At 52.7% G+C, this 64048-nt stretch overlaps 1 protein-coding gene across 7 annotated transcripts; it reads left to right on the forward strand.

Moving 5' to 3' along the window:
- The first annotated feature begins 744 nt into the window (after window positions 1–744).
- DUSP8 (dual specificity phosphatase 8) lies at window positions 745–47563 on the forward strand. Of its 7 annotated transcripts, none has more exons than XM_032690483.1 (7): window positions 745–767; window positions 15205–15611; window positions 21647–21785; window positions 38300–38466; window positions 39985–40144; window positions 40336–40459; window positions 40844–47563. In XM_032690483.1, the coding sequence occupies exons 2-7, from the start codon at window positions 15381–15383 to the stop codon at window positions 41937–41939; spliced, it is 1917 nt and encodes a 638-aa protein (XP_032546374.1). In that variant the 5' UTR covers window positions 745–767; window positions 15205–15380; the 3' UTR covers window positions 41940–47563. The 7 variants fall into 7 exon arrangements, with proteins under 7 accessions (XP_032546374.1, XP_032546377.1, XP_032546375.1 ...); XM_032690486.1 differs by lacking the exon at window positions 745–767 and adding an exon at window positions 791–812; XM_032690484.1 differs by lacking the exon at window positions 745–767 and adding an exon at window positions 886–1012.
- Window positions 47564–64048: the final 16485 nt, after the last annotated feature.

A 64048-nucleotide genomic window follows, 5' to 3' on the forward strand; every position in this document is an offset into this window, starting at 1 on the left:
CGCACAGCTTTTGGGTCACTCTTTGCCATGCCGTTCCCCGAGACCGCGCTGCCTTTACGTCTGTTCTTCCCCAGTTTGGGCTCTCCAGAGCGAGCGAGCCCCGTGGGGAGCCCCGGCAGCCCGCCGCTGCCCCACACTCAGCACCGCGTATTTGGGGTTTGGGGTGCGCAGCGCCGGCGGGCCGCGGGCAAGGTGCTGGCAGCCGACAGGGGCGGCTCTATCTGCGGGAGAGCTCCTGGCTCAACCTTACCCTCGCCTGGCAGCCCGGGAAACATCCACGACCCAAAAACACACGGCAGTGCGTCTTTTGTCGGGAGCAGCCGCGGCTCTGGGGGTATCCCCCGGGGACCTCAGCGGCCAGGAGAGTCACCTCCAGAAAGCGCTACGGTGCCCAGGCCGCTCTCTACGCGGGGTATCCCATCTCCCAGACCCTCCGCTCCGCTCCGCGCCCGCGGGGCTGACGTCACCCTACCCTGCGCCGCCCGCGCTGATTGGCTGCGGGTGACGTCAACGCTGTCTTCCCCCCCCTTATTTTTTTATTTTTTTTTTCTCTTTCCCCCCCCGCTCCCCCCCCGTTCCCAAGGCATGACCTCATCGCCGGCGCATTCCCGGCGGCGCGCGGAGCGGCGCGGAGCAGCGCGGAGCAGCGCGGAGCGGGCCCCCCCCCCCCGCCCGCCGGGGCATGCGGGCCCTGCGGCGCCGGCAGCGGCCGCGCCGGCGGAACGGCCGCGGAGCGGAGCGGGGCGGCCCCGCGCCCGCCGCGCCGGGTCAGTGCGGCCCCTCCCCGCGGGGAGCCCGAGCGGGACGGACGGGTCCGTGCGCCCCGGGGTTGGGGTGAAGGCCGGGCGGGAGGAGCGCGGGGGGGGGCGGTGCGGTGCGCCCCGCGTGTGCGGAGCGGAGCCGGCATCGCGCCCTGCGGCGGTGGGACAGCATGTACCGATCTATGTACGCGCCTGTGTGTATGCCGAGATACAGGGCTTCGCGTTTGCAGTGGGGGGCTGGAATTATTCCGGTGCGAGGGAAAGTGATGCGTGTGAAGTGCTGGGGCTAGGGAGGGAGCAGCCCCACCGCGGGGAGTGGGGAAGGGGGGGAGTTGGCGATCCGCGGCCGCGCATATCGGGGGCGCTGCGCTTGTTTTCGGAACGGGGGGGAGGGTGGTGGAAATCCCACCCTGCCTTCGCGGTGCGCGCTTGCCGGGCTGCGGTGGTGCAGGTGAGGAGTGGGCTCGGGAAGCGCCGGGGAATACCCGCTGTCCTGCCGCGCCGGGGGTCGCGGATGGAGGGGTTTTCTGGCGGGGCTGAGAGCTGGTGTTTGAGGAGCCGGTGTTAACAGCGCTGTGGTTTTTCTGATGATGAAAGAGGTTGGAGTGTCGCCCTGTGTCCTTGGCGTTTAAACGAAGCCGGCATGTGTTCAGCAGCGGGGGTTTTAATGCAACACTTCACTGCTGCGGCTCCAAAGGCGCTGCTCGCGATTAATGAGTTAAGCTGCCCGTTTAAAATAATCCCTTCCACCTCCCCTAATGTGCCTGGACCGACTTATCACCCCCCACCCGCCCCCAATTATTATATAGTGATAAATGTTGGTTTATGTGCTGAGTGTTGTTTGTTTTTAGAGATTCCTGGTTATTTCCCTTATTGATAAATAAGTTCCTTCTCCTTCCTGCTCCCCCCTCCCTTTTCTCCTCCCCCAGAATTAAATTCCTGAGCAACAGCAAAAGCTGATGTCAGTGCTTCAGCTTGCATTGGGGGAGCTCTGTGCACAGGTCAGTAATTTGCGGTTTCGTTAGAAGGAAGAACGCGGTGCAGTGCTGTTCTGTTAGGGATATTTGGATTTTTCTAGGCATGGATGCATTTATCCTTCATATTGCGGTAGTTATCAACAGCTCCCTGGTGGGAGCTGGGCACTGCATAAGCATATGTGGAAGAGACCATCCCTATCCCAAGCAGCTAGCGATGACGAACGCATTGGGAATTGTTGCCGGAGGTTCCATCTCTCTCTAATTTGGGGTAATAAGGTAGACCCCCTTCCCCCAGGAAACGGTTGGGATATTCAAGAAGCCTGAACAGGTAGTGCTGAGGATTGTGCCTGTTGGTGCAGGAGCCATGATAACCTTGAAAGCAGCTTGCCCGTGGAGCGGTGTTTAACGCTTACTTGCATTGTCTCATCCTCCTGCGCTAAGGTGAAGGGCTCACAGGGCACATATGCCTAAGTGCCCAAACGTGGCTGTGGGAGAGCTTTGTTTTTGGAAGGACTCAGTGCATGGGAATTGGTCTTTATAGGTTTGGCCTTGCCTCTGTGTGCCCCTGTGCTCATGCTGTCGGAGGGCATCCATGTCGGGAGGTCTCTCTCTGTGGAAAAGGTTTGTTGGGGTCTGGATGGGGATTCCTGCGCTTGCTTTGGTTTTGCTTGTAACAGTTCCCAAAACAAAATAAGCTACAGCCCCAAGAAAACCCTTCTGGCCATAGTGCATTTGGGATTTTATAGTGCCCGCAAGGACCTTGCAGGTGTCTTGTCCCCAGTTTTTCCTGGCACAGCCACAGTGGCAGAGCCTGGATGTGTAGGACTACTTGAATGGCTGGGACCAGAGTGGACAGGCAGGTGTGTAAGCAGCATAAGGATGCCCAAATGCCTCTTTGCAGTGGCAGTAGGCAGAAATTCCTGCCCTCAGCCCATTGGCAACACAACTGAGAAGTGCAAACCTGAGGCTGGAAGGTTTCCAAGCTGAGATGACAGCAGCTCATACCAAAGTCTTTTAACCCGACAGATTTGCCTCCTGTGGCTTTCAGTTGTCCCTGCCTAGACACAAGGTAAGGAGTAGGGAAGGAAAACCTGGATCTAGCATTGCTGTTTGAAATTTAGCCTCAGCTAAGTTTGGGAGAGCTGAGCAAAATGGCCAGAGTCCTTAGGAGTGTTCTCTTGGGGCATTGCATGGAGTTTATTCTTGCAAATACTGCACCATGTTTGTCTGCAGACTGTGTTTTTGCTGGGTGCCAGGTACCTTGCTGAGAAAGCCACTGAGGAGCCTGCCTTTGGAGAGCTTAAATTCACCTAATATTAAATGCAACATCACTATTACTACCAAAACACCCTCGAGGGCTGGGTAGGACTAAGCAGTAGTGCCTGTCCCATGTTGCCAAATAGGATCTTGGGACATGAGAGAAAACCAGCTTCTCTCCTGTGCAGCCCTATCCTCCCCCAGAAAACCTCCCCAAAGGCTGGAAACCCATTGTGTCTCTGGATTTCTGAAATGACTTCTCTTAGCATGAATATGAGCAAGTCCCCACTCCGTCCCTACTACCCCTTACCTCTGCTTTAAGGAATAGGGGGTGTGTTATAGGTGGTTTTCCTCTTTGGATTTGCTTCCTTGCCTTTAAGCAAGGCTGTTCTTAGGGATCAGAGGTTAGTTTCTCTGGTGCAGAGCTTGGCTCCCGAAGCCCTGGGCACAGGCAGGTGCAGAGCATGTTAACGCTGTCAGGAATGGGAGGAGGAAAAGGAGGTGCTCCGGCACTTGGCAGCCTTGATTTATGGTGCAGGCTCATAGGACGCTGCCATCATACTGAAACAGTTCCAGCAAACCGAATCTAGTAGAGAAGGAGGTGATAAATAGAAGGAGCTTGTGGATGCTGACCGCTTTCTCCCAGAGGTTGCGCTGGGAGAGTTTGCAGGCCTTTCTCCCCTCCACCATGTGTTCAGTGGCAGTGTTAAGGGGGGAGATGGTTGCAGGCATGCCCGGGTGCTCACACTCCCCTAAGCGCAGCCCCTGGGTCTCGCCGCGCTCTTTCCCTTGCTGCTATGCAGAGAAGCTCCTGCAGCCAGAGCGGCAATGCAGTCATCCTGTGGGGAAAGCTTCAACGCTCCTCTGCATCCCCATGCCCTCTGGGTTTTAAAACCTGTTTTTCAAGCTTTGCATTTCTTCTCTGAAGATACACCTGTCCCGCCTGATGCCAGTGGGAAGGAGGCACCTGACGTAATTACGGCAGGCTTGGGGAAGGGAGGTGAGTGGCCTGGGAGCATTCATCAGATAAGAAGCTAAACAAGCTCTCTGCTCAAGATTTTCTCAAGCTTACTCAGGAGATCTGGGTGTACTTTGTGTGCAGGATTATAACACAGACGGGGGAATGTGAGAGGGGGTAAAAACTGACTGTGCCAAGATGCTCTGCACTAATGGCATGAGGGGCTGCCGTCAAAGCCAGACAGTTTGTGGCGTGTTTAGTGGTAGTGCAGGTTCCCTCAGGGACAGTGGGTGGTGTAGTGCACCCTGGCAATGCGTTTGCTTGCTCACCTGATGGCGGGGGAGAACATGACATGTGTCTCATGCCCATGAGAGAGTTGCTTTGCCAGAAGTGGGCCAGCAGCTGAGACCGTGGGGGAACATGCCAAGCTCTGGCCATGGCAGGTACCTTGGTCACCCTGTCTGCCTTTTAGCTTGAGGTCACGGAAAGGAAAACAGGGTCTTATCTCTTCCTCTTCCGAGAGATGTTTGTAGACCTTTTACCCCAAGCCTTTGGTTTCACGCTGTCCAAGAAGCTCCTTTGGCTCTCAGCCATCTCCACTTTTAAGTAAGGAGAGTAAGAGTAAGGGTGGGCCATGTTGGGTGGCCATGCCTGGCAGAGAGCCCTGTCCAGCCTATGTTGTAGACTGCCATGGCTCCTGTAGGATGCCTTGCTCCATCTCTCTGCTATTTGGCTCTTTCTCTGAGGTTTTCTAGACCCAGCTGGACAGGGCAATCTAGCTTGGTGTGCAGGGTGTTTCTTCCTTTGCTTTGCCCAGAGCTTCTGTAGCATTGATTTTGCTGCTCTGGTCTTCCAGTTTCCCAAAGTGACAGGTGGTGCTTGTTTGCATGGTACCTTGGAAGGATCAGTGTTTCAAAAGATAGGTGCAGTGGTAGCCCAGGCTGGGTTTGGAGGAGAACCTGGAGGTGCTCTCTGGGAACTGGTCCAGTATACAGAGTATCTTGGTGCAAATGGGGAGCAATAACAGGACAGAAATGCAGGGACTGTGTTACATGAAGCTGAAATAAGTGTTGCATTTTGCATTGACTTAAAATAAGGGAATCCCAGCAACCTATCTGGGGCTGGAAATCCTTCTTTGATTCCCTCTTTTCTTCCCACTCCTCTTATGCCTTTTTCCCTGTTGTTTCTGTGTGCAGAAAGGTTTATATCATGGTTTCCTGAGGTGTGCATTCATGACTTGTCTCTCTTCATTGTACTTTTTTTAAACTAAGCCTTCTCTTGGGGCAGAGACCTTGTATTCTTCAGGAATTTCTCCAGAGCCCTTCAGGGTCCTCTAGCTATTTGCAGAAGTGGCTCTCTATACAGCATTTCTGCATCCTGAGTTATGTGGAACATTATTTTTGAGTCCACTGATGACTGGGAACAAGTCATTTGGTGACCAGAAGGGCAAGACAACCTATTCTGGTGTTGATGTTACTTCTCCTTTAAGGGAGAGAGGGGTTGGACCAGATGAACTGAGATCCCTTTAAACCTACATTATTGCATGACTAGTCCATAAGTACCCACTGTCTTGCTTCTCACAGGCTTTTGTAGAATACCTGTTATTAGGAAATGATGGTGAGGGGATGTGAATGAGGTGGACCACTGCTTTGATCCTATATGGAGATTCCAGTGACAGCATGACCCTGGCATCCTCCTCTCCACCTCCTCCAGCCCTGCTAATGATGCAGTGCGTCTTTCCGGTTCGTCTCTGTCAACCCACATTACTCATCCGGCATTTGGATGCGCGGTGTGCCCGCATCCCCGGCTTTTCATCTCGCCTTTTTTCGTCTTTTTAATAGGGGATTTAGTTCTTTGAGGAGCACTGCTGTCTAAAGCTAACACATGGTAATTCAGCTGATGCAGCAGAAGCTCTGAGAGAAATTTCAGTCTATTAGGTGATTGCAGGTTTTTTGCATCAAGCAAGTCAAGACCTTCCCACACGTTAAACCTGTGCCTGCATAAATCACATATCTGTTGAAGTCCAGACCCTCCTGGGTAACACCAGGTGGTCTTTGCTCCAGATAAAGAGGGCTCATCCATCTCTGGGGTGCACTGTTGAAAAGAAGCAACCAAGAAGTATCTACATCATCTGTTTTTTCATTGCCTCTCACAACCCTCATTTTCAAGCTTGCGATGGCAGCCTGGTCCTCCTTGAGCTGTAGCTTGAGTGGAGTTATTCATGCCATCTTCATCTGCCTTGGCCGGCAGCCCTGCCTGGGGAGCGGACGGACACAGCCTGAGTCTTGCTTGGCACTTAAGGCTGTTGAGTGGAGGGCTGGTGCAGAGAGGGTGCCAGCGCTGTTGACTTGAGCTAGCCCATGAAAAACCATGTTAACTGCTTTGCTGCTGTCGGTGGACCTTGCAGAGATGTCCCTGGCAGCTGTACTAGCTCAACAGGGCTAAGACCCAGAAGCCAAGCAAGCCAGGAGCTGTCCTTTACGCCTTACCTTTATGCCTTACCTCACCTCAGGTTCAGCTCTTCCGGTGGAAAGTCAGAAGGATGCAGCAGGGCAGGAAGGTGACCCAAAGGAATGAGCCTCCGGCCAGAACTGAGCCAGGGCCCTCTGAATTGCTATGTGGGGTGGTGAAGAGACAAAATGCCTCCTGCACACTGAGGGAAGTTGACTACTGCAAAAAAACCCGAATGCAAATCTCTGACTGGGCAGAATCTCCCCAGACACATCCTTTTGTAAAGCGCTCTCATTGTACCATTAAAAATAGATCTCCGCGTTCTCCGCTTGCTTGCTGAATGCTGATGCCTGTTAATTCTGTGTCATCCTCGCAATCCCTTCTGCTTTGAGCTTGGCTGCCTCTTTGTCTGGCACCTGAGCAAGGTTCATTCAGCAGTACCTGATACAAAGATAAGAGTGAGCTCTGTTGGAGTCCAGCAGGACAGGTGGGAAGGTGAGGATGACTGACCTAGTCTTAGCTGGGGGTCAACCAGCTAAAGGGGCAAGGCTTACTTGGTGTGATCACTCGTGCTTTCACTTGCATGGTCAGAAGCAGGCCTGAGTGAGACCTGCTGTGTGGCAATGAGTTGGAGGATGCTTAAGCTCTGGGTGGATGTCATGATATATCTCAAGAGGGGTTTTTGCAACTGGGATTAAAATACATATATTTCATGCTTCAACATCTGTCTGGAGTTGGTGAGGGGAATATTGCTGGTTGTTTCCTCCAGCAAATGAGTTCATCTAGTTTGCCACCCACGATAGCAGTGATAATATGGATTAAGAGAGAAGACCCATGTTACAAAGTGCTGCAATACCCAGCTCTCAGTCAGGAGGCTAGGCGGTGGGCTTTCATACACAAACAGCTGTGGCATATGACCAGCAAACCATGGCTCAGCGTGGTCAATGGGCATGTGCTGATCTGCTTGTCCAGGGTGGTGAGGATAGAGGAAGACCTTTAAAACACTTTGTTTGACCCCTGTGTCACCTCGGATTAACAGAACAAAACTAGCTGGTAATGAATCACAGTGCCCAAGGGAAAAGGAGAGAGCGGGGCAGGAACATCAGCTTGGGCTTTGCCTGTCTTGTGTGTTTTTTCTAGATAAAGGTAATCCTCTGAAACTCTGAGCTGGTGCCTCCTCTTGGGGTTGTGGTAAGAGGTGGATCCTGAGCTGACACATTCTAATTCATCTCAAACCTGTGAACAATTTGGCTATTGTGTGTATATAGGAAATTCAGAAAGCCTTGAACCAGGTCAAAAAAGTCTTGTAAAATGTATTTACTGCCCTGAGGAATGCCTCATCCCATGGAATACCAGTGTAGCCCCTTGCATTTGTGTTGAATTCTGGATCTCCTAAGGAGAGTCAGAGTTTTGTGGGCATGGGGTGGCATAACTGTGGATATTGGCTTCTGCTGACTGGAAACCTGTGCTGGGAACTGCACCTGCATATCAGTTTGCGCTGGTTATCATCAGAAACTGCGGGAAAGCTGACAGAGGGCAACAACCTTTTGCAATTTAAAGATGGGGGCCTAATGGCACTGCAGTGGGCAGGTGCAGTGTTTGCTAGGTGCTTGCTTCACCAGCCTCAGCCTCACCTGTGTCTGTCTCTGGCGCTCTGCTGAGATGGACAAGCTCATGTCAATGGGGATTGTGCTTAAGAAGTGAAATGCTGGCCTATTTATCTGCAGCCTTGAAGAACCACAGCTTAATCCTGTGCTTTCTTTCACTTGGTGTGTAGGTGTAGCAGGAAAATAGCATGGAGGTCCTGGAGACCCTTTCTCCAAGAGACTGCAAATGCACCCAGCAGGTATTTATGGTGTTTGATGTCCTAGGACAAGAGAGCCAGACCAGCCCTGTGGAAGTATCTGAGTGCATACCTTTCTGGGCTGCCTCTGTCTGCTCTTGTTGCAAAAAGGCAAACAAGCACCTTATCCCCAGGATAAGCCTTCTGTGCTCATGGGGTCATGCAGCAAATGATGGGGTACCAAGCGGTGGACAATGAGGGCTCTTGAAGCATCAGTAGGACTAGATTTCCCTTCTCTAACATGACATGTCCTCTGTGATATGTGCCAAGCTGCTCAAAGCAGAAGGTGCATTTAGCTCTGGGATGAGAGGGTGGCCAGCTCTCGGCTTGGCAGCGTGAAAATGGAAATGGGATAGCTTTGGTATTAGAAAGCATGCTTGGGAGCTCTCTCCTCAGCATGGGCAAAGGCAGTGATTAAATGACTGGCTGGTCATGGATAACCTTTGGTCTCGGCTTTTGTAGGCTTTAAAATGAAAGCTTGTGTTTATACTGAAGGGGAAAAACATATAAATCACGTTAAAAGCACAAGCCTAAGAGGAGGAGATACTGCTCTTGTCATCTAGACTCCAGCTAAATTCCTTTCCCTCCTGTCCCCGTTGGCTCTTCCTGACCACATCTTCAGACTGACCACCATGGCTGCAGTCAGAAATTTTTCTGGGAGTGGCCACTCTGTAAATCCTTAACTGCACACGGGTTGCTTTGGTGAAAGCTGACTAGGAGGCAGTTGCATTTGCAATCATAACCTGTCCAAAGCTGCTGGCACAAGATCAGATGGTAGGAGAGGATGAGGGACCCCTTCGCTTGGGTTTAACTGCAACCAGAAGAGCCAGCCTGCCTTGTGGGGTGAGGGGTGCATGGGAAAGACTCCCTTGCAGCTTGGTATGACTTGTCCCCTTGCCCTTCATCCCTGTGTTCCTGTCTGTGGTTCAAGTGTGAGCAACCCCATACCGCCAGCCGCATACCCGAGGCTGACCACCCCCATGCCAGCACTGCCACGTGCCTCCTCGCCACATCCCTCCTCTGGTGTGAATGCACCATCTGGCACTTTGCTGAAGGACGTCCTGGCCCTACAGCCACGTCCTCTGGTGGGAAACACTTTCTGGACCACGATGTGCAGGTGCAGAGGGCAATGGGAGACGCAGGGAGACAAGTGGGTGCTGTTTGGGTGCATGCAGCTCCTTGCAGGGCTCCCTCACATGCTGCTTCCAGCCTACAGGAATTGAAGGGAGGCTGCGGCATAGAAAGGAGGAGCAGAAAGAAAAAGAATTAAAAAAATAATGAGATCAGCAAGCCTGAAACCCTGGCAGAGGTGCAGTGGCTGCCTCACGGTGATGTGCTGTGGGACAATGGGAAGGCTGCCCTTTCCCCCCTTCACAAAATGCTCCCTCCATGGAGGGGCAAGCACAGGGGTTCTTGTCCCAGAGGGAGGATGCCTGCCTTGTGCAGGGAGCCGAGATGGGGTTGTAAGATCAGTGTGGATGAGGCTGTGGGTGAGTCCTCTGTCTACCTGGTGAGTGTCGGGGGTTCGAGCAGGGCAGCAGACCTTAACTTGGCTTAACTGCAACCAGAAAAGCCACTGCCATCTCCCCTACATCTTAATACTGCTGGGTCTCAGGGGATGTTGTTCTTCCCCATCTTTGAGATTCACCAGGGAAAGGTGAACGAGCAAGCTTTGTGTCGGAGTTAGTGTATGTGGTTAGCAGTGTTTCCCAGCCCTATTTTAAGGAGCAAAGGAGAAAGCCCCACTCCATTTTTCTGCGTCAAGCAGAGAAATCTTTTGTGCTGCCTCTTAAAGGGACCTTGAATAGCTGCTAAGGAATCGTCAGCAGTTACATCACCTCCAAAGCAGCTACTGCAGGCACCTGACAATTTTGTCCCACTGTTACTCTGGGGCATCATTTGTGCTCCAAATTCCTCCCCCTTGGAGAAAGCCTGCATGGCTCACTGGGAGGGACGAGCCACTGCGCAGTTTATGATGCTGTGAGTGGCAGAAGAGGATCAGGAGGATGGGCTGAGGCTCACTGAAGATGAGGTAGAGCAGGGGACACATCGTGGTTTCCTAACCCCATCCCGTTGGCGACGCTGAGTTCATCAGCCCGTGCAGAACCCGAGCATCTTTCTGGGAGTGAGCTAAAGGCGCTGCAGTAGCATCGCCTCAGGCCGGAGAGCTGCCGTTGCCTGGCAGCTGCGGGTTTCCAGGGAAACCAGAGGTGCTAACTTGTTAATGAGCCCCGCGTCCCTGATTGCTGCTGCAAAATAATAATAATTAGTAATGGGCCTGTGATTTAGGAATCCCTCAAACAGCGTGAGCCTACCGAGGGAGTTTGCAAAGTACCAAAGCACTTGAAAGAAATGAGGGGATAGGGAAGAAAGAAGGGTGTGGGGATTGGAAAAAGTGACATGTTTTACATCTTAGTAAGTGTCTGGAGAACTGGGGTTGGGTGGGGTCCTGCCAGTGTCCCAGCAGTAAGCCTGGGGCTGGTGGCAGACCTGACCTGGATGCATGAAGAAGCCCTGGCCAGGCAGCACCTCACTGCAGGGCTCAGAAGGCACAGATATTTCCCCAGATGGGCTGCAGGGGGAAAAGCCAGATCACTTAGCTCAGTGCCACTGGGTCCCTGGTGGAGATGGCAGTTCTTTGGGAATGGCTGCTTTTAGATTACTGGGATCAAATGAGCAGATGTTTCCTGAGGTGCTCTTATCCCTTGTTAAACTCAAGCTGGAGGTGCCACCAGAAGAGTGTGCTCCTGGAATGGCCATCACAGAGAGTGTGCTGTAGATCCAGTCTCACGTGATGGAAATGTGTTTGTGCTATCAGAGCTGCTTCCCACAGCAGAGCTGTCCTGCCTGGGACAGTGAGGGGAGCATCTCCTCAACTGGACTGCATGGGGAGGGTAGAAATCTCCAGGGCACAACTACTAGCCTGGTGCAAGAAATGGGCATGCTGGTTAGTGAGGTTTGTCGTTGATGCAGAGACCTGCTGCTCTTCCAACTGATGTCTCCAGTAAAACAGAAACCAAGTCTGTGCCCTTCCCTTCTCAGCTGGGGGCCTTGTGCAAGATGAGAAATTGAGGGAAGTGGCCTCCACTTGGTGATCTGTGTCGGGCCGGCACAGGGAAGAGTTCCTGTGGCCTGGCATGCCACATGGATAGGCTCAGGCTGAGGTGTGTTTCAGGTTTTCTTGCTCTCTTCTGGCCTGCCCAGAAGATGGTCATAGCCAAATTGAACGTTTGCCCTTGGCCTGGCTTGCTGTGTGTATCTCTGTCACACTCATGACTCGTGCCCAGCACCCCTCACCTGACATGCACATTTGTGGAGGGGACACCAGGGACAGAGTCCCTGTGAGTGGGCAGTTGGCCCACTTGTGCTGAGCTCTGCAGGTCTTTCTGTCCCTCGGCTGCAGTGTGGCCTCTCCTGCTGGCTGTCCCCATTCAGCTAAGCTGTGTGCCCATCTCCTCATTACAGGCACTCCAGGAGAGGTGGGATTAAAGGATTAAGGGAGTGTTCTTCAGGAACACTCAAGAAGATTAAGATGGCTTTAATAAACTGATAAGTGAGGACACACAGCTATGTTTCTGAAACCCTAATTTAGGTTCCAGGTTAACCTTTTCCCCTGGTCTCCTCTCACCATGGTGAGAAGATCTCTTACTTTAGCAGTGCTCCATGTAGTACCTCTTCCTTCAGTTTTCCTTCTGAGCCATCTGAGCAGAAGCATCAAGACATCTTTCCTCCTTCTCTGGTAGTCTTCCCAGGTAGGGCAATGTTACAGCTCATCTGGGAGACCATCTCACATACAGTCTGCAAGGTACTGTGAAGGTCTCAAAGCCTCTGCTGGTACCTGGAGTACCTGTTAGCTGGGAATGAACCCACCACCCCTCAGTCTGGCTTCAAAATATCCCATGGTTGCTGCCAAAGAAGTTGCTTGTCTGCCTTTGACCTGGCTGAACATACACAGAGAAGTCTTGGTTCTAATGCCAAGGTTACAGCTCCCTATGACTGCACTCAGTTGGCCAACTCCATCCCCTGTAAAGGCTCCTGGAAGGAGGGGCAGAATGGACTATCCTTGCCCTACCTTCCCCCCTCTCTCTTGGATGGAGCTGGGAGTGGAACCTGTTTGACGTGTCACACGTGTCTGCCACTAGATCCACCTGGGCATGCTGGAGTGGTTGTTCTGTACGAGAGGGGCTATTGGCTGACCTGGGAAACCTTGTCTGTCTTCTCCAATCTCTTCCACCCAGGCTTCTGGTCATCTGCCAGAACTTCATGCAGGCTTTTTCTGCTTGGACTTCTCTCAGAGTGGTAAAGCAATCAGGATCTGCTCTCTTTCCCAGACCCCTCTGTTTGCATCTGAGACCCCCAAAGTTTACCCATTGCTCATTGTCTGGAGATCGGATACCGTGTTATCTCCAGAGGAACTGTGCAATGTTGGCTCACTCCTTCTTCCCACTTGAGTCCTTCACTCTCGTCCCTCTGCTGCAGTATTATCCCAGTCTTTTTTGTCAGTCGACTCTTTCTATTCCCTTTTTATTTCTTAGATGTAATTGTAAGAGCCGAGAAGAATTCACAGCCTGGTGTCCTGATTGGGAAGGGAGGCAGAAAGTGATTTGGGGAGTGGGGTGTGAAAGGAAGACGAAGGGGAAAAGCTGGCTAATTTGCATCCTTTCTGAGTGCCCTGGCTCTATAGCCAAGGTACAGCAGGGGGTCTTCTGGCAAGGCGGTAGCGACGTAATGAGGTGTGTCATATCCCAGCAGGAGCCAGCCTCACTCCCCCTCAGACCCCCTAATTAGAACTGTTTCAATTTTTAAGCCCCCTGAGGAGTTCTGGGGGGAGTGGGGTTCTTGCCGTGGGGGGACCGCCCGGCGCCCACTGAGGGGGCAGCTCTAATTGGAGTCGCCACGAGGAGCCGCAGAATGATACGTGGGGCCAGGGACAGCGGTGCCATAGTGCTGCAGGGTTGCCAAAATGCTTTGTGCCAGGAGGGGCCATCACTAATGCAGCTTTTAGGGGATTTTTTCCCTCCCATAATTTGTATTAACACATTGGCAGAGGCAGCAGGGGTGTGAGACAAAGGGCAGAAAAGCATTGCACATCCTAATGTGGCTTTGTACTGGGAGCTTGGATCCTTAGGCTGAAGCCTGGGATGTCTACTGCTACTTTGGGAGGCAGGCCTGGTAGCACAGGGAAGTTTGGGCTTTTAATGCTGGTGTCATGAGCCAGAGCAAATACTGGAATCCCCATCCTCATCTTCTGTGGCTTTCCATCCTTTTCCTACAAGGTGGCTGTGTCCTCCAGGTTTGGTGACTGGTAACTGAGGTCCCTGTCATGTCACTCAGTAGTGTGTCCAACTCAAGCATCTGGTTTGTATCTTGAGCTACCATTGCAGTAGGTGCCCACACTACAGAGGCTTCAGCTGCAGGAGCTAACTTCTGGCTTACTTGGATCAGGGTGACTCATAAGCCTCCTCTAGTCCAAGGACCAAATCCTGATCTTGCAGAAGTCAATGAAAGTCTTTACGCTGGCCTTTTCGGGCACGTTATTCGTAGTCCTCCTAATTCAGATGCATTAAAGCTTCCACGAAACAGCTTGTGGGTTCTCTCTAAAACACCGTCTGGCAGGAACAAGAGGAGCCTGGTAGTAGCCCAGGCTTATTTTCTGAATGACTGCAGTGGCATTAAAACCTAATGCTATTAAAACATGCCTGCAATGACGTGTTCCATTAAAACCTAAGAAGACACTCTGAGCTGAATGCTCCCCAGCGTGCCTATTGCTCTTGCAGACCCCGTGGGGTCCTTCCCCATGGAGGAAGCTTGTTCTTCTGATAGCACTTCAGAGACCACCAGACTCGACCCCCTCTCAGCTCTTAAGATGGAAACACAGGGTATTTGTACACAGGATACCCCCATATATGAACCCCCTCTCTAAGTCTGCACAAGTTGAATGCTGCAAAGCAGTAGGCTCTTTGGGGCCATCTCAGTCCGAGTATAGCTTCCCGGGCCCTCTGTCCTAATGCCTGGGCTGTTCCTTGAAGACGGGAGTAAAGGTCAACTCGACTTCTTGTCTTCCAAGAGAGGTCATCTTCTCTTGACTTGCCAGGAGGCAAGCTGGCAAAGATACCCACGAGCAGGCTCTGATAAGCAGGCAGGTGAAATCCAGTGTGAAGTGATGGACATGAGTGAGCAAACCTGATTTGGTGGTGTGTCTGATGGGCTCTGAACTAGCTTTTGTCATGCAGCAGCAGAACCTTAGAGCTGAGCTAAGCTGCTTCTGTGAAACCATTAGCTCTGTGCTTGGCAGAGGTCAGAAAAAGCAAATTGAGTGCAAGGAGCCATTGGGCTGGGAACAGGGAAAGGAGGTGACATCTTACCCCATGCAGGTCCCTGGTGTGCCTGCCTCTCAAACATGGCACATGGTGGCTGGCCAGGGTGGCAAAAGGTATCTGTGCAAGAGGCAGCTCTGTAGATGCTTTGACCTGCAAGGCTCCTAAATGAGGTCTAGATGTGGTAAGAACTGTGGGGAAGGTGATTAGGAAGCAGGCATATGTGGCCTTTTCTGGTGCAAGTAGTGAGGGTCACCCAGAGAAGCCAGCAGTTAGCAGATTTAGAGCAAACCAGGGGAAGGAGTTCTTCAGTGTAGCTGACAAACCATTCTGCTCCCTGCCCCTGGCCACTGTGCCTGTTAAATTAAAAGCCGACATGGCCTCAAAAAGCAATTAGACCAATTCATGGAAGAAAGTTCCACTGAGGGCTATTAAATACAAAGACAAAACCTTTGGTTTGGGCAGCTCTGGAGCCACAGATGCCCTCAGGCTGGGAGAACGTACTTAGAAAGTGTGGATTGTTACACTCTTAGGCTCTTCTGAAGACATCTTCAGAAGGCCAAGCCCTTGGGGACTTGGCCTAAGGTAAATGTCATCCTGCCCGGCTGACCAGTTGTCATCTCCTTTCTTCTCTTTCCAGGTTCAGCACAATGAGTTGGCACTCTGTGTGTTAGCAGCGTGGGGACACTAGGACAGGAGCTGCCCTGCTCACCCTTTACCCCTTGCTCATTCCCCTTTGGGGAGACGGGTGCTGGCGTCCCTGCCCTGCCCTTCCACCCCTTGCCCCCCACTTGCCATAGAGGGGACAGGCCCGTTATGGCTGGGGACAGGCTCCCACGCAAGGTGATGGACCCCAAGAAGCTGGCCAGCCTCCTGAGGAACGGAGCAGAGGGCACCCTGGTCATCGACAGCCGCTCCTTCGTGGAGTACAACTCCTGGCACGTCCTCAGCTCTGTCAACATCTGCTGCTCCAAGCTTGTTAAGAGGAGGCTCCAGCAGGACAAGGTCTCCATCACAGAGCTCATCCAGCCTGCCTCCAAGATGAAGGTAAAGGATCTGACCCTCACCTTTGCTGGTGGATGCTCACATCCTCTTCCCTGATAGGATTCAGGCTGGCCTAAAGGTCACCTGATACGTGCATCCTCCTCCTCCTCCATCCCTTGACCCCAGTATCTGCCACCATCTCTGTGACACCCTTTGGAGAGCTGGAGCATGAGCTCATGAGGCCACAGGGCTGTCCTCGGGGACCTGTTTGTTGCCTCTGCCCCATTGACGTGGCTCCCTGCTCCAGAACAAGCAAGTCTAACAGGTATATCAGCCTTAGGACTTGTCTTATGCCAGCAAACAACCCCCCAAAGCCTTCCCAGAGCTGTAAGCTTAATCCCCTGCTAAAAACTCTTCCCCTCCCCTCTGTCATCTCTAACTCCATTCAGGGACATGTAATCCTCCTCCCCTGTGACGCCAGAAGCTCTTATCCAGTGTCATGGCATATTATCTCTCCCAGGCTCCTCTCTCTATCGCTCCTGGTTAAATAATAGAGGTGGCTCTGAGCCACGGAGCTGGGCTGGAGTCCCGGCCAGAGCAGTGCCGGGTCCCCCTGTGGTGCCATGGGCTGGGCCCTGCTTTGCACTGAGATGCTGCCAGAGGGCTGTGCTGCTGGGTGCCGAGATGCTGTTGGAGAGCTGCGGCGGTGGGTACCGCGCTGGCTGCGGGACGAGCTGGAGGGTGGTTCACCATCCAAAGGGTGGTTTGCCATCGCAGCCCGCCCTCCTGCCGGTTCGCTCTTACCGTTCCCCCCCTCCTGCCTTGTAATTTTATGGCAAAGCGAGGGTAATTCAGGCGATTAATCAAATGCTCGACCCAGCTGGAGCCATCTGCGTCGTGTCCCCCCCCCGCCCCCCCCCCGCCACCCCGAGAAGCCACCGCTGCCCGCATTGGCTGCCGGTGACATCACCCCGCCGGGATCAAGGGGACTGGCAGCGCGGGGGGGCCGGCCTCGCGCCAATCTGCTTCGGTGATGCTCTGGGCTGGGCGATTTGGAGGGGATTGCAGAGACTGATTCCTGAACGGCTTTAGCTGCTCTTAAATCCCCGGGAGAATAAAGCAGAATAATCAGTTTTTCGCCAGCTCTGAGGAGAGCGGTGCGGCCGCCCTCCTCCCGGCGAGGGTCACCTCTGCAGTGGCCGCCGTCACGTGGAGCGGCAGCAGCGGCAGCAAAAGCGGTGCGCAAGGGGGAGGAAGAAGAGGAGGAGGATGATAGGGAAGGGGGAAGCATGGAAGAGTTAACATCAACTGATGCCATCCGCAGCTTTCCAGCTGCAGAGAAGCAGTGGCTCCCAAAGGGGCTTGCTGGTCCTTCCTGGCATTCCTTCCTCTGTCCCCATGGAAGGAGCATGGAAGGATCACCTCCTCCTGCTCCTGGATCATAATGGTTCACGTACTGGCTCGGGACGTGATTATAACCAGGGATGCCAGGGAGACAGAGGAGAGGCGATGCCACCGTTTTCAATTCATGGGGTTTTCCTTTTTTCCTTTCTTTTCGATACGGCTTAAATCCCTCCTGGCACATCCACGGGAGGAGGCAGAGTGTGCCACTCTTTACAGCCCCTGCCATGCTCACCGCTTGCATGCTGGCTCTCCCAGCACACGCAGCCCAGGAATTAATTAAGCTTCAGGACACCCTTGAGAGGTTAAGCCACTTGTCCTGGGAAGCTGGAGAGGAGAACCATGGTGGGAGGGGATCATTTTGTATTCTCATCTGGCATAAAGCAGGAGTGGTAGCTGTGACTCGGGGTATCCAAGCCTTTATGTGCATGCATTTGTGTGTTTGCATGAACTTCTCCTCCCATTTCAGCCACTCGGGTCATGGTTTTGGGACCCACAGAAATCAATATGGTCTGCTGCTTCGACGTGCACAGACCCTCCTCAGAAGGGGACGCTGAAAGCTGGTTTACACCTCCAGTACCGTGTGTCGTTTCCCTGCCTCCACTGCCATCGCTGGCCAACACCCCCCAGCCCTGCTCTGCCCCGGGCTCCGCGCACCGGGCTAGTGGGGGCGGTGGGGCGACGGGGGTGGGGCGGGGGGCACAGCCTGCGTTGGGAGCAGATGGCAGGAAGGGTGACATCAGTGGCGCGATTGTCCGGCCCCATTATTCCTCCTGACGGGCCTCCCGCCCTCCTCCTGTTTCCTGCTCCCGGCCGGCCGGGGCTGCCGAGACAAAGGCGGCTGGCAGCGACGCGGAGCTGCCCGGGCAGCCAAAGGGCAGCCCCGAGCCCTCGCCTCGTCCCACTCCTCCTCTCCTGCCCCGGGCAAAGAGAGGTGAACCTGCACATCCCGCCTCGGTGTTTCTCAGGGTGGTGATGACCTTTTGGGGAAGGAGGCAGGGGCAAAGCATTTGGGCAAACCCCACTGCCAGTTCAGCTGCTCCCGCCTGCGTGCTGGCAGGGGGGATGAGAGCATTTGTCTAATCTGCTTTTCCCAGGACTTACTCTCCTCTTTATTGCTGCTAAGGAAGGGTACCATTAACAATGCTTCTGGGGGCTGCAGTTTGGGGTGATGCTGTGGGATAACAGCAGCTCCTGGCTTTTTTGGTGCAAGGAAAGTAAAGGACCATTTGGGAGGAAAGAAGAAATGGATACATTAAAAAGCCCTTTCTTTATTTTAATTAAATATGCCTGTGATACTACAATTGTGGCAGCTATAGCTGCCATAGCTGAGCTACTGCTCCCCGAGCTCCTGGTGTGGACTTTCTTCCCATGGTGCTTGAGCTGGCAAAAACTGCAGCAGCAATTCATCTCCCAATTAGCAGTAGTTTCCCTCCACACAAAAATGGTACCAACATACTGCTATGGTTGGTTTTTAACCCTTCTCCCAATACTGACAATAATAAATTCTCACAATAATAAATTCCAATAACAACTGGAATCATTTGACTCCTTGGTGCAGTTTGGAGAGCGGAGGTTATGGGAAATCCCCACTTGGGGTTTTCACTAGCATTTCTTTAGGGAAATGTTGAAAATTTTCCTTCTTCAGGATCCCCCTGGAAAGTCCACCTCTAGATGGTTTCTCACTTCCTGAAATGGAGCTATCTCCAGAGCAACTATAGCCTCGGTTTGAGGCAAGACACGGGTCTCTTCGGGCGATGGGAGTATTGATTTATTTGCATTAGGAGCATGGCTCTGCAAGCAGCTGTTTTGCTTGAGGGAAAGCCGGGGCTTATTTTTGAGCTGTGTGCCTGGCTGCTCTTTATGTTGATGGAAGCCCTGTTATTTCAGTGGGGTGATTCACTGTGTTTTGAAACAATATGTGGCTGAGATGTCAGTAGTAATTGGGATAATAATAATAGCTGGCTCTTATCTTAGCCTGGATCACCTGTAGAGCATCATTATCTCTGCTTGGCAGCCAGGAAGAGGCAAAGCAGGGACCTGGGCTGTGTTGAAGCACCCAGTGCCGGGGACTAATGTCCATAAGGAAGTTACCTTCAGACAGAGCTGGAGAGGGTAATGGGGAGCACAAAGACAATGAATGGATGATCTCGGCCGGGGTTTGGTTGGAGCTGTTGGCTGGGTGGTCCCTGCTCCAGGCCGGCCATACGCCTCTGGCCGAGATGTTAGCAGGGAGGAGGTTTGTCCCTGGGGAGCTGCTCTGGGGCACCTGCAGCAGTGGAGTGGGCCAACAGCTTCTCAAAGGCATGCATGAGTTTGCAAGTCCCATTCAATATCTACTTGGAGCCAAAAGACTTGCTGCATCTTGGCCCCACTGTCCCTTGCTGGCTGGATGTGGGGACCCTGCCTGGAGGGTGATGCCTGAGGTTTGGTTACTTCAGCAGTCTTGGGATTACGGCAACCCCTTGGGAGAGCTCCCACCATGGAGGTGCTGCTCCTCAGAAGGATGCTCTGTTGTCAGCTTTGCCCCTGCCCTATGTCAGCACCTGGCAGAGGCAGGAATCTAGCACAGAGTATCTCTTCAGCTCCTCTTCTAGCCCTGTTAGTTTTTAACCTCCCTACATTTAAGACCAGAGATGGGGTATATCAGGAGAGCATGAGACTAATAAGAGACCCATGGACCTGATTAAACATCTCTGTCCATTTCTGTTTGTGATGAGAAGCCAGGATACCAGTGCAGGCTCCTTGCATGCTCATCAGGACCATCCTACTGACATCCTTGTCCCAGCAAGCCACATATTTATTTTGCAGCCAGGCCATGCTAGGCCAGCACTTGTTTGGCATTTACATTGAGTGAAACCTTATAACTTTAATAAGATGTAAACCGTGTCGCACATCTCTGCCGTCGCTCAGCAACCCTGTAGTAATGGCCCAAACAAAGCCTCCCCGTGTGGAGGGAACACTAAATCCTATTGTGGAATAACTCTGCTCAGCCAGAGCTGGTATCTCTCCTGCAGCCGCCTCAGCCTGGACTGTGTAGCTGGGATAAGCCCCTGCCCCACCACAGATCAGTCCCTGCCTCACCATGCTTTTTGGGAAGATGTTTGTGCTGGCATGAGGTTTCAGGCTGGGAACTGGGTCTTTGGGATGCCTTAGGAGGACTTGAAGAGATAGTGACCCTCTTAAGGATTGATGGGCTCCCAGCTCTGAACAGGCTTGTCAATCACCATGTTTTCCTCCAGCTGTGCTTGAGATGACCTCCCACGAAAGTCCTGATTCAGGGATGACTAAGGAAAAGATGCTGGAGTACATCCTCATCTGACTTATCCCAGGTGGCTTCAGTCATTTTTCAGTGTCTTATTTTAAAATTCCCGTGTCTTTTTCTCTTCCCTCTCATCCTGTCTTTTGATCCCTCCTGTCATCCTGCAGAGCCATGGGGACAGTTTTTCTCTCCAGTGTCTGGTGCCAGCCTGGGGACAGGTGGGTCCTTTGAGCCCCCCTCTTCCCAGTGCTGAGCCGAGCGTGGTGCCCCGATGGGGATTTCTGTTGGTGCGGGGCAGTCCTTCTGCTGCGGTGCAGAGATGTGATGAGCTCAGCTAAATCAGTGCTCCCTGCAGGTTTATTTGGATGGTGCTCACGTTGCTGAGCAGGGAAGCACCTGCAGCAGGGTGTGAAAGCAGCATTAATAGCAACAGCAACCCTGAGTGAATCTGCTCTGGTGGTAAGATAGGGCTAGGCAGTGAGGGCTAGGCAGTGAGACAGCAAAAGGAGGCAGACGTATGTGAGCGGTAGCTTGTTCAAGAGGTCTTTTGAAGAGATTTTGGAGAGGGCTGGGCAGGGGGTGGGCAATGGGCAGCTCCAACACTAGCTGGAGAAGAGAGCAGCTTGCAGGCACATTCCCTCCTTCCCTGCCTGCCACTGCCTACCCCTCCTTCCAAGATGTGATGAATGTGTCTTACCCCGCTGGCTGGGAGGGCAGGCGCTCTCAAACCAGGCGCATGCCGTGCACCCAACTACTCAGCAGATGTGCTAAGCTGTGCCACTGTGAGGACTTTTATCCTCTTTTAATGCTCCCTGAACATCCACCAAGTGAAAGAAGATATTTGCCCTCTTTCAGCCCTTAGGGGTGATCTGCAGGTTTGGAGTGAGCTTCCAGAGGGGTAATACCTAGAGAGGTGTTACTGTGCTGGGCATGGTGTCTCCAGCCTGAGTCCTGAAGAGCTGTTGTTCCAGCTGTACTGATTCTATCTGCAGCACTGCGCTGGGAGCACCCCTGCCTGCAGAACCACTCCCCTGTGACACCAGCCAGGCTGCAGAGGAGTATCTGAGGGCAAAGGTCGGCTGGGGAGGAGGTGGTGGAAGAAGTTGCATCAATTTCTGGGATGCAGTTAAGTAACAGCAAGCTGAGGGTGGGCGATGGGGAGGAGTGACCCTATTTTGGGTAGGATGCTCAAAAGTGCTTACAGTTGGTGGGGCTGCTCCAATGGACATCTGTGCTGACACGCTCCTTTGTAGCTGTGGATTAGAGTCCCAGGCTGGCTGGTGAGCAAAACCAGCTCATGGAGATGGTGGGGAGCTGGAGTTTTCTGCTTGTGCGACCACTAAATTTATCATTGCTTCCCGTGGTGGTGTGGACAGCAGCATCCTCAGTGCTCAGCCTGTTTCTCTGATCCCCGTTTTTCACCGCTCCCCTGCAGGTGGAGGCGGAAGAGCACCAGGACGTGGTGGTCTATGACCAGAGCACGCGGGACGTGACCGGCTTGGCCGCCGACAGCTTCCTCTCCATCCTCCTGGGCAAGTTGGACAGCTGTTTCCACAGCGTCTCCATCCTCACAGGTAGGAGCCCTGGGTTACGTCTTCATCTGACACTCATGCCCTTAGCCTGGAGCTACAGAGCTGTGGCTGTTCACATCAATGTACACCTGCTTTCCTGGCCACCAGCTGCTGTGGTGGAGGAAGGCAGCCCTGCGTGCAGACTGAGGAGGCTCAGTCTGGCACACGTTGGCATCACTGCGTCCTCCCCATGCCTTCGTTCCTTGCACTGTCCATCTCCCCTCCACTGCACCCACCAGCCAGGATGAATGAAAGAGGAGGGTATGGTGGAGTCGTGGTGGCATGGATCCAGCCATCCAAAAGCTGCCCTTTTTTCTCCCATCCCTGGGTTGCTTCATCCCTGGTAAATGTGCCAAGGACCCAACCCGATTCAAGCACTTTGTTCCCTCTTGTTGCTGTCAAAGGGAGGGCAGGAAGAGAAATCCATGTGTGTGTGGTGGGAAGAAGGGGAAGGAGGACAGGGGCAGAGGGTCATCACTGAGTGAGTCAGGGTCTGCTGGAGATGATGCTCTCCAGGCACAAGTGTGCAGGCAGGAGGAGGCACGTGCTGCCCTAATTACAGCCCTTCTGCAGTGCAAAATGTGAGGCAGGCAACTGATGAATGAAAAGGTCTGACCTATCAGAGAGGAGGAGAGAGAGGCAGCGAACTGCCTAAGGGAGAGCTAAAGCTGTCTTTGATTCCCCATGTCTGGGACAGTTGGATGTCTGCCTGGTTGGCTGCCTACCTCTGAGCTTTCTACCATGGAGGGGTGGGCAGGCACTGCCCCTTGCAGCCCCTCAGTCCCACTGAGCTCAGCCATGTTCCTAAACAATAGCAAAAACACAAAGATGGGAATCACCTCTGTCCCTCAAGCCTGTCCTCCTCCTGTGGCATTTGGGTACCGCTTTGGGACTGAGGTGGAGGGTACAGACATCTGTGCCCCAGGACATGACAGGGATGGAGGGAGCTGCCATCCTCACAGTCCAGCAGGGTAACAGACCCTGGGAAGGGGTAGTTGTGATGGGGAAGGTGGCACAAACAACGGGCATTCAGGGAGCCTTGCCCATGCAAGGCAGGGGTAAGTGCTGATGAATTAGAGTAGCTGCATTGTGATGGGGAGAACAGAGCAGAGAAACAGCAGGAATAAACCCACTGGTTCAAGGATTTCAAAAGAAGGCAGGGGCTACATGAAATCACATTAAAGCTAGTTAATGTGGCCTGGGTTGCAGGAGCTCTGCTGAGGCCAGTGCTGGAGGATGCTGCCATGAGCTTGCTATGGCAGCCCCTGGCCTGCCCCAGCAGCCGTGCCTGCGGTTTCAAGGTCATTGTGGCATAAACAAGGGCACAGCTTGGTGCATGGTGCAGGAGAAGGAAAAGGTCGATTTGGTTGCATCTGGGAAGGAACATGCTTAGTCATGGGGATGGGTCAGGGAACAGCTTTGGCAGCATGACCTTGGCACCTGTAACCCACTGCCACTTTCCCAGGGCTGGGCAAGGGGCCATGCTGTATGGTGGCTGCAAACCCCCACCCCAAGTCCTCCTGGAGCCAGAACAGGGATGAGTGAGGTGGCCCTGAAAGCCCCAGAGACTGTTTCTGCCTGGTCAGGGAAGTGAATGGACTTGAGGGACCCTCAAAGTACCAGTGCACCCCAGCCACATGCCCAGCATACCCCATGCTGGGTGAGCACTGGCAGCATGCCACCCCCTCGGCCATCAGCGTCACCACCACCGAACTCTCTGCTAGCAAACTGCTGCTCCCTGCTTGGGAGCACGCATCCTCCATCTTCAGGGCAGCCATTTCCATTGCCCTGGGCTGCAGGAGCCCAGACCCCCAAGCAGGAGTGTGGCTGTGCTAGGCACCAAGCAAAGCTCAAATCTCCCAAATTAAAAGTGCCGCAGGGCCACCGCCTCATATGGAACGCGGCCCACCAGCAGGTGGAAAAAACTGGAACTGAAATGTAGAACACTGGGTCATGGCGGCGGTGCTTTACATGGAAATCCTGACTGGAAGTGGCTGCGCAGAGCTCCGGGGGAGGCTGGGCGCACTTGCCGACAGGCGCAGCTTCCTCCTGCCTGCAGTGCGGGCAGCAACGAGGCAGCCTGGAGGGCTTGGGAAGTCTGGGGCAGGATGTTTAGGGGGGTGCCTGATTCTGCCCCTTTGCCCTGGTGAGGTTTAACCCCTTGGTCTGTCCACTCTGGGCTCAAGCACCTTGTCCTGCCCCAACCCATTCCATGCCTCTACCTGGGGGTGGCTTGTGACTCCAGCAGGCTGGCAAGAGCTGCTGAAATCTCAGCCTGTCCCTCAGTGGATGCCATCACCTCAGGGAACCCTGCCCTGAGGGTCCCCAATTCAGTGTGGTAGCCCTGGACAGCCCCTCTGTGCTCCCCAGCTCTCAGCCCCAGCAGATGCCAGGGTCCATCCAGCCTCCATGTCCCCACCTCATATAAACACCACCCTTGGCCTTTCTTGCTCACCTCCAGACCAGCGACCTTCTGACCCTTGAAGCAGCTGATGGAGGATGATGGGTGAGGACAGGGGAGCTGGGGGTGCCAGGACTGGTGCCAGGGACTCCTTAAGGGTTAACAGCCCAGAGCAGTGATTCCAGCGGCTGGGAAGGAAGAATCTGAGTCAATTATTCCCAGTCTTGGAAATCATCAGCTTCTCTTCTTTTTTCCCTTTTTTTTTTTAATTGTGTAAGTATAAATAGTGCTGCTTGCTGCCCTCCATCCGTGGGAGCAGAAAGACTGTTGATTTATATGGTTTTCCTGACATCACATGAAGTGGTGGAAAACTGAATGGAGCCAACATTTTTCCTGCATTACGTAATGCCCCCTCCCTCCCAGCCCAGCTCTGCTATTCCTGCAGGAGCCTGACTGTTCTTTAACCTTTGTTTACTTCAGCACAAACCCTTGCTTTTTTTGCCTTTTTTTTTTTGCTTTTTTTTCTTTTCTTTTCCCTTTTTTTTAACTTTGCTTTTCCCCCCCTGCCTTTCTTCTTCCCCTTTGCAATCTCCTGCTTGGTTTTTATTAACAGCCATTATCTGCTTATGAAGCAGCAGCAGCAGTCTGGCTCCATTGCTCCCTGATAGCTCCCGCATGCCGGCTCTTGTATAGGAGCCTGGCCAGATCCGTACAGCAGTGCTGAGCTGCTGGGTGCTGAGCTTCACCAGCTCCTCTCCATTTGTCCAGATGCAGTCGGCACTGTGGAGATTTTATTTTACTCCTGTTCTGTGGCTAAAGCAACAGCTGAGGGCTTGGGATGCTCATCCAGATGATGCTCAGGCACCCATCCTGTCCCTACTTCTGGTCCTTCGGCTGAGCGCTGGGCTCTGCTCTCCTGCGTTTGAAGCCATGTTCCAGCTGGATTTGAAACCAGGGTGCAAGTGTGACCAGTGGCAGTAGTCCCCACAGCCTAGGCTGCTGGGGTTGGGACCCCCTTTGCACAACAGAGACTCTTTTCACTGCGGTTCCATGTGCTGGGGGAGGTTTACCATTGCGATATCGTGCTCCGACCTGAAACAGGCCCCTCAATTGCTTTCTGAACTCGAGTCATGAGCTTTTCATCTGGCTCGGGAGTGTGTGTGAGATCATCTTCAGTGCCCCCCTCCCCCCGCTTTTGTACCAATTCTTCAAGGAATGTTTAAATTTTCCAGTCCTGTTCTTTCTAAATTTGGAGCGTCTGTTTACTCCCAGGATTCGGAAAGAATGTGACAATATCATCAGCGACAAATCCCTCCCAGCCCTCCGCTCACCATCCTCCTCCTCAGTGAACAGGCTGGCCTCGGCAGCGCTGGCCATGACCCAGGTCCTTTCTAGCCCAGCGGTGCCATGGCCATCAGGCATGGCTGGAGAGAATTGTAGTTGCATGGCAGCAGTGATCTGGAGGGGGCTGAAATTTGGGAGATTTTGGGGGAGTCTACGTAAGACAGGTGACTTCAGTGAAATTTGGGGGATTTTGGGGAAATCTACCTAAGACAGGTGACTTCAGAGCAGGCAAAATGAAGTAGTGAAAAAGAAAAGGGGATTTCCATTGCAGGAGCTGACTTGAGCTGCCTAGGCATGAGTAGGTTCAGCACTGAAGCACTGGCTGGAATTATTTTAGAAACAGGGACTCAGGGACAGATGATTTTAATTTAAAAAAAAAAAAGATGAATGAAAAAAGTCAAGCTAGGCAGGTGTGAAAGCAGCACATAGGTAGTGCAGAAAAGAGGGGGCTTGCCTTCAGTCTGAGTCTCAGGGGCTGGAGGCAGCATGTACATCTGAAAGGCAGGAAAAATACAAATGAATCTGCAAAGCTTGTCATGGCAGAAGGTAAAGCTAAAAGCTTGGTAGGATCCAGAATCAGAACTGAGGTGTCTTTACAAACCCAATGCAAGAAAAAACAATAATCTAAAACCTAAGAAAGAAAATACCCCAAACCGACACTTAGGTTGTCAGTCACAAGCTCTCTGGTGGGAGTGGGGAAGCAGGACCCAGCTGCACTGGCTATTTGATGGTCACCTTCCTCATTGCCCACTCTGGAAAGCATCACAGTTTCATCTCTTGACTTTGGTGTGTGAGTGTGTCTACTGGGGACACAGCACGTGCAGAATGCACTAGCTGGTGGATTTTGTCCTCTGACTCCAGCAGAACCTCTGCTCAGTGCATGGGCCTGAAGATGCACATGTATGTCAAGCATTAAGGCTATTTCAGGTACCCTCAGGCTGTAATATCCAAGAGCACTGGTGGACTTGGCATGAATCCACCAGATGTATCTGCAAGATTTTCCTTTAAAGTCTAATTACTGTCTCTGAACCTCCAGCAAGCACTTCTGTCCGCCTGTGGACGCCTCCATCCCATACCATACTGTGATGAACCAAAAGAAGCAGATCCTCAGCTGGCAGGAGTATGGATATGAATGAGGTGGGCACAGGGGTGGAATGAGACAGGAAAAAGTGCTCATGTGGGACTCTCAATTTCTTGCTTCTCCCAGATTTGGGAGTTTTGAAGAATGAGCTTTGCAAATAATATGACTGGAGCTTCTGGTTGTTCTTCATCTACAAACTGCTCACATGATAGTCGGGAATGGAAAAAGAGTAAGAAGGGGTGTGGAGGGGGTTACCTCCAGCTTTTCTTCAGGCTGTAGGTGGTGGAGTGCAGGGGGATTACCTATGGTGATGTTTTCCTTTTGACTGTCCAGAGGACTGGAGGTAGGACACTGGTACCACTGATGTCCTAGTGGGAGAGGTGTTTTTTAAAAAATCAAATGATAACACAAAGGTTTGTGATTTTTACAATCCTGGAGCTTTAGGTAACTCACCAAACCTCCCTCCCTCTCATGCGAAACATCCCTGGAGGAGTTGCTTTCTTTCCTATGGCAAAGCCATCTGGGACCACTTTAGCCTGAGCAGCAGTGTGTTTTCTTGCCCTCTAGCCCCCCTCTAGTGGGTGCTGGCATCCAACTTCAGACACCCAGCCCAGCAGGTGCCCTAGGGAGTGCTCCTAGTCTCCACAGTCCAAGGCATGGAGGCGGAGTAAGGTGCCCCCTTCTCACCCTCAACCACAACCAGGAGATGCCTGGGAGGTTTTCAGCCCCGGAGGGACCAGTGACTGCATCTCTGGGAAGGGTTAAGCCAGGTCATGTATGTGCAAGGCTGATTGTATTCCAGACCTATGCTCTAAACCTCCCTGTTTAGCAACGCTGTCGTCAGACAACTTGTTTTCCCGATTCTATAATTACCCTGAGGAGCTTCCCCTCCCCCTCTGGCCGTGTTTTTAACCACTGGACCCAGAAAAGGCAAGCAAAAGGGTCAAAGGCAGCGGGGGACAGAGGAGAAGGGGCTTAGGGAAGAGCAGCTCTCTGGATGCTATGACTTACAATACTGCCATGTAATTTCATTTCTCATTTCTGGAAAGTCGACAGAAGGAAGGCAACTTCTCCGGTAAGAGATCCTGATGGGCAGGAGTCACTGCCCAGTTACAATTTCCTTCCTTTTGAGAAACCTGCCTCCCCTCATCCACCTCCCCCTTTCCCTGGGCCTTCTCTGCATGCTTGCAAAAGGTCATCACTGGCAATTATTATAAGGTCCCAGTGCTGGGTGGGGAGAGGAACCACTGGCCGCTGCCCAGCTGGGCTCGTGACAGGCTATAGGTGCTGTCATGACAGGGTGTGTAGGTGCTGAACAGGGACTCATTCTGCTCTGTGCCCTTGCAGGCGGGTTACATGAGTCTCTCCAAGCCATTGCAGCAGATGTTTTTCCAGGGAGTGCTGTGGCAATGAGAGTGAAGTGGGGCCCACCAGACTGGGCATCTCTCCCTGGGTGAAGCACCACTGTCTACTAAATAGGGACTGGAGGCAGGATGGGTGACAGCCTGGCCAGGAGGAGCACCTGTGAAAAGGGGCCAAGGGGCAGCAGCTGATATATGCAATGTACTCCTGCACTATGGACATTGCCTTTCATCTCTTTATGTGCCAGATGCCCCCTGCCCCAGAACTAGGTGCCAACCCCTATCCTGGCCCTGGCAAAGGGGTGAAGAAAATGGAGAAAGAGCAGGGAGGACGAGGATGTCTGGGGAATGGCAGCTGCAGGTGGCATCTCCATGTGGCTGGACTTCTCACTGGTGGAGGAACAGGGTTGCTGGCTACTTGTGCTCGCTTGTCTTTTGCTGAGGATCAGAGGGATGTGGGACACTGGTGAACCTTCTTCATTGAGGTCTACTTTGCGGTGTCATGCCCAGCTTCCTACCTGGGGCTACCAGTAGCCCTGAACTGAAAACTCAGTCCAAACACATCCTGAAGGAACCTGGCATTACCAAAATAATTTGTGCCCAGGGCTCTTGCAAGCCTGAGGAAGCTGGGCAACCAGAGGGCAGCAAGGGAAGGCAAATGCAGAATTTTGCACTTCTGGGTCAGGGACAGGTTGAGAATTGCACCCCCTAATTCACCACATGCTTCATGCAGCATCCCCCTCTTCTGGCACAGTGTGTCCAGCCAGCCACTGCCCCTGCACAACCTAGTGACTCCAGTAGAGTCGTTACGTCCACGCCAGTAGACCCCCAACCACAGCCACTGGAGCGGGTCACAGCTGAATCACCCACCAGCACAGGTAGAGCACTGCTGGCACAGTGGTGGTGGGATGTGGAGGCATCTCCATTGCTAAAAGACACTGGTCACCAGCATTATGTGCCCTCTCTTGTAGTGACAGGGGTGGCAAATGTGGGGGACCACAGATACCCTGGAGACCTGCTGTGGTAACCACTTCCTGAGCATGGCTCATGGGGGAAGGCTGCTCTTCTCTCTTCCAGCCTAGTTGGAGCACGCTTTGAATTTTATCCAACCTCTGACCCACATCTGATAATAATCAAACCATATTTGTTACAACAACAAGGCTCGTTAGGAGGCTGGCTCCGCTCGGGATGGGGGGGAGGAGACAGCACTTAGTTAATGCCAATGACCTCATCTCATGTGATGTCATTCAAAGGAAAAACACTGAAGTCACTCACATATGGCTCAGCCTGGGGTTTTTCAGCCCATAAAGCTTCAGATTTTCAAAGGCACAATACATGCACCCCTCCCCTCCCTCCTCCACTTACTATAATCATGAATGATTTTCTGGAGGCCTGAGCTCAGACCAATAAACTCGTAAGGAGCTGTGTGGAGATGTATTAAGGAGTCATGTGCTTTGGAAGCAGAGGGGCAAATAATTTTCTCACCCAGGACAAATACAAAGAAGAAAACACATCAACCCCACACACTTCAGAAGCCGCTACTGATGGATAGAACCCAGTAGGACTAAGAAAGCCCATTCCTACATGTCCCCTCTTGCTGGAGTTTTGCGTGTGAGAAGGCTTTCAGAGAGGGTACATTCCTCCAGACCAGGTCCTGCTTCACTGGGAACAGGCAGATAGCTCCATCTGACACAGCCATGCACAGGTGTGAGCAGCCCAGTGCCAGCCTCTTTTCCTGCCAGCTGTTGGGACCCATTCATCTCCAGCTGTTTGAAACCACTCCAGGATGAGCATCCCTCCTGGGTGATGCTCTCAGTGGAGACATTAAGGGGAAAGATGAGCTGGTGGTTAGAGACCTGCTGTCTGGTCCCCAGCTCTGCCCTGCAGCAGAGAACGCCAAAGAAGTTATTTAATCTTTTGTGGCTCAGTTTCCCTGTTGAGGCATTGCCCTTCTTGACGCTGGGGTTCAGAGTTAAACATCACCCAAGGGATGCCCGTTGTCCTGCCAGGAGCAGCCGTGGGGTGCCCTCACCGGACAAGGGGACAGCAGGGAGCAGGAATGGAGAGCGGTGCTGCATTCCCCCCCCTCATCGCGAGGGTTTCATCATACACCGCCCTGGCAGGTGCTAAAATGAGGTGTGGGCACGAGCTTCCTCCCACCACATTCCTGTTCCCGTATTAACTGCGCGGGGCCAAACCCCGGCGTGGTGCAGCGATCCATCTCCTGCCGCGGCTGCTCGCTGCGGGGGGCTTTGGGCGGGCGAGAAAATCGCGGTTGCGCCTTTAAGCAGGGAGCGAAGCATATGTCAGCCCGGCGTTGTGCTGCGTGTCTGTGTGCTGAGTAAGGAATGCGGCCGCATGCCTGACCCGTTAGCTATGAGCGCGGTACGGGCGCGCAGCGAGCGCGGCGGCGGATGGGGCGGCTGCTCCCGGGCTGAGCTCACTCGTGCTGGAGCGGGCGGCGAAGAAGGGGGCGGACGGGGAGAGGGGGCTACACCGGGTCCCCCTACCCCGCACGGGTTTTTTTTAATGCTTTTTATTTTTTCAGCCTGAAGGCTGAAGCCGGGGGGAGGCTGGCGTTGCTCTGCCGCAGGGGCGCTTTTTTGGTTTTTTTAGTATTTTGTTTGCCCGCCAGCTGTTGTTTGGCGACGGTGAGAGGTGTCCCCGCGAGCCGCAGCCCAGCTGCCTGGATGCCCGTGGATGTAATGATTGTTCCCTCCGAGGACCAGTTCTGGACAGACATGCGCGAGGGGCAGATGAAGCTGAAAATAAGGGTGCGGAGGATGAAGGAGAGCAGGGACAAGAGAGGTTTGTCAGCCGGCCTGGCGCCTTTCCTTCCGATGGGGACGGAGCGGGAAGAGAGGGCTGCGCCGCCGGAGCCCTGCTTTGCCCGGGGGCCGGAGATCGCCTTTGCCGAGCGGCCGGCGGGGAGCGGAGCGCGGTGCTGGCGGTACAAAGAGCGCGGGCGGCTGGCGAGCGGGGAGATGGACGCGAACGGGGAGCGTGCGGAGGGGCGCGGAGCGGACCGGTGGCCGGTCGCCAGCCAGGGGCGATGGGTGCAGCGCTGGCGGAGGCGGCCGGGCTGGCACAGGAGCTGCACAGAAGAGAGCAGCTCCTTCAGGCAGGTGAGCGGCTGCCTGCAGCGGGCAGGGGCATCTGCAGCGGGCCCGGCGTTAGGCAGCTTTCCCACCAGGTGCGGGAGCCGATGAGACTGCCTGGCCAGGGGGGACCGCTCCCTGAACCTTCGCCGTGCAGGCAAGCTTGGGGAGCGCGTGGATTGAGCGGAGAAGGGAAGGAGGAAAGCTGCGGGAGCCAGGGCAGGATCTACCGCCAGCATCTCTGCTCCCTCGGGCGCCGGGTTGCGGGGGGGGGAGGGCACCGCGCCCCGGGCAGAGGGCAGTGCGCGGGGAAAGGACGGGCGAGGACGGCGGGGAGAAGAAGGAACCATCGGCCCAGGGCACTGCGCTGCTGCCCGCACCCAGGCAGCTGCCCGCCGGAGCCATTTCGCTCCACTAGCGCTGCGCTGCCTGCCCATCTTCGAGTGGTTTCTTGCAGAAAGGGGGCTTGCAATGTTTCCACTCCCCAGTGCCAGGGCGAAGGGCAAGTGGAGGAAGGGGATATTAACTGGTGCATCCTAAAAACATGCCGAGCCTGGGATGACCTAGATTACCGAAGGGTTGAATCAAGAAACTTCCCCTCCATCACCACTTAAAATGGGAGGCTGCTAAAAGTGCTTGACAGGTTTTTGTGGCGTGAAGCACATAACCCAGTGATGGTGTCATTAGTAATAAGTCACTCCTGGAAATGACACGTTTTTCTTTACTTAGAACCAGTGAGGCTGGTCCAAAGCAGGCACAGTCACCAGAGGAAAATCAAGCCCGACTCGAGGAGTGTATTCATGGTTGTGTGGGCGGAGGGCTTCCTTTCTGCTCCTTTTCCTTTTTTTAAGGATATTTTCCGCTCCTTTGGGAGAATGGGAGCGGGGTCTGGGACCAGCCTGCAAAGCATGGGGGGGCTGGCGCAGGTTGGGAGGCAGCAGTGCGGTGTAGTAGCAGATGGGCAGAGGCTGTTCGGGGTGACCGTTGGGGAAACAGGGAATGCATATGAATCCATAATAGGGCTGATTCATCGGCTTTCTCATCCCTACTGCCTGGAGAAAAAAGAAAAAGGAAAAAAAAAGAGCCAGCAGTGGGGTGATGAAATTTGGTGCCAAATGAGGGGATGGTGAAACCTGGGCAGAGGAGTGGGGGGCGGGGGGGGGGGGAAATAAGGGACTAGCTGAACACTGCACATGTCTCTCCAATGCACTGAGATGGATGGAAGTATAAGAGCATCAGCCAGGAGAGGGCAAGTTGGCCAGGCTGCAGAGCACCAGGATTTCACCAGGCATGTGGGAAGGATGACATGCAAGCAAATGGGCTGTGCCTGTATCAGGCATCACTGGCAGGGATAGGGAAAATCAAAGGGGACTACAGTGTCGAGAGGGAAGCAGTGAGGATGGAGGCAGGGGGAATATTCAGAAACGTCCTAGGCAGCAGGAAATGCTGACAAAGCCCCAGAGCTTCCTGCAGCACAGTGAGTAAGGATGGCAGTAATCGGTGTTTCATCACGCCACCCACCCAGCTTAGCTACCGGCACCAACAGGGTCCCACCCAGCACAAGAGCCAGGGAAACAGCGTTTTTAAAAGAAGGATTATCCCAGCAGCTCTGGGGGTTGGCGTGCAGCGTGCCTGACCCCTCCAATTTCTGTCCATCAACCTGCCACAGAGATGCTCAATCAAACACTCAGGCTCATTGCCATAAGAAGGCTGAGCATGATACAAATGAGGGCTGGAGTTTTGCAGGTCCCCCCAGCTCTTGTCATTTGCTGTACCTCCATTCAGCAAGGTGGTTTAACATTTGGGGATGGATGTGTCAGGGTGCTGAGAGCAGCATGTCCCCTGGGGGCTGGGGTGATAAAGAGGGGGCATCCAGGCAGCATTTTGGCCACAAAGACAGCACAGCAGTGAGGGAGCCATGCTGGCGTGGCGGCTGCTCCAGCAGCAAGCCGAGGCGCGTGCTCACTTGCATGCCCCACTGCTCCTTGCCACGTGCCGCCCTGGCAGCAGCTCTCAGCTACCACAGGCATTTTAATGAGAGCTGGGCAGAGCCTGGCCTCTCTCAGCCCCCTCAGCCACCAGGAGCTTTAGCGGGGCAGAGGGTCTCCAGCACGCGCACAGGCGCAAAACCCGGTGGTGGAGCTGCGGTCTGCCACAGAAGCTCCAGCAGCTGCACAGGGAACCGGTCTCTGAACAGCTCTGGCTGCTGCTCTTTAACACTCATTATAGGAGCAATGAGGGTGGGCTGTAAACCACCTCTTTAATACCCTGTCGGTCTCCTGCCAGCTCCCGGTGTGAGAGCTGGGAGTGAGGAGTGGGGTGCGGCAGCTGCTGGCCCAGAGAGGGTTTGCAGCTCCGGCTGTGCCTGTTCCCCTCCTCCTTGCTGCCACAAACTGATGGCACAGCAGAGTGACATGTCACCTCTTCTTCCCTGTTTCTTGATGAGGAGCCTTGGAGCCCATGATGCACATGGGAGGCTGGCGAACAGGACATGCCCCTGCTGCTTGGTGTGTCTCTAGGGGGATATTTAGGAGACTTATGGGGCTGGGGGTGTTCAAGAGACATGTGACTCTCCTGAAGAGCAGTTTTGGGGTGAGGCAGGTGCCCTGGGCAGCCCTTTGGCAGCCTCTTGCTGTCAGAGTGGCACAGTGTCAAGGCCAGAGCTGTTGGGTTGTTTCACAGGACTCTGAAGGAGGTAGTGAGTCTGTGGGGCTGGAGATGAATGGGCAGTCTACAACCATCAGAGCAAGACATGAGAGGGTTTTCAAACCCCATCTCCACTTTACACCTCCAACCTAGAAAGACGGCCTTGGTGCAGGGAGGGACATAGGGAGCTGCAGGGAGCTGGGATATCCTTGCTTCATGTGTCCCACACCTTCCTTTTATCCCCAGCAGCATCTTCCCTAACATCTCATGCAGCTTAATGGATTGCAAATCCCTAAAGCTGGGGCTTACCACCAGAGGGAAAACAATGCCACACCACATCCCTGTCTCTAGCCAGGACTTTGTCACCTTCCCTGCATCACCACTGCTGCCCAGCCTTGGCAGAGAAGGGAACAACTCAACTTACAAGTGATAGATTTTGCCTGAGATGTTGTCAGTGACTCAACCATGAGTTAGATGTCCTCAGAGACCACCTGAAGGTGACAGCCAGAGCAGTGGAGGGGGGTCCCCAGGTGCATCAAGGTCCCAGCTCAGCAGTCCAACATCTCTGTCCTTCAGCTTTCTGATCTCCTTCCGTGTCCGTCAGCCCAGTGCCAGCACTGGGGCTTTTTGTTCATTTTGATTACAGCCATCTCAGGGCCATACGCACACAATGGTGCAAAGACAGACTGGCAAAGGGCATCCCCACTGTGCCATTTGCTGCTCAAGGGGAGAAGTCACAGGGCTTCCCAACAGTTACAGCAGTGCTGGTACTACAGGAATCTTTTCAAAGATGCTACTGGCATCTTCCTCCTGGGCTAATGAATGGGCTCAGGAAGGATTCCCAGGCAGTCTGCCTTCCCTCTGCAGCATCTGTTCTCCCAGTAAATCCAGTTTCACTGGGAGGTTATCACAGATGTTCAGCTGGAAAATGTGCAGAGGTGAGAGCCTGGTAAAGATGGGGATAGGGGAGAAGTTGTGGGCTTTTCCCCACTCCTCGATATGACACAAGGCCCATGCAGAGCAGGGCTGGGGGCTGGCCCAGAGGTGTCTGTGCAGAGCACAGCAGGAGGTGGAAGGGTGGTCAGCACCCTGTGAGCGAAATCCAAGATGGGGGAGATACAAGCTTTCAGTTGTTGCACTCTTCTGGCACTAAGTTGCTACAATACCCCGTGCCTCAGTTTCCCTCTTTCCTCTAGCGGGTGACAGCACTCCCCTCCCTCTTGAAAGCTGCATTTCTCTTAAGCCTCACCATGAGCTTGACATCACACAAGGTTTTTGTCTCTGGGGGCATGGCTGAATAAACTCCTCAAAGCCTGGGGGATGATTTTCACCTCCTAGCCCTCACAGAACCTGCCTGATGCCGGTTCTTGGCTCTTCCTTCCTCCATCTGAAGCAGGAGCGATGAAGGCATCCCCACTTCTGTTCTGGTTTCCTTCTCTTCTGGTTCCTACTTCTCCTCCTGGGCACCCCTTTCTGCCTCGGGTAATTGGAGTGCCCAGGGAGACACTGTTTTTTCTAGGGAATGGTTTTGAGATCCCTCGGGAGTGCTGGAGTCATGAGTGGCTCACTGGGATGTGCTGCACGAGGACCAGCTCCTCCCCAGCAAGCCCTCACCAGGCTGGAGGGGAGCATCAAGAAGAAACCAGAGATCCCCAAACACCCACTCCATGACAGATACAAATCCTTCCTGAGCTTAATTCCACACATGCCAAGAGAAAGGACACTCCTGGCACCAGCACTGTGAATAAAAAAGGAAAGGCTAGAAAGATCCAGTGCTACCAGACTCCTCACCTCACTGGGCTCTGCTGCTCTCTCCCAGCAAAATCTGGGATCCATGGCCTGTGACAGAGTGGGGAAAGCCCAGGTATCAGCTGGAGCCCAGCCAGGGACAAATGCTGCCTTTGGGATTGTTTTGAAGAGCTGCTTTGCTTTCTAAAAATGAAAGGCATGCTGGAGCAGCCAATGCAGGGTGGGGTGATGTTGGGATGGTGTCGGGTACCCAGCTCCATCTCTAGGGTTTCCCCCAAGCCCAGGCTGCCCTCAGCAGCTGCAAGTATGGGGGAAATGAGGACAGGCAGGCTGGGAGCATGCCCGGGCTCCTGGACGCAGGGTTGAGGCTTTGCTTAGGACAAGCGAGGTGAGCTGTGGGCATCATTTCAGGTGCTGGCATCCTGCGGTTGTGGCAGTCTGCCTGGGTAGGCACTGCAGCCGGGAGCGCTGCTGCACTCTCTTGCAAACATCCCTACCTGCTTCACAACCCCCTCAACTCCTGCCTAGACTTCCCCAGGCAGGGCTGGCAGGGGATCTGCAGTTGGGTGAGTGCTGGCAGAGGTGGGCAAGGGGGAGAGAGCAGCATGCCCCGACCTGCTTGAACTATGAGATCACCTTAAAGAGTCATACAAACCCATACACTGCCCTGGGCAGCTCCTGATGAATGCAAGTGAGCACAGAGGCTGGAGACCTGTGGACCAGAGCAGGCACTGATCCCTGGGGCTGCGCTTGTGTGCACTGTGCTCCCCAAAAATGTTCGTTCAGAAAAATTCCCGTGTTGTTTTGCGCAAGTCCAGAGGTCAAATCTGTGCCCCACTCAAATCCAAGTGCTGCAGGCTTCCCTGGGGGGCAACTGAAGTAAACACTTCCCCAAGGCATCAGCAGTGTGTGCTCAAGCACAGGGCAAAGCAGGGAGGTCGCAGAGCTCTGGCTAGTGATTGATGTGTCTTGGCAATGGGGACACAGCACAGGGATGAGCAGTAACCAGAGCTATGCTGCACCTGTGCTGGGCCTCCTGCTTTTTCTCTGATTTAATGTCCCAGTTGAGAGGTGATGTCATTTCAGAGAGAGCCAGAGAAAAGGAAGTGCTGGAAAAGATAAGGTACTTTAACTCTACCCATGCCGGTTTGACTGGGTTTTGAAGCCAGGAAGCCAGGAGCTGTGTTAGCTGCCAGCCAGGAAAACATAAGAGAGGGGAGGAGAGAGGTTTGTTGAAGGACACCTTTCTCTTGGGCCACTGGGAGCTGACACCTGGAGGTGCTGAGATAGAGGATGATGGAGGACCTTGGATGTTCCTAGGTGGTGTGAGAATGATTTTGTGCACTGCTCTGGCTTCTCCATCACCTTCATCTCACAGACATGTCAGATGGGTTTTCTACAGTACCAGTCATACCAGAGCCTGGATGCCACAGCAGTAGGCAGAAAGGTGCTCCAGGAAGATCAGCAGAAATGCTGCCAAGATGCTGGAGAAGGTAAATGGAGAATATGCCAAGGCTGCCCTGCTTTTAAAGGGGACAGAGACTGTCTCATTAAAAGGTCTTGTCTAGCAGTGGGACAGAGACTGTCTCATTAAAAGGTCTTGTCTAGCAGTGGAGATGGGACATGGCTTCCCATGGTGCTGAGTCCAGAGACTTGGACTTTCAAAAGGATGTTGTGGGGGCATCCTGGTCCTTCTGACGGTCAAAGGCGGTCAAGCCCCCAAGTCCTCTCTGCCCTTTGGGTGATGTCAGGCTGCATCTGCTCGTTCACATGACTGGGAAAACCTCAAGGGAGGCTTGAGGCAGATATGACTCAAAGTCCCCTCCGTTGCATGAAGCTGCCACCCAGATGTCCTCAGCTGGAAGGGAGTGAGGTTAGGACACTGCTAGCCAGACCTGGCTCTACTCTGGATCTACGGGATCAGTGAGTGAGAGCAAATCAGAATCACCACTGGTCTTATGCAACTGTGCAGGACATGTGACAGCACTGGGGGTTTTCCAGCTCCCCAAGCTGCCCACCATGCAGTCTTGCTACCCTGTTTAAGTGCTCTTTCCTCTTGAGCTGGCGACTGCCTTTCAGGCTTTTGACCATGCCAGTCAGCTACCATAACAGTAGCTCTGGCTGCCACATGCCACCTACTGCAACCTCAGCTGGGAGTTTTCTCTCAGCACTGGGCTTCAAGATGCTCAAGCTGGATGTGACTGCCCAGCAGCTTGGTGCAGTAAACTGGGTGCTGCTTGCTGTCACATTAAGTAAGGTCAGAGTATGAAAAACAGCAATGGCCTGCAGGTACTGTGATGCCTGTGGTTCAACATGGTAAAAATCATGGGCTCAGCAGGGCAGGGCAGAGAGGGCATCTCTCAGAAACCACAGTGTGCAAGTGTAGCTAATGGAGCAAGGTTTGGGCTGACCTCTCCAACCCAGGGAGCTTTGCACCTTGGTGGGCTTGTTTGTCATCACCCTGCCCTGATGGATTTTGCTATTAAAAAGTGACCCTGGCTGTCCTCAGAATAATAGGCAGACAAGAAAAGGACTTTCTCTTCTTGTTATTTGTCTGAATGGAGTTGCAAAGAGCCAACTTCATTGGAGAGGGTGAGGGATGCTATGTGCAGGAAAAATCAAAACTGGATCTCCATTTCTTTCTCCATGGGTATGTCATAGTCATCACAATGTGTCTGCACTGATTAGCAGTGGCTGCTGGCTTTTTGCTCCTCAAGGCTCTGTTCTCAGTGCAGCGGGGCTATCACCACTTTGTGTCCAGCCTGGGTCTCGGGGTGCCAGGTACTGATGATCTCAGCCTTGCTGTAATGAGCTCAGTGTCCCCATTTTCTCCACAGGAGGTTTTGCCACCTTCTCGTCCTGCTTCCCGGGGCTCTGCGAAGGGAAGCCAGCTGCCATTCTGCCGATGAGCATCTCCCAGCCATGCTTGCCTGTGGCCAACGTCGGCCCCACGCGTATCCTGCCGCATCTCTACCTGGGCTCCCAGAAGGATGTCCTAAACAAGGTACAGCTCTGTCAAAGGGACACATCTGCCCTGTCCCGTCTGGGACCTCAGCCATGCAGAGGGGTGAAGGTATTAAAGACTCCTCTCCTGCCCAGTGGGAAGCCCACGTGTGGTCAGTTGGAGCCTACCGTGAGGCTGAAGGAAGGGAGTGCAGAGCATGGCAGAACTGAGGAGGGTGGTCACAGGAAGAGTCGTCTTACACTGATGAGCTCTGGGGTGATCAAACTCTTCCCAAATGCCTGTAGCAAACTCAGAGGCAGGAGGAACATGTCCAGGAAAAAACCTGGGCTTGGAGGGGGAGTTACCGCAGCTGGAGGGAGATGTGGGACAGGAGCCAGCTTTGCACCCACCCGCCTTACCAGCCAGGCTGCCAGATAACACCAGTTTCAGCAATCCTGTGATCCCCTTGGGAGCCAGAGGGAGTAGGAGCAAGCTGGGGTATTCAGCCAAAGCAGCATGGGGATGGGCGTCTCTGGCCAGGGACACGGGCTTATTCAGGAGGCCCAAAAATGAGCAAAGTTTTGCTGTGATGAGAGAGGAGAAAAGAGGAACAATGCCCTTTTAAAGGTGTCGGAAGGGCTGTGTTATGATGTCATGCCAGGGAAGGAATTTTGTTTAAAGGAAAAATAATGATGAGAAGAAAGAAAGACGAATTGCTGTTAAATTGCTTCCAGGCATCTGCCTACCATGGGCATGAGGGAGCCAGCCAGGCGTCCTCACCCAGGGCAGGCAAGTAGGGAGAGGGACCACAACACCAGAGGGGTGTTGGAGGCAGAAAGGAGGGAGAGAGAAATTATATACAGGGAGTAGAAGAAAACGAAAGAGAAAAATGCCAAGAATGTAAGCCTGGAAGCTCGACTGGCTCCATCGAGCCTGCTGGGGCGGGCAGGAACCAGCCAATGGAGAGCCAGGGCCAAAATCCTGGTGCCGAAATCCTGAGGAGCCAATGCCAGGCAGGGATATTGATGTTTTCCTTCCCTCCCCACCTCTTTGGAGGGCTTTGTTTATCTTTTGGAACTATGTTTTCTGCCATCCCCACAATGTGGCCACGTGCTGGAGAAGAGAGAAGCGTTACCCATGCGTGGTCTCTGCACCTGACCTTGCTCTGTTACCTGTGGATAGAGCATCTTCTGGCCACTTTGGTTAACGTAGGGTGCTACCAATGATTAACTCCACTCTGTTGGTGAGATGCCTTCTCTCTCCCTCAGCTGATACTTTCACAGCCTTCAGCCAGAGATTTTGCTAATTTCCATTCTTGTATTTTCCTGTTCCTCTCATACTGGGGTTCTTGGTTTTTCCCCTCTGAAACCCCTTTCCAGGTGTCTTTGGCCCTGCTTACTTTTACTTGGACCAAAATAAAGATCTGCTGAGGTTCAAACCTGTGTCATCTAAACTGACACAACCTTCTCAGCTGCTCTCTGCTGTATTATCATCAACTAGGCCAAGGCAGCAGTAGGAGACCCATGGGATGGGTCTGGCTGAACTCAGCTGATCACTTGATGGCTTGTTTCCCACCAGGATTTGATGACGCAGAATGGGATAAGCTATGTCCTAAACGCCAGCAACTCCTGTCCCAAGCCAGACTTCATCTGTGATAGTCACTTCATGCGCATTCCTGTCAATGACAACTACTGTGAGAAGCTGCTTCCCTGGCTGGACAAGTCCATTGAATTCATTGGTGAGCTTTTCTTACAATGGTTGCAGGCCCTCTGGTTCTCAGCCTTCACAACCTGAACTCTTATCCTATCCTCCATGGTCTTCCTCCCAGCAACCGTTGTCCTTTCACACAAAGGGGCTGAGGGTTGGGGAGGGAGGATAGAGTCATTTTGCTCACCGTCTCTGTTCTCTCTTTCCTCTACCATGCTCCAGACAAAGCCAAGGTGTCCAGCTGCCAGGTGATTGTGCACTGCTTGGCTGGGATCTCCCGGTCAGCCACCATCGCCATTGCCTACATCATGAAGACCATGGGTATGTCATCAGATGATGCTTACAGGTGAGTTTTCCCCTGAGGGCAGGGCGGTTATGCCGGTATGCTTCACTCCAGGGAAGGAAAGCAGGCTGAGCCCAGAAGGACAGGGTCAGGGCTCCTTCAACCTCCATCTTGCCTTGGCTGGCTCCCAATAAAAACCAAACCAAACCTCCTCTCATAAAATGCACTAACAAGGAATGGTGGGGAGCGGTAGAAGGGGGTGGGGAGGCAGTCCCAGCTCTGATCCTGGGGCATCCTGAGGCCCCATGGTTCCCCAAGACCTCTTTCTTTGGAGAGTCTGGTCAGAAGGTTCTGGACAATACCTTTTCTCCCCAAAGAGGCTGAGACAGTAGGGGTGACCTACTGAATGACCAAGCACCAACTGGGGCTGTCTGTGGTTCTCGGCAGGTTTGTTAAGGACCGTCGCCCGTCCATCTCGCCCAACTTCAACTTCCTGGGCCAGCTCCTGGAGTACGAAAGGAGCCTGAAGCTCCTGAAGGCCCTGAAGACAAAGGGTGACCGGGGCGAGGGGGATGCCCAGCAGGACCCAGCAGAGGTGGCTGAGGGCAGCCGGCATCCCCTAACACCTACCTCAGAGAAGGCCGAGGACATGCCGAGAAGCACCAGCTCGGTGTCCCCCAACAGTGACCCTGAGCGGCAGGGTGGGACCCCAAAGGTCTTGTCACCCACCACCCTGCAGCAGGGGCTCAATGGCTTGCACCTCTCCTCCGAGCGCATCCAGGACACCAACCGCCTGAAACGCTCCTTCTCCCTGGACATCAAGTCTGCCTACTCCCCCAGCCTGCGGCAGGACCCCCCTGGACCCCCTGGACCCGGGGAAGCCCCCAAACTCTGCAAGCTGGACAGCCCCTCGGGCCCTGGCAGTCTTGGCCCCTTCTCCCCAGGGGCAGAGAGCCCTGACCGGCCAGTGGGGCCTGAGCTCCTGCTGGAGGCCAAGGTGAGGCAGCGGCGGAAGCATCGGCACCCAGCGGGCTCACCAGCCCACGGGCTCAGCCTCAATGTTGGCGGGACCTGTGCCACACGCAAGAGCCCCGGCGCTGAGGACGGGCTGCCACCACGGCTCGGCCAGCCGCCCACCACCCCCGGCACCACCACCGCCACTGCTGCCTGGAGTGGGGTGCACCTGGAGTCCCCCAGCACTCCCTCTGGCGAGGCTGGATGGTACTTTGGCAAGGACTCTGGTGGTGCCGGCGGGAGCGGCGGGAGCCTGTTTCCCAGCTCTGGCCCGTATCCGCCGCCGTTCGGCTGCGGCGGGGTGGCGGGCGGCTGTGAGATCAGACTGAGGGACAAGGCGCGGGCCGAGCCGCGGGACGGGCGGCACAGCTGGCATGAGGAGGCCGGCGCTGAGAAGCAATTCAAGCGGAGGAGCTGCCAGATGGAATTCGAGGAGACCATGTCCGAGGGCAGGGCTCGTGAAGAGCTGGGCAAAATCAGCAAACAGTCCAGCTTTTCAGGCAGCATGGAGATCATCGAGGTGTCCTGACACTCACCTGGGGCGCCTGGAGAGATGGGTTGGGGACAGGGCGGGGGGATATTTAAGCTGGGGGGACAGGGGAGGGGGGTGGTGGGGTGGGGGGTGTATTTATACTTGCGCGTGCATTTTCGGGAGCGCAAGCGCTGAAACCGAAGCAAAGGTGGATGAGTCTTTCCGAAGTCGGGAAACATAATGGCGGATGCTTAGTGTCCCTCCTGCACTCACCTCGGTCCTTCCCTCCCATCCGCAGGGGGTCCCAGCCCTCAGAGACCTGCACTCAAAGTTTGGGCATAAAACTCAAGTGGGAAGAGACAGGGGTGGCAATTTTGGCTGTGGGGATGGGGCACAGCATTTGGAGGGGGGACCACAACTGCCCCTTCCTGGCGACCTGGTGCACTAAGCATGCTCCCCTGTGTTTCTCTGGCTAAGTATCCTAAAAATGCTGCACTGAAGCAGCCCTATACATATATAAATATATATTATATATAATATAAAGAAAAAAAAACCCGAAAACACACACACGAAAGAAAAGGTAAATGGTTTTACTGCGATTTTTATTGATACGTAAATAATATTTCAATTTTTTTGTTTTGTTTTTAATTTATTGAAGCTGTTCATTCTGGCAATGATTTGCAGACAATGTGGGGCGGTACTTTCAGCTCTATTTTTACTGTGTATGGTATTTAAATCTGAAATACGAGTTTCTAAGCAATATCTGAGGCCTGTGGCTCCTTCTATAGTTCATATCCAAGACATAGATTTCCCCCCCTTCCCTCTGGGCACACCAACAAGGGGACAGGAGACTCTTTTGGACACTTTTTCTAGAAATGAACAAGTAAACAAGCAGACCATAAAACCTTCTTACAACACAAACTGAGCCAGAAAACTCTTCTGGAAGCTGCTGCCTCTTCTTCAGACCTTGGTCTCTGTTTGCTTCTCCTCATCTCCATTTATTACCGCCATCCCAGGCATCATCCCATCCCATGCATTGTCCCCATCCTGGTCGTCACTCCATCCCAGCCATGCCCCGCTCCCCTCCCCTCCCTTGGGCTGCCCATCCTCACTGGAGTGGGCGAGGAGGGAGTCACCTGAAGTGGATGGAAGGCTGCAAGGTGTCATTTCCAGCTGCCTGGGGAAGGCATTGGAAGGTGCCACAGTGGAGGCAGGGAGGCTGGTGGTAGTTGGGATTTCTTGTTGGGAGGTGTGTTGCCTGCCTGCTCCAGCCCCTCAGCTCCCCCTCGCCTCAGCCACCTTGCTTGGGAGCTACGGGCACTGCTTTCCCTTTGGAAGCACTGGTTTTTCAGGCTTTCCTACAGCCTTTGTTTCACATCTGAGAAACTCAAGGGGGGTGTGTTTGCAGGTGCTGGGGCTCCTCCAGTCCTGTTCCCCTCCAGGCTGGCTCCCCTCTTTCCAGCAGATGATATGCTGTCCAGACACGAAGCTCTGCAAGCACATGGCGGGGCACAACTGACTTATTTTCAGAGGTGGTTGGCTGCTTCCTCCCATCTGGTGGGAAGCCAAGCTCCTGCCCCCAAACCCCAATGTCAGGATTGCTGAGAAGCTGCTTTCTGAAGCTGGAGGCACTGAGCTGCCTCCACTGCAAAGCACATCTTTCCCTGTGGCTGTCTTTGCTTTCTCCCTTCTCGCACTAGTTTGCAAAGCTAATACCTCAGGGGTCTGTGTTTGTGCATGTCTGTGTCCTGTGTCATCCTTGGAGTGTTGGTTTGTTTTCTTTTCTGGGTCCACATGGTTTCTCTCCCTTTCCCTTGTTCCTCCTCGTGTCATTCGTTTCTATCTTTAAATCAAACTACCCGTGACAAAACCAAATGATCTCAGGTTTAAAACTGAACACAAAGCAGAGGCGTGAGAAGCTGCAATCATGCAAGGAGGGGCTGCTCACTTCAGCTCGTTGCTTCCTCAACCACCTCTGTGTTTGCAGTTGAGGCAAGTCTCCCTGGAGATTCCTCGCTCTCTTTGGGCCGGCTTTAGTTTTTCTGGTTTTCCATGGAGCTGTTTGGTGAGATGCTGGGGACCCCCACGTGCTCCTGCCTGGTTCCCCGAGGTGTGGCAGGGAGGGATGGGGGTGGCTGGAGAGCCAGGGACCACCTGCCTCTCTCCCCACATCACTTTTGATGAGGGTGAGAGATCTCAGACAGTCCTCAAAAGCCTACCACCACCCATCTTTGCCTCCAACAACCACCTCAAACCTGCTCAGTGTTGCCAACCTGAACATTGCTCCCTTCTGATTATGAAAGGGTGATGACACTATTTTCTGGGCTCCCTTTTTAGATTTCGAAAGGCATTTGGGTCCATCCCATGAGTCAGGCAACTATTTCAGGAGCTCCTCTTGCAGCAGGGTCTCCTAAGTAGGCATTGATGTCAAGTCCAAGGAGGGAGGGTTAAAAGGCTTCGTCCTCCTGGTAGCCCACCCACCAGGCATAGTGTTAGTGTCACCTGCCTCCTGGCCCCTCTTCCCCTTCTGCTGCCTCAGTGACAACATCTCTTCCCCAGCATGCCAGTGGTCATTGTCTGCTGATCTCTGCTCCATAGGACTCAGTTCCTGCCCATTCTGTAGCCCTCCAGGGTTGGTGCCAGCATGGACTAACTGAGCTCAGGTCAGGCAAGTTGCTGGCAGGAGCTGGCTGGGTGTAGCTTTGAGCAATGCGAGGGGGCTAAATGTCTTCCCAAGGGATTTAACAGAAAGAGGACAGCAGGTCAGCACAGCCAGGTGGGGACATGAGACAAGCTCTGGGGTGATTCATCCTGTTAGCTGACACTGTGTTACAAGCTCAAAAAAGCAGATGGAGCAAGTCAGGAAGGAGAGGGTGCATGTTGTAAATGAGACCCTGAATATCTGCAAGGAGGCAGATATGTGGTTTGCTTTTTGTCATCTCCACTCTGCCATCACCTGGATGCTCCTCAGACATGCTTGAGGTGTTAGGCACTATGGACTCCTCTCTCCTCTGAAACCAGAACAAAGATAAGTATATTTTAAGATTAGTAGATCATGAATGCCAATAGACATTAATGATCCACCTCTGTAGCCTTATTTTGATGTACTTTGCATTCATCCCTCTCCTTTACATTGGGCATGTGCACTAGAAGCCTGCACATATACAATATTTGAAATGTATATCCAGAAAATAAGCCTTGATGGAGCAGCCCTGCCTGAGTGTCTCCTGCCAGCGCTGACCCAAAACCATCAGGGTCACCAAGTGGCTTGCAATTAACTTAAATTATTTTTTTAAATTAAACTCTGTCTTAGACCACTTTGTCCATGAATCAGAGAGCTGTGAGTTGTCATGAGGATGGATGTGCTGGCTGGTAATCCTCCCCATCATCTGTCAGCTGAGTCTTTTTATAGGCTCTCACAGCCAGATGACCCAACCCAAAGCCTCACTGGAACGAAACATCACCTTTCCATGCTGGTCTGATGAGAGTGCATTCATTTGTAGGGATCTACAGTGGCAAAGTGTGAGCAGGGGAAAGGAAAGGTCGCTGCTTTCAAGGGAGGAACCAGCAAAGCTGTTGAGTGTCCAACAGCAGAGGCAATGAGTGGATGAGCTTTCCATGACACGAAGGATTGAGCAAACTACAGCTCTCCTTCGGACTAGAAAGGACATTGCACCTTTCCTTCCAGCCTGTCTCCAGGGCTGAGCATCCCAGACACCTTCCCAGCTGCCTTTTGCAGGGGCTGAGCGAAGCTGGCAGGAGGGCAGTGATCAGGTTGGCAACACTGAGCCAGAGGCTTGGGTCAGAGCAGGCTCGTCCCTGGCCTCAGCAGCAGCAGCATCCCCAGCCCCTGCTGCTTTCCCAGCCCTTCTATTTGTCTGCTTGTTTCTTTGGACATCCATCCCCTTTACATCTGCCCCTTAGGAGACAATGCCCCCCAGAATCCCCTTTTGCTGTCCCCTTTACCCTCCCATCCTTAATACTAATGATAATAAGCTATCAGTGTTGTCATTGCAATCTATGAATGATAGATTTGAGTATTTATGATTATTATTATTATTATGATTATTATGGTTATGATTCTGTACCTTTTTGCTTCTTACTCTTTGTATGTTGCTCTTTGTTTCTCTGTTGTGAATAAAAGCAAGGCCCCATCACACCTTCTCTCTGCTCCCCACAGCCCAGCTGTGGCTGCACTCTGCACAGCTCCTGACTGCCCCAAGCCTCAAAGGCAAACCCTTGTCAGAGGAGCTGGAGGAAGGTGCTTCCTAAGGATATTAAGGCACCCAAACCTGGAGCAGATCTATTCTCTTAATTCTTCCCTTCCCTTCCTGCAGCTCCTCTCCCCCATACAGGTGCCTGCTCATTGATGCAAGAGGCGGGAACCTACTGGCATGAACAACGGAAAATTAAATAGCAAAAGCTTAAAGGTTTTGTAACAGCTTTAAGGGGCATTGGCCAGGCATCCAGTTCATGGAGGCAGCTCCCTCCAGGTTGTGGGTCATCTCACCTTCTTCAGCTGGCTGCACCTGCAGACTGCACTTTCACCCACAGGGGCTTCTTGCTCTGGTATCGCAGGTGACTTGCAAAGCTGCCCTGCTCAGCCGAGCCCGGCCACGGCCACGCTGCTTTAGCCAAGTGTCCTGAGCTTTCTTGGCTTGAGTGTCCTCCTCGTGCCAGTCAGCTCCCCTGCCCAGGGACAGTACAGCCTGGGGAGGACATGCGGCCAGTGCTAGAGCAAGCTCAGTGGCAGAGCAGCAGGGAGACATGTGAGTGGCCTCTGGTACCTGGAGGGATTTAGGAAAGGGATGGCTCCCAACATGGGACTTGATACGGCTTTTGTCCAACACTGATAAATTGGGGTGTTGTAAGCAGACAGAGTCTGGTGCTGGTTTTTTGCACCCATTGCTTGTGCTCCTTGTACAACTCAGAGGTTTCCAGGTGACTGTAAGGTGGAGCAGGAGACACTAGGGGAAGGGAAGAGGAACCCTGTCTGCACTGTGGTACGAAACACTCTCTGTACTGCGCCAGCCCCATGAAAAGTCATTTTAATTTGTGGGGTTTAACTCTGGCCTTCTCCAAGTGGCCCAGGCACAGTTTCTTGTCTCTGTCATGACTTTGCTTTGTCGTGGGCTGGGGTCCTTCTCATCACGCTGTGCTGAACATGTTTCCAAGGTTGCTCTGAGACCACAATGGAGAGGAGAGAGCTCAGGTCTCACCCCTCTCTCAGGGGACCCTGGTAGACCCCTCTTGGGGTCCTGGTCCAGCATCACCCGTCCTACCTCACCTGCCTTTGGGGCAGCCGTGGACAGGGAGGGAGCAGGCAGGTTCAGACCATGCTGGGACTGAGCCTTGTCTCCCACCCTCATCCCTGCAGGATCAGACCCTTCTTCAGCAAGCACAACACAGAGAGGGGTCTGCACGCACCCTGGTGTACCAGGGGGACTCCCAAGCAGGGAAGAGAGGGTCTGGCCATCAGCCCCACCACGCTCCCTTCCTCGCTGTCCGTTCGGCCAGCACCGGCATCGGACCCGGGGAGACACCCTGCCCCTGCCTCGTCTTTATTTATTTATTACCAGAGGCTGTAAACAGCAGTGCTTTTCTACCCTCTACTTTCTTTTCCTTTCTTTTGTATTTTGGAACAACGTGTTGTAATAAATACCCAAATAGGTGTTTTAACAGCTGGTGTCAGCCTTGGTTTATGGGGGTCAGACTTTCTCAGGATGGGGCTGGAGAATCCTCTTTGGGGATCTGGGGAGGGAGATGGACCTTTAGCTGCACTGATGAGGGCCAGAGCTGGTGGAGAGCTAGACACAGAGCCAGGCCTGGACACAACCAGACCTGTATCTATGTATAGGGCCCAGCAGCTGAAAGCTGCAGCTGGACTAATTCAAAGCAGAAGTAAGACTCATGGTTGAGAGAGTAGGGGCATAAAAATTAATTGGGGCATTCATGGGCTCTCAGACTGCAAACGGCCACTCTAGGGACTTCTGAGGGTCCAGTGTGGCTCTGAAGCTGTAGGCAGGCAACTGAGCATCCCCATTCTAGTGGAAAGGGCTGGCCAAGTCCTACTCTGGATGGGTATACATGAGTGTAGGGAATGGTACAGAATCAGGGAATGCTGAGCTAAAGAGCAAAAAGGCATGGAGTGTTTGCATTGAAATTATTCTTGTTATTATTACTATTACCATTATTGTTATTATTTTTCTTCCCAGCTATGTTCTGTTCCCCCCTTCCTCCTGACACGATGGCAGCGTGTAGCTGCATGTTTGCTGTGCACTGCAGCTAAACCGTGTAAACATTCCCCAACTCCCCATGGCCAAGTGAGCCATCCTGGCCAGCCAGCAGCCCCATTTTGGCTGTCCTCAAGCGGAAGCTGGTGGAGGCACTTCCCCGCTCCCCCCTGCAGCAGGTTTTCTCTGGAGGGAGGAGAAGGTGTGAGCAGGCTCCCTGCAGTTCTGGCTCCAGAAAGCCTCAGCACTTATTGACTCAGACGCAGAAGGGACATCCATCCCCACAGCTGCTTTCCACAGGCTGGGCTAAATCCCCTGGTCTTTTATAAATCCACTCCCCTCATCCAGCTGCAATTGCTGAGTCTTTTGTAAAACCTCTTGAAACTACTGCCATCAGCTGCTGCTGGAGAAGAAATGACAGCGCCCAGTGTGAAGCTTCAGCCTCCTGTGTGACTGACACCATCGGCAGCTTCAGAGAGGCTGTTTGCGTGTCCTCCTCTCTCAACTACTTGTTGCCATGCATGACATGGGAAGGGACAATTATTTATTACAGAAACATTAGCATTGCTCCCATCTCCCTCCCCATTTATGTGCTCCTGGGTTAGTTTTTCCAAACCTGCTGCCCCGAGGAAGATGCTGCAGCTGAGTCCCCAGAGCTGACAACTTGGGCAGCTACTTCCACAGGCACAACTCAATCCCCTCGTGTTCTAGAGAGAAATCCCCTGTGGACCAGGGGACTGGCAGTAGCACCCATGTGGGAGGAAACACAGTTGAAGCTGCAGGGTGCCTGCTTTTAACTGGGGCTGGGGCTACAAGTATGCAGAGGCTGTGTCCCCTGGCAGAGTCATCCCTGGGTGTGCAGCTGGCATGGCTTCCTCCCCCTGCTCCAGTGCTGAGGCTGCCTCTCCTCTTGCTCCTTGTGGTTTGCACAGCAGAAACCATTACTGCAACAAGAAACCCAGAATCGTCCTTTTTCCAGCTCTCTGGCTTTTATTGACTCAGAATGGCTGCCAAGCCTATAAATAAATGTTCCTTGAGCTAAATATAGCAGCCACTGAAATAGGCTGCTGGCTATTTATTTAGCTTGTGGCCTCTTTGAAAACTTGCCAGTCTATATTGCCTTTACCTTCATGCTGTCCCACCCCAGGCTACGGCCACCCACCATGGGGGCATGGCTGAGTCAGCACAGGGAGAAGGGGTCACAAAAAGTCAGCCCCCTCTCCTCAGGGTAGAGAGACAGGGTGACAGGGTCTGGCAGCTGGATGAGCTTTGGCATCCTGCACCCCTGCTTAGAGAGCTGGGGGTCCCCAGGAGGGACATTTGCTGGAGCAGTCGGACAGGGGCTGAGCCAGTCATAAGCCAGTTTCCTCTCCTGAGAAGATATGGAATCTTTTTCCAGCACCAGAGCCTAGAAAAGAGAATCTATCATCTCCCACAGGCTTTGAGGCACTAGATGATGTGCATTGCTTTTCCACACTTGCAGGAGAATAAACACACCTGGTGCACAGAGTTGCTGTGTGTTAAGACCCTGAAGGCGCTCAGGGGCATGAACTGACCCCCATCCACGTCCCCCTACTTGAGCCAGGACACTCAGACCTGTACCCTGAGCCATGCTGGGGCTGTGACCTTGTCTCTGGCCCCAGCTGCTGGGTGGTTTTCAGGCAATGCTGCAGGCATGGCCCCTCCCAGCTTGACCCCACTTCATCGCGTGCCTGGGAGATGCCATTTGCCACGCTGGTGAGATGAGCCCTTACTAAGGCATCACACTCAGGGACTCTCTATGGGATGCATGTTCCTCCAGAGACCTGTTGGTTGTGCATCAATGCAAGAAGGGGTGGGCTTCACCTCTCCAACACTGATGGAAAGCAAGGTGAGGACTGCTTGTGCTGCAGACATTCCTCTACACTCTGAGCCTAACAGAAATAGGATTCTGCTTACCTTGGGCTGTGATGAATTCACTGCAGCTTCATGCCAGTGAAGGGAAAAACCCCGTCACTCCCTGGAAAGCCACATTCACTCCTGGAGCAATCCAAGGCCATTAATAATGTTTAGCACTTACAGAGAGTTTTGCTAAATATGAGCTAATCCTTACAACACCCATGGGAGGGAGAAAAGTAATTATTGTTATTGGGCTTGACTTTTCCTTTTCCATGTACCCCTGCAGATGGGGATCAGCTCTAGTGAAGTCCAGAGAGCTCTGGAAATCAGAGGATAATCCCTCTTGTCCCACTTTGTACAAATAGGAAACCTGGGGCAAAGATGGCAGGTTATTTGCCAAAGGCCACCCAGGAAGGCAGAGTTGGAGCTGAACAAGTGTGTGTGAGAGAAATCCTGCACCCTAAACCTTCTCCTATACCACCAGACTATAATTCCACAACTGACAGGGTAATTTTGGTCCTCTTGCAGGTCCTCACCTGCAGAATGCCAGAGAGATGCGGATGCTTTGTATCGCAGCTTACCTTCCCCTGCACAATGTCACTTCAAAAGGTGGTGAGATCATAGAATTATAGAATATGCAGAGTTGAAAGGGACCCATCAGGATCATCAAGTCCAACTCCTGGCCATATGCAGGACACCCTAAGAATCACACTATGTGCCTGAGAGCATTGTCCAAACACTGTCCATGGCATTAGGTGCTGACAAGGCTCATGAGCGTACTGGTTTGGTGTACTCATGCAGTGAGTCACAAAATTCCCACACACGACCCCCTCTTCTGGAAATGCAGTCCCAAGCCTGCAGTCATGTCGATCTCACCATCCTTCAGCCACTGGGAGAGCAGCCCCCATAGCTGTGGCCAGAGCACCACTGGAAGCATGGCAGAAAGGAGATGATGGGATGGTCCCTGGGCTTGTCTCAGCCATGTGGCATTGGAGAAAGGCTGGCTTAGAGAACTGAAATGCTGCTGGAGTCCCTCCTGGGGTGCAGAGGGTCTAGTTTAGGATGTCCTGGGTGAGAACAGAGACCAAAATGTGGGTGAACTCCCTGCCCGGGTCCTTTGCAGGAAGAAAGGGCAGTTTTAGGGGGTTCCATAAAACCTTCAGTTCTCCCTAGTCACACTCCTCAGCTGAAACCCAGGCACTCTGTGTCTGAGTGGAAATACCGTCTGTCAGCGGTACCCAGATGATGTCATTTAGTTTTCCAGGCTTCTGGGCTGAGCCAGCAGCTTGAGCCAGTATGACTGGAGATGCTTTATTTAGAAGGAGCCAAAGTACAACTGAGTCCAGGCCTTTGCAACACCCTCTGCCACCTCCCTTCCCTGCTGATGCAACCCCATCTGCAGCAGGGATGTCAGGCTGCCTCAGAGGAGGTGGTTCTTGGAAGCTCAAAACGGTATCCTGCTGGGCAGGTGGAAAGGGGGGATGCATTAGGGGACAGGTGAGGGTGATGCTTAGTCTGTGCTGTCAGGTGTCCTCAGGACTGGGAACCGCCAGGTACTTCTGGGCAATGTGCACAGCAGAGGAGCATTTGTCTCCCCAGGTGTCTTTTACCTTCCTTAACTCTCTGAGAACCTTTGCCTGAGTTCCCTGCACTGCAGTGGTCACCCTCCTCATCCTCACACTTGCCGTCTCCAGTCTGGGTTACTGCAACTGAGCCTCAGGCTGGCTTTGGGGTCTTTATAGTTGGAAAACAAATGTTTTCACCCACTGACACCCCCTAACCTTCCTCCGCTCCCTCAGCAGCATCTCCTGACAGGAAAGCAGCTAAGAATAGCCCTGCTGCTGGCTCCAGGCTGGTGCTGTTTGCTCAGTGACTCAGAGCTGGACAGGCAGGCACTTACTCAAAGGGCCCCATTACTCATCTGTCTGCACTGCCCCAAGGATGGAGTTTGTGTCTCTTCTTTAAAGATGTTTTATTTATTTCTTTTTAATAAAGCCACCATCCACAAAGAGAGGTAGTTACCCTGCTGTGGATTTACCACTTCATATGTGTGCCCTGACCCAAAGTGTTGCAACCCCTATAGATCACGCTGGCAGCCCCTCGTATTGCTCCTACTCACTGCCTTGAGCTATGTCAGCAGGATCAGGGCAAAAACCAATATCTCCTAAAATTGCATTTCATGGCACCAGGGTAAGCATGCAAACAAAAATTCTCTCCTCCAGAAACCATCTGTGTTGATTCTGTGCCCAAATCCAGCTGGCCCCTCAGATGCCCACAGCATGACCCAGCTGCTCCTATCTTGTCCACAGCCCATGTTAATTGCAGCTCTCCTTCCTCTCTGCAGTGTCTCACTGCCCAGTGGGTGCTGCAGTGTCTGCAAAGCACCTTGGCAAATTAAAACAGGCCTCCATGTAAAAAAGAGGCTTCATTTCCAAACAACAAAAAGGCAGCATCTTCCTCATCTGGTTTGCTCCCTTGAGGCAGTCTCTGAGTCACAGCCAGTCATGCTGGGAACAGAGCTGCATCCTGACCAGGGCACATCTGCGTCTGCAAGGCACTGCCATGACAGTGCTGCCACTGCTGGGAGAGGACACAGCTCCTCCCCTGCCCTGCCACAGAGGGGATGGTTGCTTGGGATATGGCAAGAGTGGCGCTGGCAGCAGAGTTGAAGGACATGTGTTGGAATGGCATTTTATTCTCCTACTGCTACTTCAGCCCCATAGTCTCCCTCTTTTGCTGTTCTTCAGGCTTTTCTTCCAGCTTTTCCAACCTGCTGCTTCATAGCATCACTCTTCAACCCTGCTGTCATCAGGAAGCCCAGTACTCCACTCCAAGATGTTTCATTAAGCTTCAGCAGCACCAGGAGGGCTATCTGAGAGAAGCCTCTATGCCAGGCATACTTGGGGTATCCCAAGCCAAGTCTGATTTGTGTCTTGCACAATTGCATGTTGGGTGTAGATAGAGCCACTCTGCATGGAAGCGGGCAGCTGGTCTGGATTTGGGCTGTGGCTGTGGCATTTCTCACCACCCTGCCCTGGGTCTTCACGTAACAGATGCTGAGGGTCTGATCCTGCACTGCTAATCCCAGGGGAGCCTTTCCGTCCATCCTGGATGAGTGGGCTCCCAGTGCCTCGCCACAAAGCCCTGCAAAGGGGACCCAGAGGCTCATGCCTCAGAAGAGATGGTGTCCCCAGCTCTGCTATATTGAGCTCAGTTAAGGCTGACAGTAGCCAGGGGTGCAGGACAGAAGGAAGCGAGAGCCTGGACATCGGCCTGTGGGCTGGAAATGAAAGCCCTGCATGCCCTGGTAAACACGTATTTGTGTGCTTCCTCCTGACCTCCTTTCAATAACGACCCCTGGGGCCATCGGGCTGGGCATCATGATGTAGGAGAGCTGGACCAACCTGCCTCATTTGGTCCTGTCTCGCAGATCCCACTGTCACCCCACGACATCCATCACACAGCCAAAGGCTGCCAAGCCTTTGGTAACCTTGGCAGCTGGGGACACAGCAAAGCCAGTCCGTGCTGGAGGAGGCAACGGGGGCATCGGTGGCTCAAACCAGAGCTTTGTGGGATGCCTTTCCCTGTCACCTGCCGCAGGGACAGGCTCCGAGCCGGACTGGAGGGAAGTCCCTGACATGTGCCATCAGGAAGTGCCGTGAGCTGGCTGGCCCTGCAGAGCCCCGCAGCCCCGGCCCGCAGCGAGGCGAGAGAGCAGCCTCTACTGGCAGCTCCCGGCGCCTCGGGAGCCTAAAAACCATGGCAGTTCTGTCTGCGCAACATCAGGACATAGGAAAGGAAGTTTGCCCTCGTTTCTTGTTCTTCAGGAGAGCTCGAGATGATACTCGATGCTGGACAAACCCCTTTCTGCAAGCTTGCAGAAGCACCGCTGCAGGTGTTTGATACACAGAGAAGGAGGAGGAAGAGGAGGAGGAGGAGGAAAGAGGGATAAAGGCAAATGGCTTCTAACACACCTGATTGGACTGATGCAGGATAGAAGTCTGGAGGGCAAGGCAACAGCCCACAGAGGGCCAGGAGTCCCCAGCCTGGCTTTGGCCCCATCAGGCTGTGTGACTTGAGGACGGGCAGGTGCCCACTCTGTGCTTCAGCTTTGAAATCCTTTGCACCCTATAGGTGCAAACTACTGCATTAAAGCAAGGCAATGGTGGTTCAGTGTCTCTGCAAACAATGTGTCCTTCTGCAGCCTGGCTGGGAAGGACATATCAGCTCTGTTGTTCACAGTGTTCAGCTCCATCTCATTTCCAGGCCACACGTGGTACTGGGGAAGGGAAGGGCTCCATGTACTCCTAAGTGCCACGTGTCCTGCTTCATTCACCTGAACCATGTGGTTCGAGTCTGAACCCACTGAGGACCATTTGACTTGGAGCACTGGCAAACTCAAGGCACCAAGTGTTAGGCTGTGGGCAGGTGGCTGTAAAAGATGCTACAGTCCACTTCTAGGAGATCCTGCTCTGCATACCAAAACTTCTTCACACCCCAGCCTGTCTTATTCATCAGCAAGAGAGGTCAGTGACAAGTGGCCTTACAGATTCCATGTGCCATCTGTGACACACATATGCAGTCCTCAACATCAGCAGCTCCGAGGCACTCAGCAGCAATCCTCTCTGGCTCAGTCCATCGTTTTGGGGTGAGCAGGAATGCTGCTTCCTTCAGCCTGTCTTCAAGGCTTGGCTTTGGCTTTGCCCTGGCATCCCCTGAGCACAGGGCTGTGACGATGTGTCTGCACTTGGGCTGCGGGAGCCTCCACTCAGCCACCATCCAGCAGACTTGGTGGTGCCCTGAGCAAGGGCCAGACTGCCTCATCTACAGCCCAGCAGCATTAACCTTCCCCCACCAGAGACATTCCTCAGATCTTGCTGATGCCAAGCAAAAGTACATCATAAAGCCAAAGCGTTGCCAGAGCTGCCTCTCCCTGTTCTGCTTTCCCCATTAATTGCTGCCCAGGCCATCCATTAGGGACAACAGCCAAGATGTGGAGGAGATGTTCCCCACAAGTACCTGGTATGCCTGACTCTCACTTGCTACAAAACTCTGGGACAGACTAGCAGAGATGACCAGGATATTTTGTTTATGCAGCCCCTGAGAAAACACCCAGGCACCTGGGTCTTTGTGGTGTTTACCCCTGCTGCAGGGTGAGCCCACACAGCTGTGGGTTCAGCCCTGGGCACCATGCTGAGAGCAGGGCATGGAGGGTACAAACAAGTCATAGATGGATTTCCACCAAGGTGAAGGCACTGGTTGACTAAATGGTGCCTGTGAGGGCTGTAGCTGAGGCTGTAATGTCACTGAGCCAGCACAGTGGGATGCATTTGGATGACTGAACTTTCTGCCCTCACCTCTTTTCCCTTGGCCCCATAATTAGTCCTCTGTGTCACTCAGGGAACCTGACATGCTTTCAGCCCTGATGAGTTTGTTTATCTGTGGAATCCTAGGGGGGAAAAAAGGAAAATTTGGTATTCCTCTGAAAATCCTATTAAGCACATTCCCCTGGTTCTCCGTACTGCAGCACTGGGTTCAAGGCTCGCGTGGGGGAGGCAAACTCTGCCAGGCAAAGCAGGAACAGTCAGTGAAGAGGAATAGCTGAGGCTTAGGTGCCTTCTGCACCCGGCCCTGGCCATGGACTCCAAATGGTAACTGGTTTTACCCCAGCCCCACAAGCATGTCCCTTTCACCACTTCAAAGCCAGGTAATCAGATGCCTGGCAGAGCAGCAGAGGGAGTATGGAGATCTCTTAGGAAGAGAAATAACCTCCTTGTGCAGGGGAATCATCCTTCCTTGGGGTATTTTTATATCAGAGTGGATTAAAGGGGATACAGTCAGCAAGATAACCCAGATCACAGCAGGGAGTCATTTAGCTCTGATAACCTCTGCAGTTTCACCAGCTCTACTGTGCATTTGATAGCACCAGCCAAAGACCAAGCCTTGATATCCCTCCTCACCAAAAAAAGGGTCCATGCACAGAGAAGTAATGAAAAAGAATCCTCCTGCTTCTCCTGCACCAGGCAGTGCTGCTGACAGAGCCACAGGGACAGGACCAAGGCTTTCTTAGAAGCAGAGGGGTTGCCCTTGGCTCTCACACCCACCAAAGCTATTAGCAATGAGCTCAGCCTGCTGTTATCGCTGATCCAGGGAGTCTGGAGGCTCTCGGAAGTGCAGCTATTGATCCATGCCTCTTACACATCCACCTAAGGCCTTTGGTTTCAGGAAACATCTTTGCCTCTCCTCTCCTTGTTTCTTCTCTGCAACCTCCAGGAATGCTTTTCTGAGGGACCTTGAAACTGGGAGTTAAGGGAAAAGAAACCAGGACTGCAGTGAGAGGGCCAGGGATTTGTCCAGGCCAGAACCACCTGTTTGCTTTGGTTGACTGTGTGCTTTATTCATCCTCTGAGTCTTCCTCAGCGGAGGAAGGGGAGAACATTTTCCTCAAGATTAGGATGACAGGTTAAGGGAGGGAAAGCTTGATGCCTTGCATGGGAACCCACCCTAGGTGGTCTTTGCTCATCCATCGGCGTGGACTTTTTGAAGGGGCTGTGCCCATGGAAGTGTCCTCTCCATCCTCTCCCATGTTTCAGAGCTGCCAGCATGACTTGCATCAGCTGGTTAACAGGTGACTGCACCCTGATGGCACAAGCAGGTAAGTCTTACTCTTACTCAGGGTAATGATCAACTCAGCAGCATCCTGCTACCCCTGAAGGACAATCCTGCACCCCTCAGGCCGCTTTTCCCATCTGCTCAGGTTCACCTTGCCCAAGCAACCACTTGGCATGGTGAGGATCCACACTGAGCAGCTGGGGCATCAAAAAAGACCAGTGGAGCTACAGCCAGAAATCACGTCATCTGCTCTGGGCTTCTTTCCTAGGTATGAAGCAAACAACTTGCTACCCAGCCCCTTATGAGTTCCCTCAGTCTCCCCAACATCCCCAGGAAGACTTTCAGGTGCCTGGGTGCACTCCATAAATGACTAATAAGCGATTGCAAACATTAGCACTAGTGCTGGCTGCCAGAAGCAGATTGAGATCAAGCCCTCCCTTGCATCTATCAGCTCCACCCAGGAAGCAGACTTCCCTTCGAGCCGGATTAAAAAATGGGCAGACCAACAACCACTCAGTGTCCTGACCAGGCGAGCTGAGGCTGGCAGCGTGTGGGAAGGAGTGACCATTTGCAGATGGAGGAAAACTCACACCTTGCTACAGCCCTCCTCACAGAGCTGGAAGGGATTTGGTAGTGGCTGTGGTTTTCCCTGGAGACAGATTAGGACAAGCAGAGAGAAGTCCCTCATTTTTGGGTGTGTTTTATGGACAATAGAGCCTTGGAGCCTGTGGATGCTCTGAGGAAACCTCCACTCTCAGCAAAATCCCCACTGTGCCCGGCACAGAGGTTTTCATCTCTTCCTTTGAAACTGCTCGTGCAGCCTCAGTTTTGCAGATAGGATGCTCAACTTAGAGTACAGGCCTGATCCCATGAAAAGACCAGTGAGTGTACTTCTGTGCTCTCATGAAGACAAACTCCAAGGAGTTGTTTCAGCTGGCTCCATGTACACAAATCATGATCCTGAGGTAACAAATGGTGGTATCTGTTTTAAGTGATGACTCATTCATAGCACCATTGTATCCCAACAAATCTGAGGAAACTGCCCTGGGTGAAGGTTTCCTACTCATCATTCTAATAGCAGGTTACTGGGGGGGGGGGGGGCGGCAAAATTTAGCTGACTCCTTGCACTTACTTCCCTTGCAGTTGTCAGAGTCAGAGGAGAAAGAGGACAGGTCACCTTCCATTGCTAATGCTGCAAAGTAGACATGGAATAAACCCGACCTTCATTTACAGCCTTTGCTGGAGAAATCAACACTTCCTATACATAGAAAAATCAATAGAATGCACTTACCAAACAAATGCCCATTGGTCTGAACCACCTGCACTAACAGAGCTTTACATGGCCATCTATGCACCCCAAATCCTCCCCCTCAGCTCCAGCAAAAGCTCAGCCTTGCCTTGTCCAGGCTGCTTTGGCAGGGGTATTATTTTGTTTGTACCAGCACACCAATTCTGGCACAGTGTGCACTCTGCTCTGAGCTGGTTTTGCGGAGCCTCAGCAGAGAGCTTACATTTTTGTGATTGTGCCCTGCAAATCGGCTGTCACCCCCATTTTCCATATACCTACTCTGAAGTGCTGCTGCTTCTCCTGTGTCAGCATTGGAGGAGCCAAGTGAGGAAGAGGGTAGCTTTCTCCCCACGCAGGCCAAACCTCTCAACACTCCTGAATCTCTCCCAAAGCCTCCTTGAAAGACCACTAATCCATCTGCACCTAGAAACCTTGTTACTGACTGGGAATACCTTTGAATGAATGAATATTCACGAATATGAATATTTCCCCTCAACCATCAGATGGTGCCATTGAGTCTTCTTAGGATGTGGAGGACAGCAAGCTGGCACCAGGGACCACACTGGCTTCTTGCTTCACCTCACAGACAGGGAATTGCTCAGTTACAAATACTGATATACAAATACTGGTATACTATATATTCAGCTGTTCCCAAATACATTAACAAGCATCTGTATCTCTGTTTCTTCTGGTTTTTTTTTGCACAAGTCTGTCTTCTTGGAGCTGGACTCCAGTGATATCAGCGTAGGAACAAGGATAGCAGTACAGGAACACTTCAGCTTCAATTTCTGCACCCCAAAAAAAGAAGTGTTTACTGATGGAAAGGTTTGGAGAAGATGAACTGTATTCATGCAGCAGGGCTAGAAATGAAAGATAACAGCAACATTAGCAAAAGCTCCCTTTCCCTCCGCAACAGTGACGTGGAACACAGGACATGCCCTCCTTGGACAGTTAGACATCAGGCAGCAGGGTGCCCAATGCTTGGGAGCGACCATCTCACTTCCACCTCTCCCTGCCTCTTCCCCCTCCCCCTTTTTTCTTCTAGCACAGAGTACACTGTAAAGAGAACAGGCTTGTGCATCAAGGCACGTTGCCTGCAATATGCTCATCACATTTGACATCTCCCCTCCAGATGTGGGGCCAGGACTTCCAGGGCTTTGATTCTAATAATTCTCTTTGTGGATTTTTGCTCTGACCAGAGCCTGGCACGGACAGTCCTGCTGTCCAGCTGAGGCCTCTACCTGGCATTGCAAATATGCATGAATAATAACTGATCAGTACTTTTCCTGGGTTGGTTTTCAGATTTAATTGTGCAAGATGAAAGAGGAGAATAATGCTAGCAACTTCAGGAAGGAGGGAGAGGAGAAATAATTACAAGTACATTTAGTCAGCGGTAAGAATGGCTGCTGAACCAGGCTGGGTGGTTTCCAAGCACAGTGGGAGCCAGCTTCGATTTCACAGCATAATATTTCCTGCACCCTTAAAATAACTTGTCCCTGCCCCCAGGGTGTCACAGGAGCTGAAGAGCAATGTGTGTCCCCTCCCTGAGCAGCCCCACGCTGCTGGGTGCTCAGTTATCATCCGGGGGCTGTTTTGAGAGCTGTCACATCACACATGTCGCGCCAAGGCACCGAGAGCCAGCCAAGAGGGCTGAAGCAGAAAAGAGGGGATGCTTTGCTGACCCAGACCTGTGGTCTCCCAGGGAAGGCAGGGTAGATCTAGCTGTTTGAGCCGCTCTCGGTGCCCGGTGAAGAGCAGGTTCCCCGAACGCCTCGGCAGAGACGGGACCTCTTTATTGTCGGAGCTAATTGCTCATGTGAGATGTATTTACAGAAGCGACTGTTTGCGCAGAGCACAGCAGACAAACAGACTCCTGTTCTGCCAGGCACCCTTTGTAATCGGTGGGGGCTGGGAACACTTTAATGCAGCCATTGGAGGCCTCATTTGTACTGCAGGCACCAACCCCGCACCGGGCTGGACGGTGCCTGCGGGATGCTGAGCCCCCGTCCCGATGCCCACCTCAGCGGGAGAGGGGGCGCAGGGCAGCCGGGCGGACCCTGCCCACCGCTCCCTCGCAACCACCTTACGTGAGCAGGTCGAGGGCTCACAGGTCGCTCCGAGCTGGGCGTGCAGGACCCGCAAAGCAACCCCCTGGGGGTGATCCTGCCACGAGTCTGACCATCATCCCGTGACTTACAAATCTAGGGCTGCTTCCATGTGGGCATTTGGCTATGGGGGCAAACTCTCACCCTCCATGAGAAGCGTGTGCAGGTGGAGTGCCCATCTCCTTGCTCTGCAGGAAAGGTGACACAGGCTCTCAGGGCACTTTGGAGGTTATGTGGTGAACTGCTGCACGTGTGTAGTTGTACCAGAGGACAAGACATGCCAGACAGTTGTTCCCGGCCTTTGCAAATAATGTCAAGGAGTGGTTAAAAGCAACTAGGACTCTAAAAAACAGTCTTCAAGGCTCTTTGCAGCCTGCTGGGTTTTTTAGAGGTGGAGGCCCAGGGGGAGTTTTGCCATCTAGGAAAGAGATGCAGCATTAGGAAAATAATGCAAAGAATTTCTGGCACTTTCTCCATTTTCCTGCAAAACCAGCAGGGATGGACAAGCCCTGGCTTTCAGTTACATGCAACATTTTTTGCTTATAGGTAGCCTACCACCCAACCACACAGTGGACATCCCTCTCTAAGCTTAAAAATACTTTTCACCCTGTGCCCTTTTCTCCACTCCAACACAGGCAGTGGGTTAAGATACACTCAGGAAAGAGCTTACCAGTAAGGAAAAGCAGCACCAACTACAACAGAGCTGGTGTGTTGGAAGTTCCTGCTTCCCCTTTCCAAGGGGCCATTCAAATTGGCTGGTATTGGTCAGGCAACATGGGAGTGTCAGTTTGGTTACAGCTTGTCTACAATGACACGGTGTTGCCAGCACAGGGGCAAAAGGAAACCCACACTCATCTGCCTTACAGATCTCTGACACATGCAAGTCAGCCCAGGCATACTGACCCCATGAGTGTCCATCTGCATTTCCTAAGCTTCCCAGCTGAAATTAAGACTCTCTTGGCTACTGTTCAATTCACTTTACCATAATTTTTGTATGCCCCACTTGGAGGAACAGGGAAATCTACCCAATTTTTAGCACTCCTAAGCAAACAGCATTTACACATCGTTTCCCACAAGACTTAATGCAGAGGGAAGTGGTTTTTTTCATTTTCCAGATGTGGAAACTGAGGCATAAGGCAGGCATTGCTCAGTAATACCTAATTAGTGGGGGAAAAAATAAAAGAGTCACCACCAGTCTTGTGTTTTAACAACCACTCACAAGTTGTCTAAAAGAGGAAATGCCTAATACTTCTGTTCTTCTGTGGCTGGGAGAAAGAGACTGAACTTTTGTCAGCATCTCTGGAAACACAGACCCCCAAGGATAGATTTTTCAGCCCTCCTCCCTGAAGCTTCAGCCCTCTCTCAGACATCTGAATAAAAGCCATATTTCCCAGCTAGTTCAGGACCCAAAATGCCATTTATTTTTTCCAGTCTGGTCCTCAGCAGGATTGATTGTCTTTTTGGAAGACTATATCTAAAACATCTTACTATTACTGGCAGAAATCAATATTTATAACCACTCACAGTGTTTATTTATAAAAAAATCAAATGTTCCAACCAAGAGATGCTGTTATTAATATCCAGCATGACTAATAATCACATTCAGGGTTGCAGGCAGGCCCACGCTGTCAGACTCATGCACTTTGCTTTTTCTAATGGCTCTGCAGGAATTTGAACCGTAATATGTTTCATGCACAGGGACAAAGACGTTTTGTCTCAGAGAAGGAGTGTGTGGATGTTTTTGACTTAAAGAGCCAGTCCCACATTCAGAGCTTCACAAATAGAACCATTTTGATCCCAAGCCCATCAGTCTGCCACATCTCCTGGAGATACCCTGCATAGGGTGTATCTCCTGTTGCTGAAGCACCAGATTGGAGCAGCAGATTTGCAGTTTGCTGAAAAATGTCACACCCCCTCTGTGTCAGGGCAGCCATCACCTGCTCTGCTTCTCTGTCACCCACTGGAAATGCCTCAGCTCGGCAAAGGGGTTCACATCTCTTCCTGCTGAGGCCTCTCAGCTGCCCAGGGTAAGATGAGTTCCATGGGAATGACGCTGCCTCAAACCAAGAGACGGAAAACTCATACAGCCCTGAGCAATGCTTTCTTTCTTCCGTTCCTTCAGCACTACCACAAGGAGAGAAGAGGAAACATGTAGAGCTGATGTCAAGTTATCAGATATGAGCTGCCTGGCCCCACACCAATATTCAGTGGTGAGGGAGGGACAGGTGCTTCTGATGCGATAAAGCCAATAAGGGAGCAAAGTTCACTCACACTCCTTAGTGCTTGGCTATGCAAAGCAGTGTTTGCCCACCTGTGTATTGCACTTTTGCCACTGCAGGAGGTAATGACAATTAAATCAGAAGCAGTAAAGGGACAGAGTTGCAGAGAGACTGGTGCCTTGACTACTTCCTCATGGCCGCTCGCCCTCTGCGGCACTGCTTTATCATGAGACAGGCAAAGCAAGCCAACTAAAGCCGAGATGAAAATCAGGTATATGTGGCAGACATTGTCTGTGCAGCTATCAGATGTCCTGTTTTGCACAAATCTAGTCATGAGAACTGTGGGAGAAAAATAAGGAAGTAAATGTTCACACTTGCAATTCCAAGGCAATCCTCAGCCAGTGCTGAGCCAGTTTGGGGACTGCAGTATCTTTCTTCAGGGCTTATGGGACATAACAGAGCCCTCTGATAGATGAGGACAGCCCTCAGGTCCATGCTGTCTTGTACCTTGGCTTTTACACTGAGCTCTGCAGAACTTTACATGGCTACCAAATCCTCATGTGAGAATTTTTGTCTGTCCCAGCTCCTGTGGTCTGGTCTGCATGGATCCCCTCCAGCCTCCCTCCAGTTTCTAAAGAGCTCTGGTGCTGTTAAGGAACACCTGGCAACAAAGCCACCCTATGCCTGGAGGCCAGGAGGAGCAGGGTATGCTCTCTTTTTGACTCCTCTTGTGCCAGCCAGGCTAGGGGATACGGGTGGCAGAACAAGGAGGAGAGGAGCAAATGAATGCACCACAGGCCAAAAGCCCTACGGTCCAGATCCCACAAGCCCACAGGGTGTACGTTCTGCCTAGACTGTCTGTCAATAGTCTTGCATTTTAAATCCTGTTAGACACAAGTAAGCTGTGGGACAGTAATCCAGGGAAGAGTTGATGCAAACCCCTCCAACGTCAGGCATTATAAACATCCCCTATCCTCTGCACTTCCTAACACATCTGTATGCCAAAGACTGTCTCTTGTTAAGCACCTTATATTCATGTCCTACAGGGTCTCAAAAGCCTGTTGCCCTGAACAAGGAGCGCCCTTTCTTTGTGCATGTGCGTAGGGCTTAGCACAAAAGAGCCCCACAGCCTGCCAGGTTTGCTATTATCAAATGAATAATCGCTGTGATGCACTTTATGAAGGGTTTAGAAACAGAAGTGGAGTTGCACTGGAGACTGCTCTGGGACTGGCACATCCTTTGCTCTTCAGAGCTGCTCACAGAGGGACCTGACTGAACCAGGATGAATGTGAAATGCTTGGTCTGCCAGATGGACTTCTGCGGTATCCAGTGGCTGAGGGGAGAAGAAGAAAAAAAGTAAGTGCAATGTCAATGGAAAAAAATTACAAAATAATCACCTTAGGTGAGATACAGATAAATGCCTTGTGCCACTGGAAAGTGTGATATGAAAGATTAATGAAATAGATGTTCCTTGTCCGAGTTTTTTTTGCACCAGTAACTCTCCTAGTGCCGGTTGCCGTATATTTTCCTTGATACAACCAGGAGGAAAACAGCAAGTCTGACATGACAAACTCATTGTATCAGAAGTCATCCCTCCTTTAAAACATGTGTCATATGACTAAACACCCTACTCCTGGTACAATGCATTGCACAATAAATTTGGATGGAGCTCATCCTCTAATGCCCTGCTAAAAATACTCCTAACAACAGGCAACAAGAAAACATAATTCAGATGAGGGACATCTGTTCTCAGATGTTTGCAGACAATGACTGGATCAAGTGTCTGCATAAAGGATAATTATTTTCTGCAGGTGGTTTGATCTGGTATTTT

This window comes from Chiroxiphia lanceolata, chromosome 6 (genome assembly GCF_009829145.1).
Source record: "Chiroxiphia lanceolata isolate bChiLan1 chromosome 6, bChiLan1.pri, whole genome shotgun sequence".
Classification (NCBI taxonomy): domain Eukaryota; kingdom Metazoa; phylum Chordata; class Aves; order Passeriformes; family Pipridae; genus Chiroxiphia; species Chiroxiphia lanceolata.

Coding starts and splice junctions, on each gene's coding strand:
- DUSP8 (XM_032690483.1), top strand. CDS start 15,381: ATGGCTGGGGACAGGCTCCCACGCAAGGTGATGGACCCCAAGAAGCTG. Junction 15,612..21,646: donor AGCCTGCCTCCAAGATGAAG/GTAAAGGATCTG, acceptor GCTCCCCTGCAG/GTGGAGGCGGAAGAGCACCA. Junction 38,467..39,984: donor AGAAGGATGTCCTAAACAAG/GTACAGCTCTGT, acceptor GTTTCCCACCAG/GATTTGATGACGCAGAATGG.